The sequence below is a fragment of the Symsagittifera roscoffensis genome, chromosome 8, assembly GCF_963678635.1.
Source record: "Symsagittifera roscoffensis chromosome 8, txSymRosc1.1, whole genome shotgun sequence".
NCBI lineage: Eukaryota > Metazoa > Xenacoelomorpha > Acoela > Convolutidae > Symsagittifera > Symsagittifera roscoffensis.
In genome coordinates, this window is record NC_087069.1 from 14688241 (window position 1) to 14760329 (window position 72089).

Below are 72089 nucleotides of genomic sequence, written 5' to 3' on the forward strand. Positions count from 1 at the left end.
ACTCCTCAGAACAGGGCGGAGAGGGCGCTACTTTCCAGACCAACGCGGAGACAGCGCGACCAAGAAAAATTTCCCCGCAACCGCTGTGGATACGGCGCGACTTTCCATACCAGGGTGGAGACGGCATCACTTTCCAGGCCGAGACGGAGACGGCGCGACCAAGAAAATATTCCTTGCGACCGCGGTGGATACGGCGCGACTTTAGCGATCAGAGTGGAGATGGCCCACACCAAGGTGGATACGGCGCGAATTTCCAGACCAAGCCGCAGACGGCGCAACGAAGAATCAAATTCTCGCGACCAAGGCGGAGACGCCGCGTCTTTCCAGACCAAGGCGGAAATGGCGCGACTCCTCAGAACAGGGCGGAGAGGGCGCTACTTTCCAGACCAACGCGGAGACGGCGCGACCAAGAAAAATTTCCCCGCAACCGCTGTGGATACGGCGCGACTTTCCATACCAGGGTGGAGACGGCATCACTTTCCAGGCCGAGACGGAGACGGCGCGACCAAGAAAATATTCCTTGCGACCGCGGTGGATACGGCGCGACTTTAGCGATCAGAGTGGATATGGCCCACAACAAGGTGGATGCGGCGCAACTTTCCAGACCAAAACAGAGTCGGCGCATTTTTTCAAACCAAGATGGAGATGCCGCAATTTTCCAGACCGATACGAATACGGCGCGACCAAGAAAGTATCCTTGCGCCCGCGATGAATAGGGCGCGACTTTAGCGATCAGAGTGGAGATTGCCCACACCAAGGTGGATACGGCGCGAATTTCCAGAACAGGGCGGAGAGGACGCGACACAGAAAAAATTCCTCGAGACCGCGTTGGATACGGCGCGACTTTCCTTACCAGGGTGCAGACGGCATCATTTTCCAGACCGAGGCGGAGACGGTGCGACCAAGAAAGTTTTTCTTTGCGACCGCGGTGGATACGGCGCGGCTTTAGCGATCAGTGTGGATATGGCCCACACCAAGGTGGATACGGCGCAACTTTCCAGACCAAGGCGGAGACGGCGCAACCAAGAATCAATTTCTCGCGACCAAGGCGGAGACGCCGCGTCTTTCCAGACCAAGTCGGAAATGGCGCGACTCCTCAGAACAGGCCGGAGAGGGCGCTACTTTCCAGACCAAGGCGGAGACGGCGCAATCAAGAATCATTTTCTCGCTACCAAGGTGGAGACGCCGCGTCTTTCCAGACTAAGTCGGAAATGGCGCGACTCCTCAGAACAGGGCGGAGAGGGCGCTACTTTCCAGACCAACGCGGAGACGGCGCGACCAAGAAAAATTTCCCCGCAACCGCTGTGGATACGGCGCGACTTTCCATACCAGGGTGGAGACGGCATCACTTTCCAGGCCGAGACGGAGACGGCGCGACCAAGAAAATATTCCTTGCGACCGCGGTGGATACGGCGCGACTTTAGCGATCAGAGTGGAGATGGCCCACACCAAGGTGGATACGGCGCGAATTTCCAGACCAAGCCGCAGACGGCGCAACGAAGAATCAAATTCTCGCGACCAAGGCGGAGACGCCGCGTCTTTCCAGACCAAGGCGGAAATGGCGCGACTCATCAGAACATGGCGGAGAGGGCGCTACTTTCCAGACCAACGCGGAGACGGCGCGACCAAGAAAAATTTCCCCGCAACCGCTGTGGATACGGCGCGACTTTCCATACCAGGGTGGAGACGGCATCACTTTCCAGGCCGAGACGGAGACGGCGCGACCAAGAAAATATTCCTTGCGACCGCGGTGGATACGGCGCGACTTTAGCGATCAGAGTGGATATGGCCCACAACAAGGTGGATGCGGCGCAACTTTCCAGACCAAAACAGAGTCGGTGCATTTTTTCAAACCAAGATGGAGATGCCGCAATTTTCCAGACCGATACGAATACGGCGCGACCAAGAAAGTATCCTTGCGCCCGCGATGGATAGGGCGCGACTTTAGCGATCAGAGTGGAGATTGCCCACACCAAGGTGGATACGGCGCGAATTTCCAGAACAGGGCGGAGAGGACGCGACACAGAAAAAATTCCTCGAGACCGCGTTGGATACGGCGCGACTTTCCTTACCAGGGTGCAGACGGCATCATTTTCCAGACCGAGGCGGAGACGGTGCGACCAAGAAAGTTTTTCTTTGCGACCGCGGTGGATACGGCGCGGCTTTAGCGATCAGTGTGGATATGGCCCACACCAAGGTGGATACGGCGCAACTTTCCAGACCAAGGCGGAGACGGCGCAACCAAGAATCAATTTCTCGCGAACAAGGCGGAGACGCCGCGTCTTTCCAGACCAAGTCGGAAATGGCGCGACTCCTCAGAACAGGGCGGAGAGGGCGCTACTTTCCAGACCAAGGCGGAGACGGCGCAATCAAGAATCATTTTCTCGCGACCAAGGTGGAGACGCCGCGTCTTTCCAGACTAATTCGGAAATGGCGCGACTCCTCAGAACAGGGCGGAGAGGGCGCTACTTTCCAGACCAACGCGGAGACGGCGCGACCAAGAAAAATTTCCCCGCAACCGCTGTGGATACGGCGCGACTTTCCATACCAGGGTGGAGACGGCATCACTTTCCAGGCCGAGACGGAGACGGCGCGACCAAGAAAATATTCCTTGCGACCGCGGTGGATACGGCGCGACTTTAGCGATCAGAGTGGAGATGGCCCACGTCAAGGTGGATACGGCGCGAATTTCCAGACCAAGCCGCAGACGGCGCAACGAAGAATCAAATTCTCGCGACCAAGGCGGAGACGCCGCGTCTTTCCAGACCAAGGCGGAAATGGCGCGACTCCTTAGAACAGGGCGGAGAGGGCGCTACTTTCCAGACCAACGCGGAGACGGCGCGACCAAGAAAAATTTCCCCGCAACCGCTGTGGATACGGCGCGACTTTCCATACCAGGGTGGAGACGGCATCACTTTCCAGGCCGAGACGGAGACGGCGCGACCAAGAAAATATTCCTTGCGACCGCGGTGGATACGGCGCGACTTTAGCGATCAGAGTGGATATGGCCCACAACAAGGTGGATGCGGCGCAACTTTCCAGACCAAAACAGAGTCGGCGCATTTTTTCAAACCAAGATGGAGATGCCGCAATTTTCCAGACCGATACGAATACGGCGCGACCAAGAAAGTACCCTTGCGCCCGCGATGGATAGGGCGCGACTTTAGCGATCAGAGTGGAGATTGCCCACACCAAGGTGGATACGGCGCGAATTTCCAGAACAGGGCGGAGAGGACGCGACACAGAAAAAATTCCTCGAGACCGCGTTGGATACGGCGCGACTTTCCATACCAGGGTGGAGACGACATCACTTTCGAGACCGAGGCGGAGACGGCGCGATTTTCCTTACCAGGGTGCAGACGGCATCATTTTCCAGACCGAGGCGGAGACGGTGCGACCAAGAAAGTTTTTCTTTGCGACCGCGGTGGATACGGCGCGGCTTTAGCGATCAGTGTGGATATGGCCCACACCAAGGTGGATACGGCGCAACTTTCCAGACCAAGGCGGAGACGGCGCAACCAAGAATCAATTTCTCGCGACCAAGGCGGAGACGCCGCGTCTTTCCAGACCAAGGCGGAAATGGCGCGACTCCTTAGAACAGGGCGGAGAGGGCGCTACTTTCCAGACCAACGCGGAGACGGCGCGACCAAGAAAAATTTCCCCGCAACCGCTGTGGATACGGCGCGACTTTCCATACCAGGGTGGAGACGGCATCACTTTCCAGGCCGAGACGGAGACGGCGCGACCAAGAAAATATTCCTTGCGACCGCGGTGGATACGGCGCGACTTTAGCGATCAGAGTGGATATGGCCCACAACAAGGTGGATGCGGCGCAACTTTCCAGACCAAAACAGAGTCGGCGCATTTTTTCAAACCAAGATGGAGATGCCGCAATTTTCCAGACCGATACGAATACGGCGCGACCAAGAAAGTACCCTTGCGCCCGCGATGGATAGGGCGCGACTTTAGCGATCAGAGTGGAGATTGCCCACACCAAGGTGGATACGGCGCGAATTTCCAGAACAGGGCGGAGAGGACGCGACACAGAAAAAATTCCTCGAGACCGCGTTGGATACGGCGCGACTTTCCATACCAGGGTGGATACGGCATCACTTTCGAGACCGAGGCGGAGACGGCGCGATTTTCCTTACCAGGGTGCAGACGGCATCATTTTCCAGACCGAGGCGGAGACGGTGCGACCAAGAAAGTTTTTCTTTGCGACCGCGGTGGATACGGCGCGGCTTTAGCGATCAGTGTGGATATGGCCCACACCAAGGTGGATACGGCGCAACTTTCCAGACCAAGGCGGAGACGGCGCAACCAAGAATCAATTTCTCGCGACCAAGGCGGAGACGCCGCGTCTTTCCAGACCAAGTCGGAAATGGCGCGACTCCTCAGAACAGGGCGGAGAGGGCGCTACTTTCCAGACCAAGGCGGAGACGGCGCAATCAAGAATCATTTTCTCGCGACCAAGGTGGAGACGCCGCGTCTTTCCAGACTAAGTCGGAAATGGCGCGACTCCTCAGAACAGGGCGGAGAGGGCGCTACTTTCCAGACCAACGCGGAGACGGCGCGACCAAGAAAAATTTCCCCGCAACCGCTGTGGATACGGCGCGACTTTCCATACCAGGGTGGAGACGGCATCCCTTTCCAGACCAAGGCGGAGACGGCGCGACCAAGAAAACATTCCTCGTGACCGCCGTGGATACGGCGCGACCCTTCATACCAGGGTGGAGACGGCCTGACTTTCCAGACCAAGACAGAGTCGGCGCATTTTTTCAAAACAAGATGGTGATGCCTCAATTTTCCAGACCGAGACAAATACGGCGCGATTAAGAAAGTATCCTTGCGACCGCGGTGGATATGGCGCGGTTTTTCATACCAGGGTGGAGACGACCTGACTTTCCGGACCAAGACAGAGTCGGCGCATTTTTTTGAAACCAAGATGGAGATGCCGCGATTTTCCAGACCGAGACGAAGACGGCCCGACCAAGAAAGTATTCCTTGCGCCCACGGTGGATACAGCGCGACTCTAGCAATCAGAATGGAGATGGCCCACACCAAGGTGAATACGGTGCGAATTTCCAGACCAGGGCGGAGAGGGCGCGACCAAGAAAATATTCCTTGCGACCGCGGTGGATACGGCGCGACTTTAGCGATCAGAGTGGAGATGGCCCACACCAAGGTGGATACGGCGCGAATTTCCAGACCAAGCCGCAGACGGCGCAACGAAGAATCAAATTCTCGCGACCAAGGCGGAGACGCCGCGTCTTTCCAGACCAAGGCAGAAATGGCGCGACTCTTCAGAACAGGGTGGAGAGGGCGCTACTTTCCAGACCAACGCGGAGACGGCGCAATTTTTCAGACCAAGACGGAGACGGCGCGACCTTCCAGACCGAGGCGGAGACAGCGCGACCAAGAAAAAATTCCTCGCGACTGCGATGGATACGGCGCGACATTCCATACCAGGGTGCAGACGGCATCATTTTCCTGACCGAGGCGGAGACGGCAAGACTTTCCATACCAGGTTGCAGACGGCACAATTTTCCAGACCGAGGTGGAGACGGAGCGACCAGGAAAAGGTTCCTTGCGACCGCGGTGGATACGGCGCAACTTTAGCGATCAGAGTGGAGATTGCCCACACCAAGGTGGATACGGCGAGAATTTCCAGACCAAGCCGGAGACGGCGCAACCAAGAATCAAATTCTCGTGACCAAGGAGGAGACGCCGCGTCTTTTTAGACCAAGGCAGAAATGGCGCGACTCTTCAAGAGAGGGCGGAGAGGGCGCTACTTTCCAGACCAACGCGGAGACGGCACGACCAAGAAAAATTTTCCCGCAACCGCTGTGGATACGGTGCGATTTTCCATACCAGGGTGGAGACGGCATCACTTTCCAGACCCAGGCGGAGACAGCGCGACAAAGAAAACACTCCTTGTGACCGCCGTGGATACGGCGCGACCCTTCATACCAGGGTGGAGACGGTCTGACTTTCCAGACCAAGGCAGAGTCGGCGCTTTTTTTCAAAACAAGATGGAGATCCCGCGGTTTTCCAGACCGAGACAAATACGGCGCGACCAAGAAAGTATCCTTGCACCCGCGGTGGACTTTAGCGATAAGAGTGGAGATTGTCCACACCAAGGTGGATACGGCGCGAATTTCCAGACCAGGGCGGAGAGGGCGCGACAAAGAAAAAAGTCCTCGCGACCGCGTTGGATACGGCGCGACTTTCCATACCAGGGTGGAGACGGCATGACTTTCCAGACCAAGGCGGAGTTGGTGCAACTTTTCAGACCAAAAAGGAGACGGCGCGACCTTCCAGACCGAGGCGGAGAAAGCGCGACTAAGACAAAGTTCCTCGCGACTGCGATGGATACGGCGCGACATTCTATACCAGGGTGCAGACGGCATCACTTTCCGGACCGAGGCGGAGACGGCGCGACTTTCCATATAAGGTGCAGACGGCATCATTTTCCAGAACAAGGCGGAGACGGCCCGACCAAGAAAATGTTCCTTGCGACCGCGGTGGATACGGCGCGACTTTGGCGATCAGAGTGGATATGGCCCACACCAAGGTGGATACGGCGCTACTTTCCAGACCAACGCGGAGACGGCGCGACCAAGAAAAATTTCCCCGCGACCGTTCTGGATACGGCGCGACCCTTCATACCAGGGTGGAGACGGCCTGACTTTCCAGACCAAGACAGAGTTGGCGCATTTTTTCAAACGAAAAGGGAGATGCCGCAATTTTCCAGACCGAGACAAATACGGCGCGACCAAGAAAGTATCCTTGCGCCCGCGGTGGGTACATTCCATACCAGGGTGGAGACAGCATCACTTTCCAGAACGAGACGGAGACGGCGCGACCAAGAAAACATTCCCCGCGACCGCTGTGGATACGGCGCGACCCTTCATACCAGGGTGGAGACGGCCTGACTTTCCAGACCAAGACAGAATCGGCGCATTTTTTCAAACCAAAAGGGAGATGCCGCGATTTTCCAGACCGAGACAAATACGGCGCGACCAAGAAATCATCCTTGCGCCCGCGGTGGATACATTCCATACCAGGGTGCAGGCGGCATCATTTTCCAGAACAAGGCGGAGACGGCGCGACCAAGAAAATGTTCCTTGCGACCGCGTTGGATACGGCGCGACTTTGGCCATCAGAGTGGATATGGCCCACACCAAGGTGGATACGGCGCAACTTTCCAGACCAAGGCGGAGACGGCGCAACCAAGAATCAAATTCTCGCGACCAAGGCGGAGACGCCGCGTCTTTCCAGACCAAGGCGGAAATGGCGCGACTCTTCAGAACAGGGTGGAGAGGGCGCTACTTTCCAGACCAACGCGGAGACGGCGCTACCAAGAAAAATTTCCCCGCGACCGCTGTGGATACGGGGCGACCCTTCATACCAGGGTGGAGACGGCCTGACTTTCCAGACCAAGACAGAGTCGGCGCATTTTTTCAAACCAAAAGGGAGATGCCACGATTTTCCAGACCGAGACAAATACGGCGCGTCCAAGAAAGTATCCTTGCGCCCGCGGTGGATACATTCCATACCAGGGTGGAGACTGCATCACTTTCCAGAACGAGGCGGAGACGGCGCGACCAAGAAAACATTCCTCGCGGCCGCCGTGGATACGACGCGACCTTCATACCAGGGTGGAGACGGCCTGACTTTCCAGGCCAAGACAGCGTCGGCGCATTTTTTCAAACCAAAAGGGAGATGCCGCGATTTTCCAGACCGAGACAAATACGGCGCGACTAAGAAAGTATCCTTGCGCCCGCGCTGGATGCGGCGCGACTTTCCAGACGAAGGCGGAACGGCGCGACCTTTCAGACCAAGAAGGAAACGGCGCGACGTTCCAGACCACCGCGGGAACGGCGCGACCTAGAAAGCATTCCTCGCGACCGCGGTGGATACGGTGCGACTTTCTAAACCAGGTTGCAGACGGCCTGACTTTCCAGACCAAGACAGAGTCGGCGCATTTTTTCAAACCAAAAGGGAGATGCCGCGATTTTCCAGACCGAGACAAATACGGTGCGACCAAGAAAGTATCCTTGCGTCCGCGCTGGATGCGGCGCGACTTTCCAGGGAAGGCGGAACGGCGCGACCTTTCAGACCAAGAAGGAAACGGCGTGACGTTCCAGACCACCGCGGGAACGGCGAGACCTGGAAATCATTCCTTGCGACCGCGGTGGATACGGCGCGACTTTCCATACCAGGGTGGAGACGGCCTGACTTTCCAGACCAAGACAGAATCGGCGCATTTTTTCAAACCAAAAGGGAGATGCCGCGATTTTCCAGACCGAGACAAATACGGCGCGACCAAGAAATCATCCTTGCGCCCGCGGTGGATACATTCCATACCAGGGTGCAGACGGCATCATTTTCCAGAACAAGGCGGAGACGGCGCGACCAAGAAAATGTTCCTTGCGACCGCTGTGGATACGGCGCGACTTTCCATACCAGGGTGGAGACGGCCTGACTTTCCAGACCAAGACAGAGTCGGCGCATTTTTTCAAACCAAAAGGGAGATGCCGCGATTTTCCAGACCGAGACAAATACGGCGCGACCAAGAAAGTATCCTTACGCCCGCGGTGGATACATTCCATACCAGGGTGGAGAGGGCATCACTTTCCAGAACGAGGCGGAGACGGCGCGACCAAGAAAACATTCCTCGCGACCGCCGTGGATACGGCGCGACCCTTCATACCAGGGTGGAGACGACCTGACTTTCCAGACCAAGACAGAGTCGGCGCATTTTTTCAAACCAAAAAGGAGATGCCGCGATTTTCCAGACCGAGACAAATACGGCGCGACTAAGAAAGTATCCTTGCGTCCGCGCTGGATGCGGCGCGACTTTCCAGACGAAGGCGGAACGGCGCGACCTCTCAGACCAAGAAGGAAACGGCGCGACGTTCCAGACCACCGCGGGAACGGCGCGACCTAGAAAGCATTCCTCGCGACCGCGGTGGATACGGTGCGACTTTATAAACCAGGTTGCAGACGGCATCGTTTTCCAGACCAAGGCGGAGACGGCGCGACCAAGAAAATGTTCCTTGCGACCGCGGTGGATACGGCGCGACTTTGGCGATCAGAGTGGATATGGCCCATACCAAGGTGGATACGGCGCAACTTTCCAGACCAAGGCGGAGACTGGGCAACCAAGAATCAAATTCTCGCGACCAAGGCGGAGACGCTGCGTCTTTCCAGACCAAGGCGGAAATGGCGCGACTCTTCAGAGCAGGGCGGAGAGGGCGCTACTTTCCAGACCAACGCGGAGACGGCGCTACCAAGAAAAATTTCCCCGCGACCGCTGTGGATACGGCGCGACCCCTTCATACCAGGGTGGAGACGGCCTGACTTTCCAGACCAAGACAGAATCGGCGCATTTTTTCAAACCAAAAAAAATGAGATGCCGCAAATTTCCAGACCGATACGAATACGGCGCGACCAAGAAAGTATCCTTGCGCCCGCGGTGGATAGGGCGCGACTTTAGCGATCAGAGTGGAGATTGCCCACACCAAGGTGGATACGGCGCAAATTTCCAGAACAGGGCGGAGAGGGCGCGACACAGAAAAAAATCCTCGAGACCGCGTTGGATACGGCGCGACTTTCCATACCAGGGTGGAGACGGCATCACTTTCGAGACCGAGGCGGAGATGGCGTGATCTTCCATACCAGGGTGCAGACGGCATCATTTTCCAGACCGAGGCGGAGACGGCGCGACCAAGAAAGTTTTTCTTTGCGACCGCGGTGGATACGGCGCGACTTTAGCGATCAGAGTGGATATGGCCCACACCAAGGTGGATACGGCGCAACTTTCGAGACCGAGGCGGAGACGGCGCGATTTTCCTTACCAGGGTGCAGACGGCATCATTTTCCAGACCGAGGCGGAGACGGCGCGACCAATAAAGTTTTTCTTTGCGACCGCGGTGGATACGGCGCGACTTTAGCGATCAGAGTGGATATGGCCCACACCAAGGTGGATACGGCGCAACTTTCCAGACCAAGGCGGAAATGGCGCGACTCCTCAAAACAGGGCGGAGAGGGCGCTACTTTCCAGACCAAGGCGGAGACGGTGCAACCAAGAATCAAATTCTCGCGACCAAGGCGGAGACGCCGCGTCTTTTCAGGCCAAGGCGGAAATGGCGCGACTCTTCGGAACAGGGCGGAGATGGCGCTACTTTCCAGACCAACGTGGAGACGGCGCGACCAAGAAAAATTTCCCGGCAACCGCTGTGGATACGGCGCGACTTTCCATACCAGGGGGGAGACGGCATCGCTTTCCAGACCAAGGCGGAGACGGCGCGACCAAGAAAACATTCCTCGTGACCGCCGTGGATACGGCGCGAACCTTCATACCAGGGTGGAGACGGCCTGACTTTCCAGACCAAGACAGAATTGGCGCATTTTTTCAAACCAAAAGGGAGATGCCGCGATTTTCCAGACCGAGACAAATACGGCGCGATTAAGAAAGTATCCTTGCGACCGCGGTGGATACGGCGCGGTTTTTCATACCAGGATGGAGATGCCACGATTTTCCAGACCGAGACGAAGACGGCGCGACCAAGAAAGTTTTTCTTTGCGACCGCGGTGGATACGGCGCGACTTTAGCGATCAGAGTGGATATGGTCCACACCAAGGTGGATACGGCGCAACCAAGAATCAATTTCTCGCGACCAAGGCGGAGAATCCGCGTCTTTCCAGATCAAGGTGGATACGGCGCGACTTTCCATACCAGGGTGGAGACGGTATCACTTTCGAGACCGAAACGGAGACGGCGCGATTTTCCTTACCAGGGTGCAGACGGCATCATTTTCCAGACCGAGGCGGAGACGGCGCGACCAAGAAAGTTTTTCTTTGCGACCGCGGTGGATACGGCGCGACTTTAGCGATCAGAGTGGATATGGCCCACACCAAGGTGGATACGGCGCAACTTTCCAGACCAAGGCGGAGACGGCGCAACCAAGAATCAATTTCTCGCGACCAAGGCGGAGACGCCGCGTCTTTTCAGGCCAAGGCGGAAATGGCGCGACTCTTCGGAACAGGGCGGAGATGGCGCTACTTTCCAGACCAACGCGGAGACGGCGCGACCAAGAAAAATTTCCCGGCAACCGCTGTGGATACGGCGCGACTTTCCATACCAGGGGGGAGACGGCATCGCTTTCCAGACCAAGGCGGAGACGGCGCGACCAAGAAAACATTCCTCGTGACCGCCGTGGATACGGCGCGAACCTTCATACCAGGGTGGAGACGGCCTGACTTTCCAGACCAAGACAGAATCGGCGCATTTTTTCAAACCAAAAGGGAGATGCCGCGATTTTCCAGACCGAGACAAATACGGCGCGATTAAGAAAGTATCCTTGCGACCGCGGTGGATACGGCGCGGTTTTTCATACCAGGATGGAGACGGCCTGACTTTCCAGATCAAGACAGAGTCGGCGCATTTTTTCAAACCAAGATGGAGATGCCGCGATTTTCCAGACCGAGACGAAGACGGCGCGACCAAGAAAAAATTCCTCGCGGCTGCGATGGATACGGCGCGACATTCCATACCAGGGTGCAGACGGCATCATTTTCCAGACCGAGGCGGAGACGGCAAGACTTTCCATACCAGGGTGCAGACGGCATAATTTTCCAGAACGAGGTGGAGACGGCGCGACCAGGAAAATGTTCCTTGCGACCGCGGTGGATACGGCGCGACTTTAGCGATCAGAGTGGAGATTGCCCACACCAAGGTGGATACGGGGCGAATTTCCAGACCAAGCCGGAGACGGCGCAACCAAGAATCAATTTCTCGCGACCAAGGCGGAGACGCCGCGTCTTTTCAGGCCAAGGCGGAAATGGCGCGACTCTTCGGAACAGGGCGGAGATGGCGCTACTTTCCAGACCAACGCGGAGACGGCGCGACCAAGAAAAATTTCCCGGCAACCGCTGTGGATACGGCGCGACTTTCCATACCAGGGGGGAGACGGCATCGCTTTCCAGACCAAGGCGGAGACGGCGCGACCAAGAAAACATTCCTCGTGACCGCCGTGGATACGGCGCGAACCTTCATACCAGGGTGGAGACGGCCTGACTTTCCAGACCAAGACAGAATCGGCGCATTTTTTCAAACCAAAAGGGAGATGCCGCGATTTTCCAGACCGAGACAAATACGGCGCGATTAAGAAAGTATCCTTGCGACCGCGGTGGATACGGCGCGGTTTTTCATACCAGGATGGAGACGGCCTGACTTTCCAGATCAAGACAGAGTCGGCGCATTTTTTCAAACCAAGATGGAGATGCCGCGATTTTCCAGACCGAGACGAAGACGGCGCGACCAAGAAAAAATTCCTCGCAGCTGCGATGGATACGGCGCGACATTCCATACCAGGGTGCAGACGGCATCATTTTCCAGACCGAGGCGGAGACGGCAAGACTTTCCATACCAGGGTGCAGACGGCATAATTTTCCAGAACGAGGTGGAGACGGCGCGACCAGGAAAATGTTCCTTGCGACCGCGGTGGATACGGCGCGACTTTAGCGATCAGAGTGGAGATTGCCCACACCAAGGTGGATACGGGGCGAATTTCCAGACCAAGCCGGAGACGGCGCAACCAAGAATCAATTTCTCGCGACCAAGGAGGAGACGCCGCGTCTTTTCAGACCAAGGCGCAAATGGCGCGACTCATCAGAACAGGGCGGAGAGGGCGCTACTTTCCAGACCAACGCGGAGACGGCACGACCAAGAAAAATTTCCCCGTAACCGCTGTAGATACGGCGCCATTTTCCATACCAGGGTGTAGATGGCATCACTTTCCAGACCGAGGCGGAGACGGCGCGACAAAGAAAACATTCCTCGTGACCGCCGTGGATACGGCGCGACCCTTCATACCAGGGTGGAGACGGCCTGACTTTCCAGACCAAGACAGAGTCGGCGCATTTTTTCAAAACAAGATGGAGATCCCGCGGTTTTCCAGACCGAGACAAATACGGCGCAACCAAGAAAGTATCCTTGCGCCCGCGGTGGATACGGCGCGACTATAGCGATAAGAGTGGAGATTGCCCACACCAAGGTGGATACGGCGCGAGTTTCCAGACCAGGGCGGAGAGGGCGCGACAAAGAAAAAAGTCCTCGCGACCGCGTTGGATACGGCGCGACTTTCCATACCAGGGTGGAGACGGCATGACTTTCCAGACCAAGGCGGAGTCGTGCAATTTTTCAGACCAAGAAGGAGACGGCGCGACCTTCCAGACCGAGGCGGAAACAGCGCGACTAAGACAAAGTTCCTCGCGACTGCGATGGATACGGCGCGACATTCCATACCAGGGTGCAGACGGCATCACTTTCCGGACCGAGGCGGAGACGACGCGACTTTCCATACCAGGGTGCAGACAGCATCATTTTCCAGAACATGGCCGAGACGGCCCGACCAAGAAAATGTTCCTTGCGACCGCGGTGGATACGGCGCGACTTTGGCGATCAGAGTGGATATGGCCCACACCAAGGTGGATACGGCGCAACTTTCCAGACCAAGGCGGAGACGACGCAACCAAGAATCAAATTCTCGCGACCAAGGCGGAGACGCCGCGTCTTTCCAGACCAAGGCGGAAATGGCGCGACTCTTCAGAACAGGGCGGAGAGGGCGCTACTTTCCAGACCAACGCGGAGTCGGCGCAACTTTTCAGACCAAGACGGATATGGCGCGACTCTTCAGAACAGGGCGGAGAGGGCGCTACTTTCCAGACCAACGCGGAGACGGCGCTACCAAAAAAAATTTCCCCGCGACCGCTGTGGATACGGCGCGACCCTTCATACCAGGGTGGAGACGGCCTGACTTTCTAGACCAAGACAGAGTTGGCGCATTTTTTCAAACCAAAAGGGAGATGCCGCAATTTTCCAGACCGAGACAAATACGGCGCGACCAAGAAAGTATCCTTGCGCCCGCGGTGGATACGGTGCTACTTTCTAAACCAGGTTGCAGACGGCCTGACTTTCCAGACCAAGACAGAGTCGGCGCATTTTTTCAAACCAAAAGGGAGATGCCGCAATTTTCCAGACCGAGACAAATACGGCGCGACCAAGAAAGTATCCTTGCGCCGGCGGTGGATACATTCCATACCAGGGTGGAGACGGCATCACTTTCCAGAACGAGGCGGAGACGGCGCGACCAAGAAAACATTCCTGGCGACCGCCGTGGATACGGCGCGATACTTCATACCAGGGTGGAGACGGCCTGACTTTCCAGACCAAGACAGACTCGCGCATTTTTTCAAACCAAAAGGGAGATGCCGCAATTTTCCAGACCGAGACAAATACGGCGCGTCTAAGAAAGTATCCTTGCGCCCGCGCTGGATGCGGCGCGACTTTCCAGACGAAGGCGGAACGGTGCGACCTTTCAGACCAAGAAGGAAACGGCGCGACGGTCCAGACCACCGCGGGAACGGCGCGACCTAGAAAGCATTCCTCGCGACCGCTGTGGATACGGTGCGACTTTCTAAACCAAGTTTTCCAGACCAAGGCGGAGACGGCGCTTTTTTTATGACCAAGATGGAGATGCCGCGACTTTCCAGACCGAGGCGGAGACGGCGTGAGCGAGAAAACATTCCCCGCGACCGCTGTGGATACGGCGCGACCCTTCATACCAGGGTGGAGACGGCCTGACTTTCCAGACCAAGACAGAGTCGGCGCATTTTTTCAAACCAAAAGGGAGATGCCGAGACAAATACGGCGTGACAGACCGAGACAAATACCGAGACAAATACGGCGCGACCAAGAAAGTATCCTTGCGCCCGCGGTGGATACATTCCATACCAGGGTGCAGACGGCATCACTTTCCAGAACGAGGCGGAGACGGCGCGACCAAGGAAACATTCCTCGCGACCACCGTGGATACGGCGCGACCCTTCATACCAGGGTGGAGACGGCCTGATTTTCCAGACCAAGACAGAGTCGGCACATTTTTTCAAACCAAAAGGGAAGTGCCGCGATTTTCCAGACCGAGACAAATACGCCGCGACTAAGAAAGTATCCTTGCATCCGCGCTGGATGCGGCGCGACTTTCCAGACGAAGGCGGAACGGCGCGACCTTACCAGGGTGCAGACGGCATCACTTTCCAGAACGAGGCGGAGACGGCGCGACCAAGGAAACATTCCTCGCGACCGCCGTGGATACGGCGCGACCCTTCATACCAGGGTGGAGACGGCCTGACTTTCCAGACCAAGACAGAGTCGGCGCATTTTTTCAAACCAAAAAGGAAGTGCCGCGATTTTCCAGACCGAGACAAATACGGCGCGTCTAAGAAAGTATCCTTGCGCCCGCGCTGGATGCGGCGCGACTTTCCAGACCAAGACAGAGTCGGCGCATTTTTTCAAACCAAAAGGGAGAAGCCGCAATTTTCCAGACCGAGACAAATACGGCGCGACCAAGAAAGTATCCTTGCGCCGGCGGTGGATACATTCCATACCAGGGTGGAGACGGCATCACTTTCCAGAACGAGGCGGAGACGGCGCGACCAAGAAAACATTCCTCGCGACCGCCGTGGATACGGCGCGATACTTCATACCAGGGTGGAGACGGCCTGACTTTCCAGACCAAGACAGACTCGCGCATTTTTTCAAACCAAAAGGGAGATGCCGCAATTTTCCAGACCGAGACAAATACGGCGCGTCTAAGAAAGTATCCTTGCGCCCGCGCTGGATGCGGCGCGACTTTCCAGACGAAGGCGGAACGGTGCGACCTTTCAGACCAAGAAGGAAACGGCGCGACGGTCCAGACCACCGCGGGAACGGCGCGACCTAGAAAGCATTCCTCGCGACCGCTGTGGATACGGTGCGACTTTCTAAACCAAGTTTTCCAGACCAAGGCGGAGACGGCGCACTTTTTATGACCAAGATGGAGATGCCGCGACTTTCCAGACCGAGGCGGAGACGGCGTGACCGAGAAAACATTCCCCGCGACCGCTGTGGATACGGCGCGACCCTTCATACCAGGGTGGAGACGGCCTGACTTTCCAGACCAAGACAGAGTCGGCGCATTTTTTCAAACCAAAAGGGAGATGTCGAGACAAATACGGCGTGACAGACCGAGACAAATACCGAGACAAATACGGCGCGACCAAGAAAGTATCCTTGCGCCCGCGGTGGATACATTCCATACCAGGGTGCAGACGGCATCACTTTCCAGAACGAGGCGGAGACGGCGCGACCAAGGAAACATTCCTCGCGACCACCGTGGATACGGCGCGACCCTTCATACCAGGGTGGAGACGGCCTGATTTTCCAGACCAAGACAGAGTCGGCACATTTTTTCAAACCAAAAGGGAAGTGCCGCGATTTTCCAGACCGAGACAAATACGCCGCGACTAAGAAAGTATCCTTGCATCCGCGCTGGATGCGGCGCGACTTTCCAGACGAAGGCGGAACGGCGCGACCTTACCAGGGTGCAGACGGCATCACTTTCCAGAACGAGGCGGAGACGGCGCGACCAAGGAAACATTCCTCGCGACCGCCGTGGATACGGCGCGACCCTTCATACCAGGGTGGAGACGGCCTGACTTTCCAGACCAAGACAGAGTCGGCGCATTTTTTCAAACCAAAAAGGAAGTGCCGCGATTTTCCAGACCGAGACAAATACGGCGCGTCTAAGAAAGTATCCTTGCGCCCGCGCTGGATGCGGCGCGACTTTCCAGACGAAGGCGGAACGGCGCGACCTTTCAGACCAAGAAGGAAACGGCGCGACGTTCCAGACCACCGCGGGAACGGCGCGACCTAGAAAGCATTCCTCGCGACCGCGGTGGATACGGTGCGACTTTCTAAACCAGGTTGCAGACGGCATCGTTTTCCAGACCAAGGCGGAGACGGCGCACTTTTTATGACCAAGATGGAGATGCCGCGACTTTCCAGACCGAGGCGGAGACGGCGTGACCAAGAAAACATTCCCCGCGACCGCTGTGGATACGGAGGAAGACCCTTCATACCAGGTCGAGACGGCTTGACTTTCCAGACCAAGACAGAGTCGGCGCATTTTTTCAAACCAAAAGGGAGATGCCGCGATTTTCCAGACCGAGACAAATACGGCGCGACCAAGAAATCATCCTTGCGCCCGCGGTGGATACATTCCATACCAGGGTGCAGACGGCATCATTTTCCAGAACGAGGCGGAGACGGCGCGACCAAGAAAACATTCCTCGCGACCGCCGTGGATACGGCGCGACCCTTCATACCAGGGTGGAGACGGCCTGACTTTCCAGACCAAGACAGAGTCGGCGCATTTTTTCAAACCAAAAGGGAGATGCCGCGATTTTCCAGACCGAGACAAATACGGCGCGACCAAGAAATCATCCTTGCGCCCGCGATGGATACATTTCATACCAGGGTGCAGACGGCATCATTTTCCAGAACAAGGCGGAGACGGCGCGACCAAGAAAATTTTCCTTGCGACCGCGGTGGATACGGCGCGACTTTGGTGATCAGAGTGGATATGGCCCACACCAAGGTGGATACGGCGCAACTTTCCAGACCAAGGCGGAGAGGGCGCAATCAAATTCTCGCGACCAAGGCGGAGACGCTGCGTCTTTCCAGACCAAGGCGGAAATGGCGCGACTCTTCAGAACAGGGCGGAGAGGGCGCTACTTTCCAGACCAACGCGGAGACGGCGCGACCAAGAAAAATTTCCCAGCGACCGCTGTGGATACGGCGCGACCCTGCATACCAGGGTGGAGACGGCCTGACTTTCCAGAACAAGACAGAGTCGGCGCATTTTTTCAAACCAAAAGGAGATGCCGCGATTTTCCAGACCGAGACAAACATGGCGCGACTAAGAAAGTATCCTTGCGCCCGCGCTGGATGCGGCGCGACTTTCCAGACGAAGGCGGAACGGCGCGACCTTTCAGACCAAGAAGGAAACGGCGCGACGTTCCAGACCACCGCGGGAACGGCGCGACCTAGAATGCATTCCTCGCGACCGCGGTGGATACGGTGCGACTTTCTAAACCAGGTTGCAGACGGCATCGTTTTCCAGACCAAGGCGGAGACGGCGAACTTTTTATGACCAAGATGGAGATGCTGCGACTTTCCAGACCGAGGCGGAGACGGCGTGACCAAGAAAACATTCCTCGCGACCGTAGTGTATACGGCGCGATTTTCCATACCAGGGTGGAGACGACCTGACTTTCCAATCCAGGACGGAGTCGGTGCATTTTTTCAGGCCAAGATGGAGATGCCGCGACTTTTCAGACCGAGACGAAGACGGCGCAACCAAGAAAGTATTCCTTGCGCCCGCGGTGGATACGGCGCGACTTTAGCAATCAGAGTGCAGATGGCCCTCACCAAGGTGGATACGGCGCGAATTTCCAGGCCAGGGCGGAGAGGGCGCAACCAAGAAAACATTCCTCGCAACCGCGGTGGAAACAGCGCGACTTTACATACCAGGGTGGAGACGGCCTGAATTTCCAGACCAAGACAGAGTCGGCGCAACTTTTCAGACCAAGACGGATATGGCGCGACTCTTCAGAACAGGGCGGAGAGGGCGCTACTTTCCAGACCAACGCGGAGACGGCGCGACCAAGAAAAATTTCTCCGCGACCGCTGTGAATACGGCGCGACCCTTCATACCAGGGTGGAGACGGCCTGACTTTCCAGACCAAGACAGAGTCGGCGCATTTTTTCAAACCAAAAGGGAGATGCCGCGATTTTCCACACCGAGACAAATACGGCGCGACCAAGAAAGTATCCTTGCGCGCGCGGTGGATACATTCCATACCAGGATGGAGACGGCATCACTTTCCAGAACGAGGCGGAGACGGCGCGACCAAGAAAAATTTCCCCGCGACCGCTGTGGATACGGCGCGACCCTTCATACCAGGGTGGAGACGGCCTGACTTTCCAGACCAAGACAGAGTCGCGCATTTTTTCAAACCAAAAGGGAGATGCCGCGATTTTCCAGACCGAGACAAATACGGCGCGACTAAGAAAGTATCCTTGCGCCCGCGCTGGATGCAGCGCGACTTTCCAGACGAAGGCAGAACGGCGCGACCTTTCAGACCACCGCGGGAACGGCGCGACGTTCCAGACCACCGCGGGAACGGCGCGACCTAGAAAGCATTCCTCGCGACCGCGGTGGATACGGTGCGACTTTCTAAACCAGGGTGGAGACGGCCTGACTTTCCAGACCAAGACAGAGTCGCGCATTTTTTCAAACCAAAAGGGAGATGCCGCGACTTTCCAGACCGAGACAAATACGGCGCAACCAAGAAATCATCCTTGCGCCCGCGGTGGATACATTCCATACCAGGGTGCAGACGGCATCATTTTCCAGAACAAGGCGGAGACGGCGCGACCAAGAAAATGTTCCTTGCGACCGCGGTGGATACGGCGCGACTTTGGCGATCAGAGTGGATATGGCCCACACCAAGGTGGATACGGCGCAACTTTCCAGACCAAGGCGGAGACGGCGCAACCAAGAATCAAGGCGGAGCCGCCGCGTTCTTCCAGACCAAGGCGGAAATGGCACGACTCTTCAGAACAGGGCGGGGAGGGCGCTATTTTCCAGACCAACGCGGAGACGGCGCGACCAAGAAAAATTTCCCCGCGACCGCTGTGGATACGGCGCGACCCTTCATACCAGGGTGGAGACGGCCTGAATTTCCAGAGCAAGACAGAATCGGCGCATTTTTTCAAACCAAAAGGGAGATGCATCAATTTTCCAGACCGAGACAAATACGGCGCGACCAAGAAAGTATCCTTGCGCCCGCGGTGGATACATTCCATACCAGGGTGGAGACGGCATCACTTTCCAGAACGAGGCGGAGACGGCGCGACCAAGAAAACATTCCTCGCGACCGCAGTGGATACGGCGCGACCCTTCATACCAGGGTGGAGACGGCCTGACTTTCCAGACCAAGACAGAGTCGGCGCATTTTTTCAAACCAAAAGGGAGATGCCGCAATTTTCCAGACCGAGACAAATACGGCGCGTCTAAGAAAGTATCCTTGCGCCCGCGCTGGATGCGGCGCGACTTTCCAGACGAAAGCGGAACGGTGCGACCTCTCAGACCAAGAAGGAAACATCGCGACGTTCCAGACCACCGCGGGAACGGCGCGACCTAGAAAGCATTCCTCGCGACCGCTGTGGATACGGTGCGACTTTCTAAACCAAGTTTTCCAGACCAAGGCGGAGACTGCGCACTTTTTATGACCAAGATGGAGATGCCGCGATTTTCCAGACCGAGGCGGAGACGGCGTGACCGAGAAAACATTCCCCGCGACCGCTGTGGATACGGCGCGACCCTTCATACCAGGGTGGAGACGGCCTGACTTTCCAGACCAAGACAGAGTCGGCGCATTTTTTCAAATCAAAAGGGAGATGCCGCGATTTTCCAGACCGAGACAAATACGGCGCGACCAAGAAATCATCCTTGCGCCCGCGGTGGATACATTCCATACCAGGGTGCAGACGGCATCATTTTCCAGAACAAGGCGGAGACGGCGCGACCAAGAAAATGTTCCTTGCGACCGCGGTGGATACGGCGCGACTTTGGCGATCAGAGTGGATATGGCCCACACCAAGGTGGATACGGCGCATTTTCCAGACCAAGGCAGAGACGGCGCAACCAAGAATCAAATTCTCGCGACCAAGGCGGAGACGCCGCGTCTTTTCAGACCAAGGCGGAAATGGCGCGACTCTTCAGAACAAGCGGAGAGGGCGCTACTTTCCAGACCAACGCGGAGACGGCGCGACCAAGAAAAACTTCCCCGCGACCGCTATGCATACGGCGCGACCCTTCATACCAGGGTGGAGACGGCCTGACTTTCCAGACCAAGACAGAGTCAGCGCATTTTTTCAAACCAAAAGGGAGATGCCGCGATTTTCCAGACCGAGACGAAGACGGCGCAACCAAGAAAGTATTCATTGCGCCCGCGGTGGATACGGCGCGACTTTAGCAATCAGAGTGCAGGTGGCCCACACCAAGTTGGATACGGCGCGAATTTCCAGACCAGGGCGGAGACGGCGCGACCAAGAAAACATTCCTCGCAACCGCGGTGAATACGGCGCGACTTTCCTTACCAGGGCGGAGACTGCATGACTTTCCAGACAAGGCGGAGTCGGCGCAACTTTTCAGAGCAAGACGGAGACGGCGCGGCCTTCTAGACCGAGGCGGAGACAGCGCGACCAAGAAAACATTCCTCGCGACTGCGATGGATACGGCGCGACTTTCCATACCAGGATGGAGATGGCTCGACTTTCCAGACCAAGTTGGAGACGGCGCGTCTTAAACGATCAGAGTGGAGATGGCCCACACCAAGGTGGAGACGGCGCGACTTTCCAGACAAAAGCGGGGACGGCGCGACCTAGAAAGCATTCCTGGCGACCGCGCTAGATACGGTGCGACATTCTAAACCCGGTTGCAGACGGCATCGATTTCCAGACCAAGGCGGAGACGGCGCAACTTTTAAGACCAAGATGCAGATGCCGTGACTTTCCAGACCAAGGCGGAGACGGCGCGACCAAGAAAACATTCCTCGCAACCGCGGTGAATACGGCGCGACTTTCCTTACCAGGGTGGAGACGGCATAACTTTACAGACCAAGGCGGAGTCGGCCCAACTTTTAAGAACAAAACGGAGACGGCGCGACCTTCCAGACCGATGCGTAGACAGCGGGACCAAGAAAATATTCCTCGCGACTGCGATGGATACGGTGCGACTTTCCATACCAGGGTGCAGACGGTATCACTTTCCAGACCGAGGCGGAGACGGCGCGAATTTTCAAACCAGGGTGCAGACGGCATCACTTTCCAGGCCGAGGCGGAGACCCCGCGACCAAGAAAATTGTTCCTCGCGACAGCGGTGGATACGGCGCGACTTTAGCGATCAGAGTGGAGATGGCCCACACCAAGTTGGAGACGCCGCGTCTTTCCAGACCATGGCGGAAATGGCGCGACTTTTCAGAACAGGGCTGAGAGGGCGCGACCAAGACTCAAATCCCCGCGATCAAGGTGGAGACGGCGCGACTTTCCAGACGAAGGCGGAGACGGCGCGACTTTTGAGACCACGACGGAGAGGGCGCGACTTTCCAGACCAACACGGAGACGGCGTAGATTTAAGACCAAGATGCAGATGCCGCAACTTTCCAGACCGAGGCGGAGACGGCGCGACCAAGAAAACATTGCTCGCAACCTATGTGGATACGGCGCGACTTTCCTTACCAGGGTGGAGACGGCATGACTTTCCAGGCCAAGGCGGAGTCGGCGCAACGTTTAAGACCAAGACGGAGACGGCGCGACCTTCCAGACCGATGCGGAGACAGCGCGACCAAGAAAATATTCCTTGAAAAGAAATTATACTGCGCGACTTTAGCGATCAGAGTGGAGATGGCCCACACCAAGTTGGAGACGCCGCGTCTTTCCAGACCATGGCGGAGACGGCGCGACTTTTCAGAACAGGGCTGAGAGGGCGCGACCAAGACTCAAATCCCCGCGATCAAGGTGGAGACGGCGCGACTTTCCAGACGAAGGCGGAGACGGCGCGACTTTTGAGACCACGACGGAGAGGGCGCGACTTTCCAGACCAACACGGAGACGGCGCGACCAAGAAAACATTGCTCGCAAACTAGGTGGATACGGCGCGACTTTCCTTACCAGGGTGGAGACGGCATGACTTTCCAGACCGAGGGGGAGTGGGCGCAACTTTTAAGACCAAGAGGGAGACGGCGCAACTTTTAAGACCAAGATGGAGATGCCGCGGCTTTCCAGACCGAGGCGGAGACAGCGCGACCAAGAAAATATTCCTTGCGACCGCGGTGGATACGGCGCGACTTTAGCGATCAGAGTGGAGATGGCCCACATCAAGGTGGATACGGCGCAACTTTCCAGACCAGGGCGGAGACGGCGCAACCAAGAATCAAATTCTCGCGACCAAGGCGGAGACACCGCGTCTTTTCAGATCATGGCGGAAATGGCGTCACTTTTCAGATGAGGGCGGAGAGGGCGCGACTTTCCAGACCAACGCAGAGACGGCGCGACTAAGACTCAAATCCCCGCGATCAAGGCGGAGACGGCGCGACTTTTGAGACCAAAACGGAGAGGGCGCGACTCTCCAGACCAACTCGGAGACGGCGCGACCAAGCCGCAAATACCCGAAGTGACCGCGACGGATACGGCACGACTTTCCAAACCAAGGCGGAGACGGCGCGACCAAAAATCAAATTCTCGCGACCAAGGCAGAGACGCCGCGTCTTTCCAGACCAAGGCGGAGACGGCGCGAGTTTTCAGAACAGGGCGGAGAGGGAGCGACTTTCCAGACCAACACGGAAACGGCGCGACCAAGACGCAAATCCTCGCGATCAAAGCGGAGACGGTGCGACTTTCCAGACGAAGGCGGAGACGGCGCAAATTTTTGAGACCAAGACGGAGACGGCGCTACTTTCCAGACCGAGGCGGAGACGGCGCGACCAAGAGAATTTTCCACGCGACCGCGGTGGATACGGCGCGACTTTCCATACCAGGGTGGAGACGGCATCACTTTCCAGACCAAGGTTGAGACAACGCAACTTTTTAGACCAAGATGGAGAGGCCGCGACTTTCCAGACCGAGGCAGAGACGGCGCGACCGAATAAATTTTTCTTGCGACCGCGGTGGATACGGCGCGACTTTCCATACCAGGGTGGAGACGGTTCATCTTTCCAGACCAAGTTAGAAACGGCGCGACTTTCAAGCCCGAGGCGGAGACGGCGCATCCATAAACTAATTTTTCGCCATCGTGGTGGATGTGGCGCGACTTTAGCGTTCAAATTGAAGACAGCCCAGACCAAAGCTGAGACGGCGCGATTTTCCAGACCGAGACGCAGACGGCGCGACTTAGCGACCGACGCGGAGACGGTGCGACAAAGAAAAAACTCCTCGCGACCGCGGTGGATACGGCGCGACTTTCCATACAAGGGTGCAGACGGCATCACTTTCCAGACCAAGGCGGAGACGGCGCAACTTTTCAGACCAAGATGGAGACACCACGACTTTCCAGACCGAGGCATGGTCGGCGCAACCAAAATTTAATTCCTCGCCACCGTGGTGGATGTGGCGCGACTCTAGCGATCAGAGTGGAGACGGCAGAGACCAAGGCGGATACGGTGCGACTTTCCAGACCAAAGCGGAGACGGCGCAACTTTTAAGACCAAGACGGAGACGGCGCGACCTTCCAGACCGATGCGAAAACAGCGCGACCAAGAAAATATTCCTCACGACTGCGATGGATACGGCGCGACTTTCCATACCAGGGTGCAGACGGCATCACTTTCCAGACCGAGGCGGAGACGGCGCGATTTTCCATACCAGGGTGCAGACGGCATCACTTTCCAGGCCGAGACGGAGACGGCGCGACCAAGAAAATATTCCTTGCGACCGCGGTGGATACGGCGCGACTTTAGCGATCAGAGTGGAGATGGCCCACACCAAGGTGGATAGGGCGGAGACAACGAGATTTTTCTGAGGCGGAGACGGTGCAACCAAAAACTATTTTTTCGACACCGTGGTGGATGTGGAGCGACTTTAGCGATCAAATGGGAGACAGCCCAGACTATAGGGAGACGGCGAAATTTTCCAGACCAAGACGGAGACAACGAAACTTTGCAGACCGAGGCGGAGACGGCGCGACCAAAAAAAATTCCTCGTGACCGCGGTGGATACGGCGCGACTTTCCATACCAGGGTGGAGAAGGTTCGACTTTCCAGACCAAGTTTGAAACGGCGCGACTTTCAAGCCCGAGGCGGAGACGGCGCATTCATAAACTAATACTTCGTCACCAAGGTGGATGTGGCGCGGCTTTAGCGTTCAAATTGGAGACAGCCCAGACCAAAGCGGAGACGGCGCAATTTTCATGACCGAGACGGAGACGGCGCGACTTAGCGACCGACGCGGAGACGACGCGACTTAGCGACCGACGCGGAGACGGCGCGACAAAGAAAAAACTCCTCGCGACCGCGGTGGATACGGCGCGACTTTCCATACCAGGGTTCAGACGGCATCACTTTCCAGACCAAAGCGGAGACGGCGCAATTTTTAAGACCAAGATGGAGACACCAGGACTTTCCGGACCGAGGTGGATAAGGCGTGACCAAGAAAACTGCCCTCGCGACCGCGGTGGATACGGCGCAACTTTAGCGATCAGATTGGAGATGGCCCACACTAAGGCGAACACGGCGCGACCAAGAATCACTTCCTCGCGACCGCCGTAGAGACGGCGCGATTTTCCAGACCGAGGCGGAGACGGCGTAACCATAAACTAATTCCTCGTCACCGTGGTGGATGTGGCGCGACTTTAGCGATCAGAGTGGAGACGGCAGAGACCAAGGCGGGTATGGTGCGACTTTCCAGACCAAAGCGGAGACGGCGCGACCAAGAAAACAATCATCGCAACCCCGGTGGTTACGGCGCGACTTTACATACCAGGGTGGAGATGGCATGACTTTCCAGACCAAGGCAGAGTCGGCGCAACTTTTAATACTCAGACAAGACGGCGCGACCTTCCAAACCGATGCGAAGACAGTGCGACCAAGAAAATATTCCTCGCGACTGCGATGGATACGGCGCGACTTTCCGTACCAGGGTGCAGACGGCATCACTTTCCAGACCGAGGCGGAGACGGCACGATTTTCCATACCAGGTGCAGACGGCATCACTTTCCAGGCCGAGACGGAGACGGCGCGACCAATAAAATATTCCTTGCGACCGCGGTGGATACAGCGCGACTTTAGCGATCAGAGTGGAGATGGTCCACACCAAGTTGGATACGGCGCAACTTTACAGACCAGGGCGGAGACGGCGCAACCAACAATCAAATTCTCGCGACCAAGGTGGAGACGCCGCGTCTTTTCAGACCATGGCGGAAATGGCGCGACTTTTCAGAACAGGGCGGAGAGGGAGCGACTTTCCAGATCAAAACGGAGACGGCGCGACCAAGACGCAAATCCTCGCGATCAAGACGGAGAGGCCGCGACTTTCCAGACCAACACGGAGACGGCGCGACCAAGAAAATTTTCCTCGTGACCGCGGTGAATACGGCGCGACTTTCCATACCAGGGTGGAGACGGCGCAACCAAGAATCAATTTCTCGCGACCAAGGCGGAGACGCCGCGTCTTTCCAGACCAAGTCGGAAATGGCGCGACTCTTCAGAACAGGGCGGAGAGGGCGCTACTTTCCAGACCAAGGCGGAGACGGCGCAACCAAGAATCAAATTCTCGCTACCAAGGCGGAGACGCCGCGTCTTTCCAGACCAAGGAGGAAATGGCGCGACTCTTCGGAACAGGGCGGAGAGGGCGCTACTTTCCAGACCAACGCGGAGACGGCGCGACCAAGAAAATTTTCCTCGCGACCGCGGTGGATACGGCGCAACTTTCCATACCAGAGTGGAGACGGCATCACTTTCCAGACCAAGGCGGAAACGGCGCAACTTTTTAGACCAAGATGGAGACGGCGCAACTTTTAAGACGAAGATGGAGATGCCGCGACTTTCCAGACCGAGGCGGAGACGGCGCGACCAAGAAAAATTTCCTTGCGACCGCGGTGGATACGGCGCGACTTTAGCGATCAGAGATGAAATGGCCCACACCAAGGCGGGGACGGCGCAACTTTTTAGACCAAGGTGGAGACGGCGCAACTTTTAGGACCAATATGGAGATGCCACGACTTTCCAGACCATGGCGGAGACAACGAGATTTTTCTGAGGCGGAGACGGTGCAACCAAAAACTATTTTTTCGACACCGTGGTGGATGTGGAGCGACTTTAGCGATCAAATGGGAGACGGCCCAGACTAAAGGGGAGATGGCGACATTTTCCAGACCAATACGGAGACAACGAAACTTTGCAGACCGAGACGGAGACGGCGCGACAAAAAAAATTCCTCGCGACTGCGGTGGATACGGCGCGACTTTCCATACTGGGGTGGAGATGGTTCGACTTTCCAGACCAAGTTAGATACGGCGCGACTTTCATGCCCGAGGCGGAGATGGCGCATCCATAAACCAATTTTTCGCCCCCGTGGTGGATGTGGCGCGACTTTAGCGATCAAATTGGAGACAGCCCAGATCAAAGCGGAGACGGCGCGATTTTCCAGACCGAGACGCAGACGGCGCGACTTAGCGACCGACGCGGAGACGGCGCGACAAAGAAAAAACTCCTCGCGACCGCGGTGGATACGGCGCGACTTTCCATACCAGGGTGGAGACGGTTCATCTTTCCAGACCAAGGCGGAGACGGCGCAATTTTTCAGACCAAGGTGGAGACGCCGCCGCGACTTTCCTGACCGAGGTGGATAAGCCATGACCAAGAAAATGGTCATCGCGACCGCGGTGGATACGGTGCAACTTTAGCGATCAGAGTGGAGATGGCCCACACTAAGGCGGATACGGCGCGACCGAGAACCATTTCCTCGCGACCGACGTAGAGACGGCGCGATTTTCCAGACCGAGGCGGAGACGGCGCGACCAAAAACTAATTCCTCGCCACCGTGGTGGATGTGGCGCTACTTTAGCGATCAGAGAGGAGACGCCAGAGACCAAGGCGGATACGGTGCGACTTTCCAGACCAAAGCGGAGACGGCGCGACCGAGAATCAGTTACTCGCGACCGACGTGGAGACGGCGCAATTTTCCAGGCCAAGACAGATCCAGCAAAACAAAGAACTGTCAGAACTGCGTATAGTTTTTCTCCTGTCCAACGCTTCATTTTTTATACGTTTTTTATTTAGTTTCAAAATATTTAGAATATATTACATGTTCTCCGAGGACTTTTGCATGTTCTCCACTGCGCGACTCATGTACAGACTGTGAGGACTCAAACTCCGGCGCGACTATGCAATTTGGGTCTAAATGCAGATGCGACGCGACCCTCAAAAGCTGGGCATGAGTCTGGGACCTCGACCCTGGTTCTACTAGAATTTTGAGGTATCTTTGATGTTTGAATTGATAATGTGTTTGTTTGTAACATCAAGATGATAATTTTGTGGCCATTCGCGTTTTTGACGAAACCCATTGCTACCAAGAAAGATAGAAAGAGGATTAGGGCTGCTGGCTGCTTTGATAGGCTGGTTAATTTGAAGAGTGTTGATTTTTATGCTGAAATCTCTAAAAGTGGTCGTTTCAAAAATAGAGTCTCATTGAATAGCAGAGGTCCAGTTTCTGCTGTTCTCTGCTGATGCTTGTTGGGTTTTTGCTTTTGATCGCATTAATAGTTTCCTGGAATAAACTCGAGTAATGGTGTTTTGTTAATCTGTGATACTTGAATTGATTGAATGTGCTTGGCGATTGCGGTCTTCTAGTTTTGTGATACTCTCTTCGAAAATTGTCTTTCTGAGAGCTGTTTTGTTGAAATGGGTTCCAAAGTCGCTTTTGAGTCTGAAACTTCGTAGCTATCTGCGGCTATCAAGAAATGGATTATGTGGGAGACAGTAAAAATAGGAGAGTAAGAAATTAAACTGGGTCAAAGGATGAACTTGAGTGAAGAAATGGAGGACTACGGGGATGAAATATGCATTAAGAAATTGAAAAAAAATATTGCAAATTATAATGGATTTCAGAAGGATTTTTAATTATTACATAGGATTTTATTGGATTTTTAAATTGAAAAGTAGTTGATTATAATGACAATATAATGGACTTGCAGCAATAATGACTTTTATTGACAACATTTTTGACAACACGTTTTCATTAAGATCATTTTTATCCATAATACTCCGGAGCGGGAAGCTCTGTCTCTGACGACCAAAAGCAACACAACACCCGTACTGACAAGAAATAGGTTGCAATCAATTTTATATAGATAAGGTAGCAGAAGCTTTAGAAAAAATGATTGGAATTGATTTAAAATCGATTTAGCTTTAAAAAAATTATAGCTTGAAAATCGATTTAAATAGAGATTATAAACCGATTTAAATAGTTTTTCGTCAACGTTTTTTGATTTCGTTTTTCTACGGATTTGAGTATTAAAAAAATCGGATTCAAATATTTTTAAACCGATCTATATACCCTTTTTATACCCGATAAATTTTGATTTTATACAGATTGTATTCAGATTTTCTGGATAGTGCAAAAAAAAATTTCAAATGATCTTTCTTTTTGATGTTTGGCCTGAAAAAAAAAATCATAGGAAGACAAATAATATCTAAATTTTCTCAGCCAAACCTAATTTTTTTTGATATATCATTTTAATGAAATGGTACTTGCATAACAGAATTGAGCTTAGAACGTTGATAACATAAGCTACTGTTGAAAATTTTTTTGCATATTTGTACTTCTCTTTGCCACAAGAATTCTTAGTTTTGCACAATTTGAATCGGAATTTCTTGAGCGCTAAAAATTACGGTATAAAACTCTCCTCGAGTGGCTCTTAATCTCTGTAGCTCTCCTTGAGATTTTCGTGAGTAAAACTAATTTGCTCAAGCTCCAAAATAAAAAAAAATTTTGTTGGTTTATTGTGATGTTCATTACCTTGCAAAAAGATATTTAAATCCACTTTTTATGCAAAAAAATCGAGTTCTTTTCTTCAGTAAAAATCCATTCAATCCGTTCTAAACCGATTTACATATCTAATTGGGGTTTCGTAAATCAATTTATATTCAGTAGTATTTGTATAAAAATCAGTTTAAATCCATTTCAATCTCAAGTTTGTCAGTCCGGTTTGAAGAGTTAGTGGACAGAAGTTGCCGTGAACCTGTTAAACATTTGGATTCCTAAAGGGAATTTAATCTGGATACGTCGCCTGCTGGGATGAGTTGTCCGTGACAAGTTCTTTGCTGAGATACGAAACTGTAATCCACAAATGCCGGATTAGATGAATTTAGATGAAATCTTTCTTGCACGAAGCTACATTTTCATTATCGTGAGTTGGTTTAGTGCGCCGTGAACCTGTAAAATACTTGGAGTTTTTGGATTCCAAAAGGGAATTCAATCTGGATAAGTCGCCTGCTGGGATGAGTTGTCCTTGACAAGTTCTTTGCTGAGATACGAAACTACAATCCACAAATGCCGGATTAGATGAATTTAGATGAAATCTTTCTTGCACGAAGCTACATTTTCATTATGGTGAGTTGGTTTAGTGCGCCGTGAACCTGTAAAATACTTGGAGTTTTTGGATTCCAAAAGGGAATTTAATCTGGATACGTCGCCTGCTGGGATGAGTTGTCCTTGACAAGTTCTTTGCTGAGATACGAAACTACAATCCACAAATGCCGGATTAGATGAATTTAGATGAAATCTTTCTTGCACGAAGCTACATTTTCATTATGGTGAGTTGGTTCAGTGCGCCGTGAACCTGTAAAATACTTGGAGTTTTTGGATTCCAAAAGGGAATTTAATCTGGATACGTCGCCTGCTGGGATGAGTTGTCCTTGACAAGTTCTTTGCTGAGATACGAAACCATAATCCACAAATGCCGGATTAGATGAAATTACCCGGGTTGACGTCCAAAAAATAAAAATGCTTATCGTAAAATTTCTGCTCTTTCTGTTTCGAATCTTTCTTGAATAAATTTTTTTTTAATTTTTGAATCTTTCTGCTCAATAAAAACATGATTTTAGTTCTGGTCAAAAAAATTTCTGGTCATAATAATTTCATATATGAAAATTGTATGACAAGCATTTTGCTATAGAACAATATTTATTCAAAACTATTTTAACGATGTTTCTGGACGATTTTACATGAGTTTTAAAAATGCGTTTTGACTCTTTAAAACATGATTTTAATTTTGGTCAAAAAAAATGGTTATCATATGTTTTTCATATATGAAAAATGTATGATATGCTTTTTTTTCATAAGCAAAAACACAAATTTGAGGTGAAAAGTTTTAAATCCGTTTTATGGTTGCAAACTCGCTTTTGTGCTCAAATATAAGGTTTTGCGGAAAAAAAAAGTTTTGCAATTGAATTTTTGTGTTTATAACGTAGTCCAGGATGAGTTCTTCGCCCAAATAATCCAAAAATTACAAAAAGAATGTGTTTTTGTTTTGCGAACACGATTATTATTTTTATATTTCTTTTGCTAAGATAAAAATAAATTAGTAAAAACACAGGCCTTTTTTTCTCAACTACCAAAATTTTCAAACCAAAAATTATCTAGCCAATACAAAAAGTTACATTTTTGGCATATTATTCAATGTGAAATTGTAATAATTAATGTACAAAAATCACCAAGTGCACCTTATCTGCGTGGTAACTGCCAGTTACACTCTGGATTTTCCAATGACAAAAAGTCCAGAGTTAGTGTTTTGGATGAAACACAAAATTTCAGAAAATAATTTTTTTGGTACTTTCATTAATGGAAAAAATGTTTATCATACAATTTCATAGTATGGAGAAAATGTCTATCATAATATTTTATAGTCTGGAAAAAATGCTTATCATGCTTTTTTCATAGTATTTTTTTGGTCTATGAAATAGTATGATAAGCATTTTTTGTCAACCCGGGTAGATGAAATTTTTCCTGCACGAAGCTACATTTTCGTTATGGTGAGTTGGTTTAGTGCGCAACTGCGCTTTTTCTCGTACCAGGGAAAAACTGTTTATATTCGTGTTCCTCAACAGAAGACAAAATAATGCAACCCCAGCTAGAGCAGTGTATGGAGCCTTTCTAAACAATATACAGTAGAAAGTCGTTGTTTTTGAGTTGACATTACTGTTGTTGTTCCGATTTTCGATACGAAAGTAACGGAAACGGAATATTTTCATATGCTTTTTTCTTAGTTTTTTTTTGGTCTATGAAATAGTATGATAAGCATTTTTTTCATAATAAGAAATAGTATGATAAAAAAAATTTGTCAACCCGGGTAGATGAAGTTTTTCCTGCACGAAGCTACATTTTCGTTATAGTGAGTTCGTTTAGTGCGCAACTGCGCTTTTTCTCGTACGAGGGGAAAAACTGTTTATGTTCGTGTTCCTCAACAGAAGACAAAATAATGCAACCTCAGCTAGAGCAGTGTATGGAGCCTTTCTAAACAATATACAGTGGAAAGTCGTTGTTTTCGAGCTGACATTACTGTTGTTGTTCCGACTTTCGATACGAAAGTAACGTAATATTTGTGCTCGGATTGGGTTTATTTTTCTTCAGACAAATTTCGACTTTTGAACAAGCCACTTTTGACGGACTTTTTTTATATCATTCGAAAGCTATTGTTGTCCTGAGCCTCAATTTGAAAAGATATTTCACCTGTGATCTTTTTTCGTAAAGTTATGAGGGTTTAAAGATTGCCATTTTGACCAATTTGGGACAATTAACGCGCGATATACTTCGCGCTATTAACGCGTAAGCGGAGATTAGAAATCGTTCCAAATTGGTTAAAAGAAGCTTATTTACCATAATTGGTTTGTTGCAAGGAGCGAAATCTATCCTTTTAACTTTGCATGTCGTGTGGGGGGATGATTTTCATAAAAATATTCAAATTTAAGAAAAAAAAATTTTCATTTTGTTTTGTTACTTTTAATTTTTTAATGTTATTACTGCTCCATAAACCTTAAATGGCAGTCGGAACATTCAGGGCTTCGCCCTGATACGAGCAGTCTTGTTTTTTTTCAGATTACATAGATGGTAGCGGAGAGTGATAGCAATAAAAGTAGCGAAATTTGTGTTGCGATTCTGTCCTAATTCAATCTTTTTGCTAAAATGTTCGCTGTTTTATGTGTATATCAAAATTTACTGTCGCCGCTCTTTCAATCTGATCGAATAATGTTGAAATGATTCTTCCAAGACTACGTTTTAAAGTTTCACATTTTCTCATTAATCATTTGAAAACAAAATGGTCAACAACCCGTTTCGAACTCGATGCGAAATTACTCGAAAAGTTGTAGGTTTTTCACCCTCTACTCCATTGAAAACAAAGAAATTTCGATGTTTTGCCGAACTGAGACATACATGTCATTCTGCTCAAGGTCGGCTGCGATCTGTTTTTTGTCTTACCGAAATCTGATTTCCTAACTGGCAAAATGCACGACACTTTTAGACTTCAGAGACTTAGTCTTTCTGTTTGGTTGAGCGTTAGAAATTCTTCAGAGTATTCCACGTTTGACCTGATTGATAACGCTAGTCTCTGTGATATTACATCCACTCGAGAAATTTCAGCGGGGTCCACTTTGCAAACTGAGCGCTACGAAAAATAGGCTTGTTTCGCGGGAACCCGTAGAAAGTGTTTGATATTCGGTATTATGGTCAAGTTGCTTCTTTATCCAGTGATACAGGCTATTGCTGCAGGGTAATTTTTGGGTGGACTGGCACTCGGTTTCCAGATAAAATTCCGTGATTAAAAAGGTTGTAGTCAGTGGAAATTTCCGCAGTTTTCGCTTCTCGGAAAAGCTAGCGAAGAGTTCGGCAACTTGGCTGTCGTCAGTTCAGTTCTTTACCAGCAAGCTCGTCTCCAAATTTCAATTGGCTTGCAAAAAATTAGTTGTTAATCTGATCAAGCTATTCAAGCCAGAAATTTTCGATCAATTTCAACTTACGCCACATCGTAAACTATTTGCAAAAATTTTAGGTACTTCCGGCGAAGAAAAAAATTTCACGTTAAATCAATAAGCAATTCGGATGGCAAAAATTTAGCTTTTTCTGCTGAATACTTTCAAGCGACGAATTTTTGAAAAATTTCGCAAAAACTTAAGCAGTTTTTGAAGGCAAATTTTTCAAGCTATTGAAAATTTTAAAGTTATTTCATGAAGCAAATCATATGGCGATATTTTAAAGTTTTTCTGTTGAAACAAGTAAAAAAAAATGAAACTTATAACTTCTATCTTAGACAGAACCAGTGGGCAAAAAAAATAGCTTATTTTGATCAAGCTTAATATTTCAAGTTACTATTTCAAGTTATTTCATAGAACGAGCTGATTGGCAAAAATCATATTTTTCTTTGCAAGCTAATAAGCAAAAAACTTTGAAAGATTGCAACTTATTCTATACAGCCAATCAATCCCAGGAAAATCTAACTTTTCGTAAGATAGCTATTCGAGCTATGAAGCCTTGAATTATTTCAAATTTTTTTTATCAAAGAGAATCGAAAACAAATTTTTTAAGTTTTCTAATTGCAGCGATTCAAATTATTTCTAGTTATTTCTTATATCGAACTGGTATGAGTTAAAACTAAGTTTTGCCATGCAAGCTGTTCAGCGAATATCTTTGAAAAGTTTCAGATATTATTCATGAAGCGAATCTTTCCGCTCAAAAAATCAAGTATTTCTCAAGCAAGATATTCATGCAAAAAATATATGAAAACTTTTTAAGTTGTTCTATAGAGCGAATCAGTGGGAGAAAGGTTAAAAACTTTTAAGTAAGCTGTTCATATTATAAACTTTGAAACTTTTCCAAGTGATTTTGTTAAGTTAACCGGATAGCGATAAGTTCAAGTTTTTCTATTGCAACCATTCAATCGATAAAATTTTAAAATCTTTCAAAGTATTTCATAGGCCAAATCAAATTTCCAAAGCCTCAATTGTTTCTAAGCAAGCTATTCAAGCTACGAATTTTTTTTTAAAAAAAACAAAGCGCATCGGATAGTCAAAGGTTAAAATTTTTCTATTGAAGTTATTCAAGAGATGCAGCTTTAAAATACTTTCAAGTTATTTCATGAAGGAAGTTGGATAGCTAAAAATTCAAATGTTTATATTGGAGCCATTCAAGCAATGAAACTTTGAAATATCCTGCGTTCGCGAAATATGGAATCGGTTCGCGAAAAAAAATCAAGTTTTTCTAAGCAAGATATTCAAGCTACGAAACTATGAAAAACTTCAAGCTGTCTCATAGGCGAATCGGTTTGCAAAAAGTTTAAGTTTCTCTAGAAGGCTATTCAACCTAAGCAACTTTGAAATATTTCAAGTTTTTTAATACAATGATTCGGTTTGCAAAACCAAGATATTTTCTTCAGCAAATTATTCAAGCTATGAAATATTTAAATATTTCAAGTTGTATCAGTACTCAAATCCTTTTGCTATAATTTTGTTTTACTAAGCAGGGAAGTTGATGTTTCTAGTTGATTCGTTCAGACTGAACTGAATCGTTAAACACAAAATTTTAGACAAAAATGGATAGGTACTGTCTAACCTTGAAATTGAATCGAGTTCATCTCGCTCTGATTTTTGCTCTGTGTTATTATTAAACGTCTATACAGTGCTGATTTAAATTATCCGGACAAAACGAACAAAACTTGAATTTTCAAACGCGTTTTTCTCAATTTGGGTTAAGATTCGACAAAAAGTGATGGGAACAAAAGTTGTTTAGAATTTCACCAGAATTGATATGGTTGCATTTTTTCTCCGAAATTCTCAACAAAAATTTTTTCACAAAAAATGGGTCATTTTGGCTTTTTTCGATTAATCAAGAATTACGCAGAAACTATTTTGTTAATTGATAAAAAATTAAATCACAGGAAGCCTCTTACACAGTTCAACAAAATTTAAGAAGGGTTAAATCTCCAAAAAATTGCGAAAATAATTTTAAAAAATTTTTTATACAGAGATTCTGGGTTTTATATAGTAAAAATCACATTTATTGATTATCAAGAGAAATATTTTTCTCTTATACTGGTTTTTGAACATTTAACCCTTCTTAAACTTTGTTGAACTGCGTAGGACGCTTCCTGTGATATAATTTTCTCATCAATAACTTTATCAATCCATAAAATTTAAAAGCAATCTCGATTAGAAGTCAATAAAATGCATTATAATCCTATTATTTTTTGTATGAAGGAAATCCATTATAATTAATTATAATCGATTAAAATCCATTAAGAATGGGTTATACACAGAATATTCTTTATATCGGCATAATCCATTATAATCGATTAAAATTGATAATACTGGATTTTTTAAGAGGTTGTTGGTGACTTTTGCATAAATGGAATAACCCCCACCCCCACCTACTTGGGTGTACTTTTAGCCCCCTCCCCCCTGTTAAGGCCACCACCACCGTTTTCGGGGGGTGGTTGCAGGTAACTGGACTGTTTGTACACCAAAGCAGAGGGTTTAGACGGGGGAAACTTTTTTTGAGTTTTTTGGGTTCGGGATGAACACGAATGTTCGGATTCGAAATTTGGAGAACGTTTGCAAATGTTTTAAGAGTTTAGTTAGCTATAAGCAATTTATCGCAGAAAACAATCAGTTTTCATCGATTTTTGTGGCCTAAAAAATTTGGTTATATTGTCAAATATCGAAATTTTTAAACACCGAAAATAATCGAACATAATCCCCTAAAAATCCATTCTCATGGTTGAATGGGTCATGAAAATCGATTATATGGGTTGAGTTCTTTCACCGATATAATTCATTATAAACGATTATTTCCCATTAAACTCAAGCGCTGGATAAACTGGCAGAAGCCGATACCGGAATCAAATCCTTGAACTAATCATTTGACTGCAAAATGAAAAGCAACTTTTATTCTTTGGGTCATAAAGTCGAACACACTGGGGCCATATATATCTAAATTTCCTAGTACTTTCACTCAAGGTTTTTGTTCCCGTCCGTAAATTAACTTCAGCCCACAAAAGTCTTCGGAATTAAATTCGCTGAGTTGTCTTATTTTGTGAGACTGATATCTCAGAACTAAGATTATTCAGTTTTGCTCTAAATTGATAAAACAATAAAAGTAAAACAATGAAAACAATTAATTTGGATGAGATGGAGGGATAGACATCTTACATAAGGATTTGTGGACCATATTAATTGTTTCCTCCCTTGAGTTAACTTGTTGTAACGAACTGGCTCCACTGTAAAAAAAAGTTGAACAGTTGAGCTTTTACGAAATTTTTACCTCGTGCGAATTGGCTACACATTGTAATTCAGATTCGTTTTATAAAAACTTGGAAGAAGTTTTCCAGTGCCAACAAAATCACAAACTTGAAACAAAGTTTGTGATTTTGTAGGCACTAGAATAAATTTCAAATTTTTATGATACGAATCCGAATCTTGTTTTGGGGTGACTTACTATGAACCCGTCCGTGAACTAGCACGTAAAATAACTCTTTTGTCCGCTTATCTCATCTTTTTTCATTTATCCGTCAATCATCGATATTTTCTAAATTTTTGAAATCTTTAGTCGTGAAACATTGAAAATTTTGCAAAACCTTTTTGGCCAAAAATTGATGATTGCTAGTTCATTTTTTTTAATTCGTAGGCGATTTATTTGGTGACATGAGTTACTTCATCTCTTTTACTAAAAATTGATTTAGGACTGATGATCATCAGAAAATTTTGAAAAATTTTTACTCTGATTTTTATTCTGATGATTACTAAAACTTAATTTCAATGATTGCTTATAATTTTATTGTGCAATTTCATTTTTTATTTTTATTTGATTTTGATATAAACAAAAAATAACCTGATTTTTAATTGTTTTAAAATTGAGTTTGAAAACCGAGAATTTCTTAGAAATTTTTCAATTTTTTTCTTTTTTTTTCAGTAAATTTTTTATTAACATTTATTAAGAAGGCCAAAAGTGTTTTTGAAATGAGCCCAACCAAATAAATTGTTTTAAATCACGTTTTTGTCTAGGAATTTTGTATTTTTGAGATTTTATACAAAATAATGCTGTTCTGATTTTTTTCTGATTCAATTTCTGGTCATAGAAATAGCCGAACAATATCGCTGATTTTTTTATCAGAACCAAACTTCAAAAATTCAAAACAGCAGAATAAACCAATTACTCTAACAGTACTGATTCAGTACTGTTTCAGAACTGCGAACTTTTCTCTGATTCAATTCTGGTCAGAGATAAACTACTACTTGCCAGAAACTAATACAGAAGTGACATTTTACTAATACATTTCTGAAGAAGTACTGATTTTCTCGGAATGTCTGTCAGTGAAATTTTTGTAGAAACTAATACATTGTTTTTTTTTCCGTATCGTTTTATGGGCTTCATCGGATTTCAAAAAAAAAATTGGTCTCGCAAAATTTTTTATGGATTCAGTTTCTCAATTAGGTACTTTTTCAAAAACTTCCTACACGCAACCGGCTCAGAAAGAAAAAAAAACTGAGTTCTACTTCAAAACTTTATACAGCAAAAATGACATCAATCATAACTTTCTGCTATCATACTTGTTTTTTCTAAACTTACAAACCGGTTATCTAATTGTCTTTCGACAGCTTCAAAAACTATTTTCAAATCGGCTAATCTGCCTTGTTGCTCGTCGATACTCCTCAAAGCATAACTAACAATTGCGTCATTATCAAGTCTTTTTTCAATCCTTGACAACATTTTGCTCGAACTATGATTTTCAAAGTATTGCATAATCTGGACCTCTTCTAGCCGAAAATTAGAACTTCGTTTCTGGTTGCTCAGGATATCAGATGAATTGATCCTGCTGGTTAAATTAACAAGGATGCTGTAGCTTAGTTCGAACAGCATCAATGGAACTGGTAGTGTTGTTTTGGACGAGTATTCTCTTATCAGCATCAAAAACTCCGTTTTGAATTCGCGGTCAGAACTGAAACAAAGTCAACTTTTGTTTCCGACAGAAGTTTATTTTTTGGGTGGAAAAAGACAATCGCACGTGGTTTTCGATAAACTGCTGGTTTATATTATCGGACAAAACGACCAAAAATTAAAATTTCAAATGCGTGTTTTTCAATTTGGGTTAAAATAATACAAAAAGTGAAGTGAACCAAAAGATTTTTTCAACAGAATTTATATTGTTCTATTTTGATCCCAAAATTTTCAACCAAAATTTAACCCAAATACGGATCAGATCATTTTGGTATTTTTTTCAAACAATGAAGAATTTTGCTAAAACTACCCTTTTATTTGATTAGAAACGTACTTCAAAAGATTCCTCTCACACAGCCCAACAAAGTTCAAGAGAGTAAAACTTTCAAAAACTTGCGTGAAGCGTCTGAAATTAGTTGTAAGCCAAAAATTTGATTTAAATGTAGTAAAAATGAAAAATGTTTTTTTTTGTGGCTATCAACCAAAATTACATTCTCTTATACAGATTTTTGGGAACTTTGTTTTTTCTAAAATTTTGTTGGGCTGTGTAGGAGGTTTTTTTATATAACCTTCTCATCAAATAATTCTGTAGTTTCATCCTAATTCTTGATTATTAAAAAAAAGGCAAAATGACTCGATTTTGCGGTACGGTAAAATTTTGACAACAAAGTTCAAAGGAGGAAAATTAAACGAAATTAATTCTGCTGAAAATCTAAGTAACTTTTGTTTTCTTCACTTTTTGTCTTATTTGAGCCCAATTTGAGAAAAACGCTTTTGAAATTTCGATTTTTGTTCGTGTTGACCGAATAATTTAAGTGAGCACTGTAGTTCCTTTATGTTAGTTACTTTACGTACTCAGTTTTTCACAACAATTTTCTGGTGACATATTACATATTATAAATTTCAGTTTATCAGTATAATCACTTTCAAATGTGTTTTGTCCGGTGAGTATTTTTCCGGCATCTAAAATGGTTTGACTGCAAATGACTGTATTTTAATTTGGTACAAAAGACAACCTTGAAAATATTTAATCGGTTAACAAAGAGATATAGATTCAGCTTTGATTAAGAGTACTTACTGCATGAACACATTCTTGAAAATCTCGGAGAAAATGGCCAGCAGAAGATTGAGCATGAGTGCGTTGCCCAGAAGAAAAAAGACAATGCAAACAATCGAATAGCAGACGATGAAATTGTCGTCTCTCTCTGTTGATCCCACTGTTTTGAGGAAGTTCTCCCCCGTGAACATGAAAAAAGGGCGGAGCCATAGCCACTGGATTCCAGAAGAGTACTGGTCCTCGTAGCCATACACGTCCATGAGACTCTAAAAAGAGACTGCGTCAGATATATGACAAATCTAAATGACAACTCCCCAAATTATGGCATTCTTAAATGATGACACTCCTAAAGATGAAATTCTTAAATGATAACATTTCTAACTGACAATGTTCCTAAATGATGACATTCTCAAATGATGACAGTCCTAACTTGTAACATTTCTAAAATATTCTTAATTGTTGAAATTCCTGAAGGATTACGTAATGAATAATGTTATACCTAAAAGATTACAATCCGATAATGACTTAAAAAATGTTGAAATTCCTAAATGATGACATTCTTAATTCATGACATTCCTAAATGATGACAATCCTAAATGGTGACAACTCTCAATGATGAAAATTTTCTAAAGAATGTTTTTCCGAAATTATGACATTTGTAAAGATGACCTTCCTAATGACGACCTTCATGAAAGATGACGTTTATGAAGGATGACACTCCTAAAAATGAAATTCCTAAATAATGACTTTCTTAACTGATAAAATTTCTAAATTATGACGTTTTAAATGTTGACACTCCTAAAAGATGACGTTCTTAAAAGATGATTTTCATAATTGATGACTTTCCTAAATGATGACGTTCCTCAGTGATGACATTCCTAAATTTTCCTAAATTATGGCAATCCTAATGATGACATTATTAAATGTTTAAACTTCTAAGTGATGGCATTCCTACTGATTATTTTCCTCAATAATCGCATTAATCAATTAGGGTGATCCTCAAACAAGTCATCAAGTACGAAAACTACCAATTAGGAATGCCATCATTTAGCAATGCCATCAATACCATCAATATTTGAGAAGGTCATCGTTTAGGAATGTCATTGTTAATGAAATTCGACATTTAGGATCAAAAATTTTAGAATTGTCATCATTTAGGAATGTTTGTAAAATTCCTAAAAACTAACAATCTCAGATGTTGACTCTACTAAAAGAGATGACATTCCCGAATGATGAGCTTCCTAAATGATGACATTCCTAAGCGATGACATTCCTATAAAAAGACAATCATAACTGGTGACATTCCTAAAAAATGACAATATTAAATAATGATATTCCTAATGATGGCATTGCTAAATGGTTGCATTCCTAAGCAATGTCACTGCCTAAAACGGCATTTCTTAATGATGGTATTCCTCAGTTAATATCTTCCTCAAAGGAGTCACCAATTATTAAAACCAACAATTGGGAAAGCCATCAGTTAGGAATATCATTACCTAGTAATGTCATCATTTAGGTTGTAACTATTTAGGAATGTCATCAATTATTTTATCCCCAATGTATGGCATTCGCAAATGGTGACTTATTCATGACGATGCTAGTTGATGACATTGCTAATTGATGACATTGCTAGTTGATGAGCTTGCTAAGTAATTAGGTTCTCAAAAGATGACATTCCGAAAAATGAAATTCCTGCATGATCGTTTTTCTAACTGATAACAGCCTGAACGATGCCTTTAATAAATGATGAAAATCCTATATGATGAAAGATTTTCCTACAATACGGCATTTTTAATCATATACAATCCTAGATGATGATATGCCTTAATGTTGACAATCCTAAAATCTGCATGCCTAACTGATGACATTCCTACATGGTGATTTTCCTAACTGACAACATTTCAAATTATTGCCGTTCAAAAATTAAAACAATAATATATGATGAATGACTTTCCTACACTATGACATTTTTGAATGATTACTTCCCAAAAAAGGACAACACTTAAAAATGGCATTAATTAATGATGACATTCCCGATTGATAAGCTTTCCTTCATGAAAATTTTCTCTACTGATAACTTTCTTAAATGGTGCTTTTCGTAGATGATGCCATTCTTTTATGATGAATAACTTTCCTACAGTACGACAGTTTTAAATGATTGCATTCCTATTGATAACAATCCTATATGGTTAATTTTCTTATTGAGGACTTTCCTAATTGATGACATTCGCAAATGATTAGTTTCCTAAATGATATCATTACGAACCGATGACTTTTCTTAACAATGACATTGCTTTTTGTTGATTTTACTAAATGATTACTTTCCTAAGGGATGGAAATCTTAAATGTTGACATTCCAATATGATGACTTTCATAAAAGAGTCTTCCAAAATGTTGACTTCCTTTCTCTAGCATCTGCCATTTCAAAATAAGGACAATATATAATGGTGGCATTATTTTTTGATGACATTCCTGTTTGATGAGCTTGCCAACTTGAAAATTGCCCTTACTGATAACTTTCCTAGATGGTGCTTTTCGTAAATGATATTATTATTTTATGATGAATGAACTTCCTACAGTATGACTTTTTTATACGATTTCATTCCGAAAGATGACTTTCCTAAATGGTTAATTTCTTTAATGATGACCTCTCAAATTGACGACACTCCTAAATGATGACCTTCCTGAATGACATACTTCCTAATTGAGGACATTCCTTAATGTTGATTTTCCGAACCTAAAAGATGACACTCATGCAGGATAAAAAATCCAAACGAAGACACCCCAAAGTTATGTAAAAGATGACTTAACTAAATAATAACACCCCTGAATGATGGTAATCCGCAAGGATGATTATCTTACTACAACAATCATAAATTATGACAGTCCAAAATGATGAAATTACTAAACGATAACATTCCTGTATGACGACATTCCTAATTGATGACTTTCCTAAATTATAACAGTCCTGAAAAAAAAACATTCCTAAGTTATTGCAATAAAAATGATTGGGTTCATATATGATGGTTTTCCAAAACAGTGAAATGCATCAATTTTGGCATTCCTAAATAATCGCATTTCTAACTATGAAATCCCAAATGTTTGCATTGCTAAATGATGACTTTCCTAAAAGGTGACTTTTCTTAATCATGACATTCCTTGATTAGGGTAATCCTCAAACAGGTCATCAATCAGGAAAAACACCATTTAGTATTGTCATTATTTTAAAATATCCTCAATAAGGAAGGTAACTATTTGCGAATGTTGTCATTCCTAAGTGATGACGTCTTTAAATGATAACATTCTTAAATGATGATAATCCTAACTGATGACTTTCCTAAAATTTGACACACCTTAATGATGACATTCCTAAATGATGACACTACTATATGATGACCATCCCAACTGATGATGTTCCCAGATAAAGACAGTCCTAAGTGATGACATTGCTAAATGAGTTTCTTACAAGAGGTGATTTTCCTAAAAAAAAAGGTTTTCCTAACCGATAACATTCCTAAACGATTCCTATAACAAAAAATGGCCCTACGAAGAATGGCATTCCTATTTAATGAACTTCCTAACTGATGAGCTTTCTAAATGATGAAGTTCCTATATGATGACATTCCTGTAAATTGACAATCCTGAATGATGACATTCTTAAATTTTGGCTTTCTCAAGTAAAGCCATTCCTAATTATGACATTCCTAAAAGACTGCAATACTAAATGATGACTTTCCTAAAAAGTGATTTTTCATAGTGATGACATTCCTGAAACAGGGCAATCCTCAAATAAGTCATCGTTTAGGATTTTCACCATTTAGGAAGCGTCATTTTTTCAGAATAACATCATTTAGGAATGTAACTATAGAAGAAAATTATCATTCCTAAATGCTGACGTTTTTAAATGATGACATTCTTAGAGGATGCTTCTCTCTAAATTCTGACATTCCAAACTAGGGAAAATGTTTAATAATGGCATTACTTATTGATTACTTTCCTAATTGATGAGTTTTCCTACATGAAGATTTTTCCCTAATGATAGTTTTCCTAAATGGTGCTTTTCGTAAAAGATTTCATTTTTTAATGATGAATGATTTTCCTACTGTGAGACTTTTTTAAACGATTACATTACGAAAGATGACACTCCCAAATAGGTGTTTTCTTTATTGATGACATTTCAAATTGATGACATTCCCAAATGATGACGTTCCTAAATGACATCCCTCCTAAATGATGACATTCCTTTAGGTTGACTTTCCTAAATGATGACATTCATAAGTTCTGTCAATTCTAAAGAAGGGCAAGATTTAATAATGGCATTACATATTGATGTTCCTAAATGATTACAATTCTGAAAAAAATAATGATGTTACATGATGATTTTTCTAACTGATAAATTTTTGAACAGATGCTTTTTATAAAAGATGACACTTTTATATGATGAAAGATTTTCCTACAATATGGCGTTTCAAAACTATTAAGTTTCTAGAGGATGACATTCCTGAAAGTTGACAACCCTAAATAATAGCATTCCTAAATGATGACTTTAGTTCAAGATTTTCCCAGCTGATAACTTTCCTAAATGGTGCTTTTTCTAAATTATGACATATTTTCTGATGAATGATTTTCGTATAGTATGGCATTTTTAAACTATTTTATTCCTGAAGATGACTTTCCTAAATGGCTACTTTCCTTAAGAATGACATTTCAAATTGTTGACATTCCCAAAGGATGACTTTCGTAAATAACGTCTTTCCTAAATCATAGCCTTCCTTGATGTTTACTTTCTCAAATGATCACATTCCTAAAGGATAAAATACAAAACGAAGGCAATCCAAAGTTATGGCTTTTCAAAGTGATGACTGAACTAATCAAAGCAATCCTGATTGATGACATTCCTGAATGATGATTATCCTAACTGATAATATCCATAAATTTTGACAGTCCTATAAGATGAAATTACTAAACGATAACATTCCTATAAGACGAAATTCCTAGCTTATGACTTTGCTAAATTACGACAGTTCGAAAAATGACATTACTAAATGATGACATTCCTAAACGATGACCTTCCCAAATGCTGTATTCCTAGATTAAGAACATTCCTACATGATGCCTTTCCTAATTGATGACATTCCTTATCGATGACATTCCTAATGGGGGCGCAAAGCCAAAACCGTTTCACGGCAAAATGATTCATGTTTTCATGTGAAAGCACGCTTCCGGTAGTGAAAAATTTTGTCTTTGCAGCCGTATTTTTTTTGGTTTAAAACAAATATGGGCTTTTTTCTTCTCATCTAACAATAAAAATGGAGTTTTTTGTCAAAAATTGGTTGGTTACGGATGTCACCTTCAAGAGCAGTTAGAAAATCTCATCATACATTTTTTATGGTAAAAAATGCTGTTGAAGCAACGAAAGCCTTCAAACTTGAAATTTAAATTTGGTAACTGATCGCTTATATTTTTAAGAATGGGCCAATGATTTGCTGTCATAAAATCTGTAATTAAATTTTGCAAAGTGATGTTCCTTTCAAAAGATGGCCATTCGTTTGCAAAAGATGGCCATTTGTGAAAGCAAGAGGAAAAATAAAACAATACAAGTACGCAAGGGCAGATTTAGGGGTGAAGGGGGTGTTGTGGCGGACGCATCCCCATCAGGGATTCGAATCCCTCAACAACCAAAGGGTCTCCTCAAACGGAACAGTCTAAAAATTATTCTAAAGAAGCCTTTTCTAAAGATACTAATTATTATAAAGATACTCATTTTTTTTGAGGGTGAGCGCGCGCTAAAAAACGCAATTTTCTCGTCAAATTTTTTCAAAAAATGCCCGAAAACCTGTTTTTAACCAGCTTTTTTCTAAATTTTGACTGCGGCGGAAAAACGTTTGACAAAATAGGGTTTATATAGTAACTTGGAATCGCTCCGAAAATCAATTTGGTCGACCTATAAAAAAAAGGTCGAGAAGGTCGACAAAGGTCCGACTCCTCGCCTCGAGAAAATCCTAGATCCGCCACTGCAAATACTGTATATGTTCAAAACAGAATCGATATATGCTAATTTTGCTGGCAATGTTTTGTTTAGCTTGAGAATATGATTAACTAGTCGAAACTTATGAATATCTTTAACTGTATTCCCCCTTGACGAATTGCCAGCCCTTTAAAGAACTAATTCAACGGTTGATCTGTGTGAATTCTGTAACTAGTTACAAACCCCTGTCTCCCCTTTTCCAAAAGAAAAGAAGGACAGTTGAAGCGACCCCAATTTACTACTAACTTGCATGGAAATGCCGGCTGCGATGCTTATGGTGCTGAAAATGAGCATGAAGCCCAGTGCCTCGTGCATCATTTTGCGCAGCATGATCCAGAGTGGACCCAGTTTGCGACTGCATCTGTAGAAAGAAAGAAGTCTTATCCAGATAAAGAAGCCACTGATGGCATACATCGAAGTGCCATAGCCAGCGTGTATTGTCAACACCTGAGAAAAAATTATTCTTTTAATTACATAAATTAGCATTCGGGCAGAGGTACGTGACTTACATTTCCAAAAACAAAATTTCAAAAGTTCTCGTCTGAATTTTGAGCCACACAAAGTTGTACAATGCGTCACGAAAAGTCGCTACATAGCTACAAACGGGTCGCACAAATCGCAACATGTGTCGCGCAAAGTCTCAATATGGCCTGGTTCGATGTTTACAATATACGTTTCGACCGAGGCGTGTAAAACTCATGTCATTGACGTCGGTCAAAATTGCTGATCATCATAATAAAATACTAACTAGGTATAAAAAATTACAAAGTATAATACTAGCGTACTAAATTTGTTTCTAGCCAATTTTTATTAACATCATGACCAGTAGCGGATTTAGGGGGAGGGGCGGGGGGACGTTAGAAATTTTCTAAAGGAAGCTTAAAATTTTTCTAAAGGCGTTTTTGGCGCGAATCTATACTAATTTTGAGAGTGGAGTGCTCGCCGAAAAAACGCAGAATTTTGGTCGAAATTTTCCAAAAAGTGCCTAAAAACGCCTTTTTTGCCTTTTTTCAAAAAAATTGCCTGAAAAAAAAAGCTTTTCAGGCTTTTCAGTTTTTACTACGCTTGGTTCATTTTAATTTAACCTCATTGTTTTTGACGAGACAAGTGGTATGTTCTTACTCGGTTACTTACTGATAAACGACCGACTAATCCCAAAATACTTTCAGAATAGATGAAAATCTTTATGACAAAAAGGACTTCATTTAAAGAATAAGAATGCTTCGACAAAAAACGGCAGAAGGAGTCGAAAACGTTTCCAAGAAGGAAGCCGAAGAACGTATTGATATATTTTAAACAAATTGTTTCATTTTTTTTTGTAATTCGAAGAAACAAATATATCGCGTAAAAGTTCTTTCAAATTCAAATACTGTTTAAGATTGTCTTTTTTGTAATTTTTGGCAGAAAAACACATCAAGACAAATATAAGTAAGATTAAATTTGTTTTTTAACCCTTAAACGGCAATTTATCTTGATTAGACCCTATTCGTTCCGTGACTCGACCCTGTTCGACCCATGATTTGACTTTGTTTAAAGTCTTCATTCGACAGTTCTAATTTTTGATTAATAACAGGATACGATTCGACCTTTTCCAGTTTAATCATGGATCGAGCAGCCCGGAAGATAATCATAGTGGACTGTGTTTTAGCCAATATTTACACTTCATTAACAAAAACAAACCAATTTTTCTAAAATCAGAGTACCTGTTTTTTTTCATGAGAAATATTCAATTGTTTAGGGTTATATAGCCAAAAAAAACTGTTCCATCATTAAAAAGCATGATTGAAATTTTTAAATAATTTATCAGTCTATAAAAATCAAAAACAAAGATGAGTTATGACCCATTTCAAATCCCAGAAAAATAAATAAAATGATTTGTTATCTGTTTAAAACTGTAGCAAACTAATTAAACTTTCTGCCTTACTCAAGGCGTACTCGGTTACTAAACTTCCTCATATTTTACTAAATGTAGCCAGACAAGATACCAAAAACTTTCTCTAAGTTGAAGAGCAGGTTTTTTACTGGTTTCTATAAACCACTTCAGGTTGCTTTTCTAGATAAATTTGGGTAGAAAAGTTGCGGTCTAGGAAAGTAAATGCAGAGAAGCGAATTAAGTTAGCACAAATCATGAAACTAAAATGATTTATAAAAAGAAAACAAGAAACAAAATTGTGTAGAAAAACAAATAAGGTTGCTTTTCCGAACGAAGTAAGTTTCACTATAAAAAAAATCAACAATGAACCTTTTGGTAACCAAGTTGAGACAAAATTGCGTGTCCGAATTTCGCAGAAAATTATACCCATATTGATTTGGACAAAATTCCATGTATATTTTTGTCTCATCAGTTTTGTCTAAAAGCATACCTTATAGTGCTTTTTCGGGACAATTTAAATCAGCGCTTCATTTATCAGCACCGTATATATACATCTGTTCTTGTGAAAAGTGTGTTGCTAGTCACAAAAACTCCAATTCAAAACATACTCTGATAGTTTTATGTTAGTCAAGTTTTAGGCAGTCTGGGTTTTCCCTAAACTTTTTGAGCCGGGATTCTTAGGTAAGCGGCTTATAACCCTATCAATCAATGGATCATCGCAACGATTTTAATTCAAGCAAAATTGAAACAAATTTCATTATATCTTTCCATAAAGAAGACTATGCATTTTTTACCAGCTTTCAAGTCCAAAAGACAGTTGGCTTATACAAGTTGTTCACAAACGACGACCGATTGCTGAAAAAAGTTAACTGTTGTCTCGTATTCAGGCTATTCAGTCAAACAGAAGTGTTTTTTTTTCGCTCATGTTGTACTTGCCCTTATCGAGCGACAACTCAGAAACCGGCAAGCTAACCCAAAGCACTCATTTATGGATAGATCGGTTTCGGAAGAGAGAAAGTTTTTTTAGAAAATTAGAAAACTACCATCAATCGCCCAAAAACTATAAGATTGCAGCCGGGAGACAGCCATTCGCATCAAATGAAGATGAAAGAACATTTCTGAAAATGGGAGCTTTCCAGGTTGAGGTGTTTGACTGTGAACTAATTTTTGAACTCGGTCAAAAAGATGGATGTTGTTCGACGCAAATACCATAGTCAAAAACACAACTTACGGTCAAACACTAATACGAAGCAGAGTTGAAATCATGGTCGAAACATAGTCGAAAAACAAAGGGAAACGTAGTCCAACATATAGTCGAACACATAGTCCAACACCTAGTCAACAAAACATAGTCGAATACATAGTGGAACACATAGTCAAACTCATAGTCGAACACATAATCGAACGCATAGTCGAACACATAGACGAACACATAGCCGAACACACAGTCGAACATATAGTCGAACTCATAGTCGAACACATAGTCGAACGTTTAGTAGAACACATAGTCGAACACATAGCCGAACACATTAATGGACTCATAAGCGTACAAATAGTCGAACATATAGTCGAATGCATAGGCAAACACACAACCAAAAACATAGCCGAACACATAGTTGAACACAAAAGTCGCACACAAAGTCGAAAACATAGCCAAACACATAGTCGAACACATAGTCGAACCCAAAGTCGGACAAAACGTCGAACACATAGTCGAACACATAGTCAAACACTTATTCAAACATACAAGCAAACATAACATCAAACACATAGTCGAACACATAGCCGAACACAAAGCCGAACACATAGTTGGACACATAGGCGTACACAGAGTGAAACACATAGTCGAACACGAAGACGAACGCGCTGGCGTACACTTTGTCGAAAACATAGTCGAACACATAGTCGAACAATTTGTCGGACTCAAAATCGAACAAATGGTCGAACATTTACACGAACACATAGTTGGACACATAGTCGAACACCTAGTCGAACACATAGTCGAACAATTTGTCGGACTCAAAATCGAACAAATGGTCGAACATTTACACGAACACATAGTTGGACACATAGTCGAACACATAATCGAACACATAGTCGAATACATGGTCAAACAAATAGTCGAACATAGAGTCAAACACATAGTCGAACACACAAGCCAACGCACAGTCGAACACATAGACGAACACAAAGTCGAACACCTAAACGAATACATAGTCGAACACAAAGTCGTGAACATACTCGAGCAAATAGTCGAACACATAGTCGAACATCGAGTGAAACACATAGCCAAACACATAGTCGAACAAATAGTCAAACCAATAGTCGAAGTCAAACGCAAAACAGAACACTAAGTCGAACACATAGTCGAACACGAAGTCGAACAAAAAGTCGATTACATAATCGAACGCATAATGGAACACCAAGTCGAACGCATAGTCGAACACATAGTCGAACGCATAGTCGCACTCTTAACGGAAAACAAACTCGAACACCTAGTCGAACACAAAGTCGAACAAAAAAGCGAGCGCATAATCAAACAAATATTCGAACACATAGTCGAACACATTGTCGAACTCATAGTCGAACACATTGCTGAACACTTAGTCGAACATATAGTCGAACACAAAGTGGGACACAAAATCGAAAACCAAGTCGAACACATAGTCGAACACAAAGTCGGGAACATGGTCGAACACAGAGTCAAACAAATAGCCAAACAAAGAGTCAAACACATAGTCGAACACATAGTCGATCAGATAGCCAGACACATGCTCAATCAGATTGTCGAACACATAGTCGAACACATAAACCAATGCATAGTCGAACACATAGTCGAACACATAGTCGAACACATAGTCGAACACATAGTCGAACACATAGTCGAACACATAATCCAACGCATAGTGGAACACAAATACGAGAACATAGTCGAACATTTACCCGAACACATAGTCGAACACAGAGTCGAACACATAGTCGAACGCAGAGTCAAAACATAGTCAAACACATGGTCGAACAGATAGTCGAATAGAAGTCGAACAAAGTCGAACGCAAAACGGAACACCAAGTCGAAAACATAGTCGAACACGAAGTCGAACACAAAAGCGAACGAATAGTCGGACAAATAGACGAACACAAAGTCGATTACATAGTCGAACGCATAATGGAACACAAATTCGAACACACCGTCGAACACATAGTCGAGCACATAGTCGCACGCATAACGGAACACCAACTCGAACACATAGTCGAACACAAAGTCGAACAAAAAAGTGAAAGCAGAGTCAAAAAAAATCAAACAGCAAGACGAACACAAAGTCGACCACATAAACGAACACATAATCGAACACATAGCCGAACACATAGTCTACCACATAACCGAACACAAAGTGGGACACAAACTCGAAAACCAAGTCAAACACATAGTCGAACACAAAATCCAACACCTAATTGAACTCATAGTCGAACACATAGACTAACACAAAATCAAACACCTAATTGAACTCATAGTCGAATACTTAGTCGAACACAAAGTCGAGAACATAGTCGAACACATAGTCGAACATATAGTCTAACACATTGTCGAACACAAAGTGGGACACAAACTCGAAAACCAAGTCAAACACGTAGTCGAACACAAAATCCAACGCATAGTCGAACACATAGACGAACACAAAATCAAACACCTAATCGAACACATAGTAGAACACATAGTCGAACACATAGTCGAGTACAAGTTGAACACATAGTCGAACACATAGTCGAACACAAAGTCGAACACATAGTCGAACAGAGAGTCAATCACATAGCCAAACGCAATCGAACACATAGTAGAACACATAGTCGAACACATAGTCAAGTACAAGTTGAACACAAAGTCGAACGCAAAACAGAACACCAAGTCGAACACATAGTCGAACACGAAGTCGAACACAAAAACGAACGCATAGTCGGATAAATAGAAGAACAAAAAGTCGATTACATAATCGAATGCAAAATGGAACACCAAGTCGAACGCATAGTCGAACACATAGTCGAACCCATAGTCGCACGCTTAACGGAAAACAAACTCGAACACATAGTCGAACACAAAAACGAACAAAAAAGCGAGCGCATAATCGAACAAATATTCGAACAGAAAGACTAACGCAAAGTCGAACACATAGTCGAATACACTGTCTAACTCATAGTCGAACACATAGCCGAACACTTAGTCGAACATATAGTCGAACACAAAGTGGGACACAAAGTCGAAAATCAAGTCGAACACATAGTCGAACACAAAGTCTGGAACATGGTCGAACACAGAGTCAAAAACATGGCCAAACAAAGAGTCAAACACATAGTCGAACACATAGTCGATCAGATGGTCGAACACATAGTCGAACACATAAGCAATGCATAGTCGAACACATAGACGAACACAAAGTCGAACACTAAATCGAACACATAGTCGAGCGCATAGTGGAACACAAAGTCGAGAACACTAGTCAAACACATAGTCGAACACTAGTCAAACACATAGTCGAACACTAAGTCGAACACAGAGTCAATCACATAGCCAAACACAGAGTCGAACACAAAGTCAGACACATAAACGAACACACAAATTCGAACGCAAAACGGAACATCAAGTTGAACACAGAGTCGAGCACAAAAGCGAACGCATAGTCGAACGCAAAATGGAACGCCAAGTCGAACTCATAGTCAAACACATAGTCAAACACCATCTAGAACACGTAGTCGAACACGAAGTCGAACAAAAAAGTGAATGCATAGTCGAACAAATAGTCAAACAGAAAGACGAACACAAAGTCGAAAACATAATCGAACACATAGTCGAACACATAGTCGAACACATAGCCGAACACATAGTCTAACACATAGTCGAACACAAAGTGGGACACAAACTCGAAAACCAAGTCAAACACGTAGTCGAACACATAGTCGAACACATAAGCCAACGCATAGTCGAACATATAGACGAAAAAAAAAGTCGAACACCTAATCGAACACAAAGTCCAGAACATAGTCGATCACATCATCGATCAGATAGTCGAACACATAGTCGGAAACAGATTCAAACACATAGCCAAACATGGAGTCGAACAGATAGTCAAACACCAACTAGAACACATAGTCGAACACAAAATCGAACAAAAAAGCGAATGCATAGTCGAACAAATAGTCGAACAGAAAGACGAACACAAAGTCGAACACATAATCGAACACAGAGTTAGACAAAAACTCGAAAAACAAGTCAAACACATAGTCGAACACATAGTCGAACACATAAGCCAAAGCATAGTCGAACATATAGACGAACAAAAAGTCGAACACCTAATCGAACACAAAGTCGAGAATATAGTCGATCACATTGTCGATCAGATAGTCGAACAAATAGTCGGAAACAGATTCAAACACATAGCCAAACATGGAGTCGAACACATAGTCAAACACATAGTCGAACAAAATAAACGAGCGGATAGTCGAACAGATAGTTGAACACATAGTCGAACACATGAGCCAATGCATAGTCGAACACAAAGACGAACAAAAAGTCGAACATCTAATCGCACACATAGTCGATCACTTAGTCGAGCACAAAGTCGAGAACATAGTCGAACACAGAGTCGAACACATAGCCAAACACGGAGTCGAACAGTTATTCGAACACAATGTCGAAAACAGATTCAAACACATAGCCAAACATGGAGTCGAGTACATAGTCCAACAGATAGTTGAGGTCAGAGTCAAACACATAGTGAAACCCATTGTCGATCAAATAGTCGAACGCATAGTCGAAAACAGATTCAAACACATAGCCAAACATGGAGTCGAACACATAGTCAAACACATAGTCGAACAAATAGCCGAACAAAAAGTCGAGCAAATAGTCGAACAGATAAGCGTACACAAAAGCGTACAGATAGTCGAACACCTGGTCGCAGATTTAGTCGGACACAAAGCCGAACACACAGTCGAAGACCACGTCGAATGCATAGTCGAAAACATAGTCGATTGCATAGTCGAACACAAAGTCGAGCACATAGTCCAACAGATAGTCGAGGACAGAGTCAAACACATAGTCAAACACATAGTCGATCACATAGTCGAACACATAGTCGAAAACGATTAAAACTCTTAGCCAAACATGGAGTCGAACACATAGTCAAACACATAGTCGAGCAAATAGTCGAACAAAAAGTCGAGCAAATAGTCGAAAAGATAAGCGTACACAAAAGCATACACATAGTCGAACACCTGGTCGAAGGTTTAGTCGGACATAAAGCCGAACACACAGTCGAAGACCAAGTCTTATGCATAGTCGAAAACATAAACGATCACATAGTCGAACACAAAGTCGAGCTCATAGTCCAACAGATAGTCGAGGTCAGAGTCAAACACATTGTGAAACACAAATTCGATCAAATAGTCGAACATATAGTCGAAAACAGATTCAAACACATAGCCAAACATGGAGTCGAACACAGAGTCAAACACATATTCGAACAAATAGCCGAACAAAAAACCGAGCAAATAGTCGAACAGATAAGCGTACACCTAGTCAAACACCTGGTCGAAGAATTAGTCTGACACAAAGCCGAACACACAGTCGAAGACCACGTCGAATGCATAGTCGAAAACATAGTCGATCACGTAGTCGAACACAAACTCGAGCACATAGTCCAGCACATAGTCGAACACAGACTCAAACATGTAGTCAAACACAGAGTCGAACGAATAGACAAACACATAGTCTAACGCATAGTCGAACATATAGGCGTACACACGAGCGTACAGAACGTCGAACACAAACCCGAACCGGTAGTCGAACACAACGTCAAACACATACCCGAACACATAGTTGGACACACAGTCGAAAACAAAGTGGAACACATAGTCGAACATATAGCCGAACGCATTGTTGTATACATAGGTGTCCACATAGTCGAACACATATAGTCGATCACGTAGTCGCACAGAGATTCGACAAAATAGTCAAAAACATAATCGAACACATAGCCGAAAACAAAGAGGAACACATGATCGAACATATAGCCGAACACATAGTTGGATACATAGGTGTCCACATAGTCGAACAGTAACAGATAGTCAATCACGTAGTCGAAAACCTAGTCGAACACATATTCAAAACATAATCGAACACATAGCGGAACACATAGTTGGACACACAGTCCGAAAACAAAGCGGAACACATAGTCGAGCATATAGCTGAACTTACAGTTGGATAAATAGGTGTCCACATAGTCTAACACATTGTCGATCACGTAGTCGAACACGTAGTCGAACACATAGTCCAATATATATTCGAACACATATGCGTATACATGATCGAAATCATAGTCGAACCAATAGTTGAAGAGATAGGCAAAGACATATGCGAACACGTAGTCGAAGACAGAGTCGCACAAAAAAACAAAGTCTTACACAAGGTCGAACACCTAGTCGAAGACGAAATCGAACACAGAGTCGAACACAGAGTCAAAGACATAGTCGAACACTTGGTCAAAGTGAAACATACAATCGAACACCAAATCGTACACAGAGCAGACTCATGGCCGAATGCATAGTCGAACACGTAGACGGTCACAAACTCGAACACATAGTAGCACACAAAATCTAGCACATAATCAAACCACATAGTCGAACACAAAGATGAGCAGATAGCCGAACAGATAGGCGTAAAATTAAGCGTATATATAATCGAACACATAGTCAAACAGATAGTCGAACAGAAAGTCAAACACAAGGGCGTGCACAAAAATGATCAAATATTCGAACAAATAGTCGAACACTTAGTCGAAAAAATAGTCGAACACAAAGACGAACAAACAAAAAGGAACACAAAGACGAGCAGATAGTCGAACACATAAGCCTACATAAAGTCAAACACATAGTCGAACACAAATTCGAACAAATAGTCGAACACAAGGACGAACACAAAAAGCAACACATAGTCGAACACATAGTTGAACACATAGTCGAATACATAGTCGAACATATAGTCGAACACAAACTCGAACACCTAGTCGAACATTAAGTTGAGCGCAAAGTCGAACACAAGTTTGAACACAGAGTCAAATGCATAGCCAAACATGGAGTCGAACACATAGTCAAACACATAGTCGAACACAAATTCGAACAAATAGTCGAACACAAGGACGAACACAAAGTGCAACACATAGTCGAACACATAGTTGAACACATAGTCGAATACATAGTCGAACATATAGTCGAACACAAACTCGAACACCTAGTCGAACATAAAGTTGAGCGCAAAGTCGAACACAAGTTTGAGCACAGAGTCAAATGCATAGCCAAACATGGAGTCGAACACATAGTCAAACACATAGTCGAACTAACAGTCCAGCAGATAGTCGAACAGGTAGGTGTAACCGTAAGAGTACTTATAGGCGAACACATAGTCGAACAGGTAGTCGAACACAAAGTCCAACACACAGTTGAAGTCAAGTCGAACACATAATCGAAAACATAGTTAAACACTTAGTCAAAGTGGAACACAATCGAACACCAAGTCGAGCACATAGTCGATAACAGAATCATACACAAAACAAAACACAGAGTCGAACACATAGTCAAACTCATAGTCGAACACTTAGTCGAACACATAGTCAAACACAAAATCGAAAACACATTCGAAAACATGGTCAAATACTTAGCCGGACACAAAAAAGAACTTTAATCGAGCTTATAGTCTAATAAATATTCGAACACATTGTCGAACAAAAGGTCGAAGGCATAGTTCAACATAAAGTCGAATATAATTACGGAACCACTAAGAACCTCTAGTCAACTACGTTGAAACAAAATTCTTCATCTAAAACGTCTCTCCTTGATCTATCAACCATTCCGCAATTTGATCTATAACCGTAAGAGTACTTATAGGCGAACACATAGTCGAACAGGTAGTCGAACACAAAGTCCAACACACAGTTGAAGTCAAGTCGAACACATAATCGAAAACATAGTTAAACACTTAGTCAAAGTGGAACACAATCGAACACCAAGTCGAGCACATAGTCGATAACAGAATCATACACAAAACAAAACACAGAGTCGAACACATAGTCAAACTCATAGTCGAACACTTAGTCGAACACATAGTCAAACACAAAATCGAAAACACATTCGAAAACATGGTCAAATACTTAGTCGAACACAAAAAAGAACTTTAATCGAACTTATAGTCTAATAAATATTCGAACACATTGTCGAACAAAAGGTCGAAGGCATAGTTCAACATAAAGTCGAATACAATTACGGAACCACTAAGAACCTCTAGTCAACTACGTTGAAACAAAATTCTTCATCTAAAACGTCTCTCCTTGATCTATCAACCATTCCGCAATTTCGGCACAGAAGAAACTAAAAAAGCTGATAAGCTCGACAGGAACCCTTTTTCACTAAAACTAACCGTAATTGAGAGGTTTCTAATGACGTAGGCGATACATCCAAAAACAGATGATATGATTTGGATGTAGCTCCACTCACAACACAGCAAAGCTTTCAGTTTCATCACAAAAGGACCTTTGAACTGAAAAGCGGGAATTTTCTGTTATGCGGTTCAAAACTGGAGAAATTTAAAATTTATTCGTAAGTAAAAAAATATATCATTTTTTTAACATCAGCTTAATTTGAGTTTTTGTTCCGACTTTCGATACGAAAGTAACGGAATATTTGTGCTCGGGGTGGGGTTTTTTTTTTCTTCAGACAAATTTCGACTTTTTAACTAGCCATTTTTGACAACTTTTTTTTGTATATCATTCAAAAGGTATTGTTGTATTGAGCTTAAATATGAAAAAATATTTCACCTGTGATCATTTTTCGTAAAGTTATGAGGGTTTAAAGGTTGCCATTTTGACCAATTTGGGACAATTAACGCGCGATATAATTCGAGCTATTAACGCGTAAGCGGAGATTTAATCCGTCTTAGAAATCGTTCCAAATTGGTTGAAAGAAGCTTATTTGCCATAATTGGTTTGTTTCAAGGAACGAAATCTATCATTTTGTACTTCATATGGCGTGTGGGTGGATGATTTTCATTTAAAAAAATTCAAATTTAAAGAAAAAAAAATTTCATTTTATTTTATTTCAATTAATTTTTTAAAATTATTACTGCTCCATAAACCTTAAAAGGCAGTCGGAACATTCAGGGCTTGGCCGTGATACGAGCAGTTTTGTTTAGTGTTTATAGGTGAACTGTTTTTTGTTCAAATTTTCGAATACTACAGAACTTTCATGCTTGGCGTGATTTCATTCACTCAATTTTCCGCGGTCGACTTTATAGTTTTTGACAAAACAAATTATACCCCATTGAAGATGTCGACTCTCTGAAATCAAAAAACAGTGGGATATTTTTACCTCCGATCCTTTTTGCAAGCTCTGCGAGACTCAAAAGGTTACACTTGATCTTTTTTTTGTCCAAAATTAACAGTTTCTTTTCTTTTCTTTTCTAAAACTTCGATATGGGTTAAGGGGCAGTCGGAACATTCAAGGTTTTGTCCTGATATACGAGCAGTCTCATCTTAATTACAGGCTTTTTTACTGATTCCGTCCGAAATTGCAGCTTTAACATCTTGAAATGAAACTAGGGTGTTTTTTTATCTATGAGGGAAAAAATCAATGCGCGAGCCGTACAGTTTATTACGAAGAACCGCTGTTGTGCCCATGATTAAGATTAATCAACGAGCACGGATTAATAAGGGCCTCGAATATCCAATTTATGGCTTGAGAAACAGAGACGTAAACAATTTTCTACAACCTATCGACTGTCCTGATATTTTATTGATTAAAATTAAAACAATCAGAATCAAGCATCAGCTTGAACTATATGACGGGTTGATGCCACAGAAAAAAATAATCCAATTTTTAACAATAATTTTTTGAAGCGGAGAACTATATTATAGATCAAACAAATACAATTCTGAAACAGATTGTATTCTTGGTCAAAAAAGCTGGAGCATTGTTGAGTAAAATTAAAGATAAAAAATCAGTAAATTACTTTGCTTTTCTCTTTCAATTATATATTGTCATCGTAACTATCTGCGAATATGATAATTGCTTTGTAGTAAATAGCCTAACTGAACAATAAACAAGACTGCTCTTGTATCAGGGCAAGGCCCCAAATGTTCCCATTGAACTTTAAGGCTAATTAGAAAGCTTTTTGATTGAATAAAAGACAAAATAATTGAGTAGGAGGAAACACTTTTTTCTCAATTCTCTTTATCCATCCAGATGCTATCTAAGATATAATGGGTATGTTTACCGTCTCGTTTTTTTTTCAAACGGACTAATTAGCTGGTCTTAATGCGCATTAATTTACCGCCTACTTTGTTTTTCCGACTTTTGTAACGAAAGTAACGGAATATTTGTGCTCGGGGTGGGTTTCTTTCTTCAGACAAATTTCGCCTTCGACAGATTTTTCAAAATCATTCAAAAAGTATTGTTAGCCTGAGCTTAAATTTGAAAAGATATTTCACCTGTGATCAATTTTGTTAAAGTAGGGGAGTTTAAAGGTTGCAATTTTGGCCATTTTGAGACGATTAACGCGCGTACTTCGATGTTTCGCGCTATCAACGCGTAAGCGGAGATTTAATCCGTCGTAGAAATCGTTCCAGCTTGGTTCAAGGATGCTTATTTGCCATACTTGATTGTTAATAGGAGCAAACTCAATCACTTTGTACTTAATATGGCGTGTGGGGGGATGATTTTGTGGGGATCTCATTTTTTTTTAATTTTCAGTTTTGTTTTATTACATTTAATTTTTTTATGTTATTGCTGCTTCATAGACCTTAAAAGGCAGTCTGAACAGTAGGGGCTTCGCATTGATGCAAGCCGTCTTGTTGTTCCGACTTTCGATACGAAAGTAACGGAATATTTGTGCTCGGGGTGGGTTTTTTTTTCTTCAGACAAATTTCGACTTTTTAACTAGCCATTTTTGACGGATTTTTTTTATCATTCGAAAGCCATTGTTGTCTTGAGCTTAAATTTGAAAAGATATTTCACCTGTGATCATTTTGTGTAATTTTATGAGGGTTTAAAAATTGCCATTTTGAACAATTTGGGACAATTAACGCGCGATATAATTGGCGCTATTAACGCGTAAGTGGAGATTTAATCCGTCTTACAAATCGTTCCAAATTGGTTGAACGAAGCTTATTTGCCATAATTGATTTGTTACAAGGAATGAAATCTATCTTTTTGTACTTAAAATGGCGTGTGGGGGGATGATTTTCATTAAAAAATTTCAAATTTGAAAAAAAAAATTTCATTTTATTTTATTTCATTTAAATTTTTATGTTATTACTGCTGCTCCATAAACCTTAAAAGGCAGTCGGAACATTCAGGGCTTCGCCCTGATACGAGCAGTCTTGTTTATTTTATACGCATTAATTTTTGAAACGCAATTATTTACCGCTTACACTTGTTGAACTAAGAACGCATTCTATTGCGCGTTAGTTATCCCAAATTGTTCAAATTTTTAATCTACAAACCCCATAACTTTACAAAACGTGGTCACAGAGGTGAAACTATGTTTTTAACTTGAGATCAGGACAAAAATATCTCTGAAATGATTTTGAAAATCCGTAAAAACGCTATTTTTAAGATGTGGAAATTGACTGAATACGAAAAAACAACGCCAAGCGTAAATATTCCAGGATGTTCTTTGAAAGTCGGAACAATATGTGCAGAGGTCTGAAGTGTGTTTGGGTAGCACCAGGTAAAGGGTTCAAATCTCGTTAGAGATCTTTGCGCATTTTGATCACAAACAATTATCTCTGTTTTCATTGATTTTTCAATGACAAGAGATATCGAAGTAGAAAATCAGCAATGTTGCACTGCTTGGACAAAAATGTGAAATTAATCTCTGATTTCAATTCTGATCAGAGTTAAAGCTGCTCTGCACAGTGTCTTAAGCATAGCTGTTGCTTCACTGGAACACTACTGAGGCAATACTACTTTCAAATGCGAAACCATTCCGGTTATGTTCTCAATTATGAAAAGGTTTATATATCAGCCAAATTAGACAAAGAGTAAACGTAAATAGCCAATTTTGAATTAAATTTAGTCAACTTTTCGTAATTTTTCAACTCGCTTGCTGCGTTTTGTTTGGCCAAAAACCCAAAACGTAAGCCTTGAAGGAAGAAATGACAACCTTCATATTCGCTCGAATAGACACACTAGGTTGGCCTGGTTGATTACCGGCTACAAAAAACTAAAGTTAGCGCATTGGTTTTAAAAGCGCGGTCTTTTGTTCCTTTCAAAATTGAAAAAGTCGAGAAAAAATCATTGATAGCAATTAGTTAGTAGACCCGGTACTTAGAGTGTAAACTAAATTTTAGGCCGTTTTAAGGGCTTTAAAGGTAATTTTACTTCAAAACCTGTTAAGATTGCAACTCCATGCGATATTTCAGTTTTCAGAACTCTCAAAAAACAAAATTGAGCAACTTGATCAAAGTTGAAAAATACCGTAAACCTCAAGTTTTTCGCGCATAACAGAAAATACCCGCAAAAGCAACACGAAAGCTTCCAAGAAGTAACAAGAATTTAAGATGAAAATAAAGTGTTCGGACGATGACAGTGGAACTTCTCTGCATTTTCGAACAAGGAACCAAGAATAAAACAGAAGAAATGACACGAAGAACAGAAAATGTAAGCTAAACTTAACCGCAGGTGTTGAGTAAAGTATTTTGAAACAATTAATGGTCGATAAATTTCCGTTTTCATTAGAGAGTTTTGGTGATATGTTCCAGTCATTTGTAAGCTTGACCCCGTTTTCATAAGGAAATGTTTCAATTCCATTAACATCGCTGTCGCGTGGCATTCGATCTTTCATGTTGCCATTCGTAGAACCCGATAGAAGCACATAATTTTCTGATGTCGTATTGGGCTCATCAGATTGAAAAGTGTCGTCAGCTGATAGGTTCAAGCTTGGCGAATCAAAACCCAGTTCCGTCTTTTTATTGACTAGGTGAATACTTTTGCTGTAGAAACTTTTTTTGTTCATATGAATTTTTCGGATATCAGTAATAGCACAAAAGGGAAAAAATGCAGCTAATAATAATTTAAGATAAGAATACTTTAGACCCGATTTCCACTTATCTTTCATGCATATTTGAACGGCAACATGTGAAATGAAGACTTTGGCCCGAGTATAAAGTGCAATGTCAAGAATGGAAACACCGAAATTTGCTGATGTTTCGTTTAAGATGAGATCTTTCGTAAATTGCTCATTGAAAATCCAAACTAAAAAAAAACAAATGTTTTCAAAAGCAATAATACGCAAACAATTTACAAAATACACAGTTTGGCCTCGTAATGATTTTTAAAATTAAACTGAATTGACTTTAGCAAAACTGAGGCTAAATCAAGGGTGGATCTAGGACTTTGTCAAGGAGGGATGAAAACGGGATTCAAAAATTGTGCCAACATTTTTGTTTTTTGGATCGAACTTATTGATCTTCCGAGCTCACCCCCAAAAACTATAAACCTTGTTTTGGCCAAATTTTGAAGGCGCAGGTGAATTTTCGAAAAAAAGTTCTGATGTTTCAGACTTTTTTGGAAATTGTTTTCTTTTCGACGGGCGCTACCCCTAAGTCGACCTAGTTTTAACACAAACCCCTCCCGCAATCAACTTTCATTAAATCCACCACTGCTAATAAAATATAAGTTTTCAGTCAATTTTAATTTTTTTGATGACAGATCATTGAAGCTTCTGTTTTTTAGTATTCCATTTTTTTAGTTTTTTGTCTTTGTTTAATAATGAGTGATTTGTTTTTTAACCATGAAACAACTACCGACACTTCAAAAAGCTGTAAAATCAACAAATCTGCCCCGGACCCAGGGGATTTTCTGTGCAACATTCGAAATTCTTTATTTCTTACATAAGTTGATTCTCAGATCTGAAATTCTTTATTTCAGATCTTGATAAGCGATTACAAATTTTCAGATCTGAAATAACCTTGAAAAATAAAATTTGACAAATTGCGAAATCCTTTGTTAAATAATAAATTATGCATTTTGAGCAAAAATTGAGTTTTAATTTTTTGATGTTTCTGCAATACACAATTATGTATAGATTAACTAGCGATAAAAAAAATAATTTCGAATAATTCGAGTAGTTTCACAAACATTTTTTTTCGAATTAAATTTCTTATTCAATTGTGTTAAAAAATTTCAAAAGACGACCTGCCAAAATTTTGATTTTCATGCGCTATTTAGAAGTTTCCAATGTTTATCTCATGCTTGGGGAAATATATTTTTGCAGTCTCAAAGCTGAGATTTTGCTGAGTACCTGCTAGTAGCTAGCAGAAGCTATCAAAAACAAAAACAAAAAAAATAGCAAAAACTGTGTCAGAATCATTGATTTTTCAGATCTGAAACAACCAAGAAAAACAAAATATCAAATTTGGAATTAAAACCGAATTTAAAAAATCCTTAAAGTATCCGTGCGTTAATTAACAACTTCGCAATCTATTTAGATCTGAAATTTAGATCTGAAAAAGATTATTTCAGATCTGTTTTAGAAAATTTACTAGGTCACATACTTAGAGCAAATATTGCATATACCGCGACTTGTGAACAAAGAATGCTTCTCTTTATTTAAAAAGCCTTGAAATATTACTTTTTTATCAGTTCAAAAAACTAAAACTGCATTACCTTGTTCCAGCAACTCAATAGAAAACGCCTCATACATGGTTTTGACTTCAGCAATTTTTTTTAGCTGGTCGTTATCAGAAGTTTTTTTTGAACATGTGTCGCAGAGTGAAATGGCAATAAGGGAAAGTGCTAGTTGATGCTGGCTCATCTTCCAGAGGAGTTTTGACAGGTGTAGCTGGCAGTTTAAAATCGACCACCAAAACAGCTCAATTGCAGCTTCTAAAAAAAAGGATTGACGTTTAGTTTAGATTTAATTAAGTGATTTTAGTAAAATTAGGTTTTTTAAGAGACATCATTGATTATAATAACAGGTATTTACATGATCATAATATATGAGATAATCGTCAAAATTTCTAAGAGATTATAATCAACAGCAAAATCTTCAAACTTCAGATGTCTATCAACATTTGGTTCATCTGAACACAAAATTTTACCGCGCAATAAGCTCTTCATATTAGTTGAAAAATTTAAGTGATAAAAAATGACTCAGCTAAAACCAGTAACCAATTGAAACATTGTGCTATCTTTTTGGTGAAAAGAAAATGTGCTATATGAACAAAAGTAAATAAAGAAAAAAGAAACAAATGATAAAAAGAAACAATTGACTTTTGATGACATTTAGCTCAAGTCTAACCTTGGCAAGAGTTCTGGCAAGTTGCACTCAGTAAATCCAAATCGAAAAATTGATAAGCCGAAGAACTGGTGAAGATTACGTCATACACATACGATAAGCAAAACTTCCCATTTCGCGTCAACAGCTTCTCTAGGTAAGATTCCTTTAGAATGGACAACTTGTATAATTCTTGTAACTCGCTAGGGTTGATGTACTTTCGTAATTCCAGGTCAAGAGACAGAAACAGTTCGAAGAATTCGATTTGCTCCTCGACTAATGATTTTCTGCACAAGAATCGAATGTTGCTTCGAAAATTTATGTCACCTGAAAAAGTGAAAAAATTCCATTTTACGAATTACGCTTTATCATTACGACGAGCAAAACTATATGAAAAAATGTTGGTTTTAAAAGTTTTTTGTAATTTTTTTCTCAAAAATCTGCTAATATTTTGTAAAACAATTTTAATTTTTTCTTGAAAAGTTCAGCTAGGTTGTTTTCTCAAAGTTTCTGAATGTTTTTTGTTATATATTTTTGTTTTTTTACAAACAAGGTAGTATTTCAAAATATAACTTCTGTATAACGTCTCAAAAAACTCCTATCATAGATTCTGGTAAATTTTGGAAGCTTAATGATATTTCACGTCCAATCCGTTGAAAAGAACGAGAATTAGTTATAAAAAATCAACATGCAGATTGACTTCATGTGTGTCCTCATAACAACCAAATTGGGTACAGTGAAACTTAACTTTTTTTTAAGTTTCGTAAGTTTCGAAAACTTCGTTAAGTTTTGAAAAAATTTTGAGAAGTGATAATTCTTAAAAATCACCTTGTGAGAAGATGATGTTCTTAATAATTGAATCACATTTACGCCACTTTAGTCCTAAGAATACCGGGTCTAGACCGAGCACAGCTCGCCCTTTCAGAAGAGACAGGAAAATACACTGATCCAATTTAGCTCCAATCACCGGTCTATCTAGTCTGTAAACTGTCAGCAGTTCTCGGAAACGAACACAGACTGAAATGTTTCGCACATGTTTCACGGCGTCTATGTAGTCTTCTGAAAAGAGCTCGTGTTCGCCTCTCGGTTTATTCATCATGTCTCGGATTCGTTTGATCACGACGAACTTCTGATACTTGAGAAGACCGTAGGATCCTGTATTCTCAACGACGGCTTTTTTGATTTTTCCCTTTAGCTCAAATGATTTTTATTGAAATACTTTATGCAATCAAACCGCATACAAAAAAGACCAAAGCAGGCAAAAAAGTTCAAAAATTATAGTTAAGATTTTTGTTATTTTTATCCGAGCTATTTTTTTTACACTCAGCTCGATGTAAAAGGTGAACAATACAACTTTTTGAGACCTAGATCACTACTAATGATCGAGAATTTGTATTCATTGGAAGAAGCAAGGCATTCTCCGTTAAAAGCCGAACAGCTTGAACGTTCGTTTTTCAGCCTAACTTAAATAAATTATTGAAAAAAGCCTGTCTGTCTTCCTTTGGTGATTCGCAGAACCCCAATTATGATGTCTGCGACGCCTCCAGATCCTTGGCATAGTACCACTGGGATCCCGTTGACGAGTGAATTGGCGACATGATCCAGGGTTCCCAGGTCTCCTCCGATGACCAGCAACGTCTGCGGAGTAGGTTTAAAGCGCTTGGGATGAGCTACATCACAAATCGGGTTCGACAAAATGCTTTCGAAGCCAACTCTGGAAAACAGGGGCGGATTTAGGGGGGATGGGGGTGGACGCTCCCCCCTCAGGGATTCGACCCCCTGCCGACCCAAACGGTACCCCTTTGGTACTTTTTAAGAAATTCATTTTTGGGCGACCGGCCCTAAAATTTTGCTAAAGGCGCCTAACTTTGAGGGGGAGCGCGCGCCAAAAAACGGCGATTTTTTTGTCAACATTTTTCAAACTTTTTAACCTGTTATTTTTTATTTGTATGCGGCGCAGAAAATTTTGCCCAAACAACGTCTTTTTAGTGTTTCAGGAGAGCTCGGAAAATCAATTTGGTCGACCTAAAAAAAGGTCGTCAAAACTTTTGACAAATTTTTTAAAAATGGAAATCCCCCCCCCCCGAGAAAAACCCTAAATCCGCCCCTGCTGGAAAAGTTAAATTTAAATCATACTACTATGCAAGCAATACGAAAAATTGTCGACAATTGTCGCTCAAAACAATCCAAAAGTTTGTGTTGGGGATTCAATAATTTTTTTTGTTCCTACTATTTTTTCTCATAATCTCAAGGTAATCATTAAGATCGGTAGAGATATCATCAGGATTTGAAATATTTTTCAAATAGAATTTTCAATTTTTTCTAGCTTGCGGTCGCTACTTGCCAAAGCCGAGTTTTATTCTTAATTTCAAACATTATGAGCTCACTTTTTCTTTAATATTAAGTTTTCATTTGCGGTGAGCTGTCGCGATACTGTACCTTAGTTGAAGTTCCTGGTGTAGTTTTCCTTTCACGCCGCCCTGAACTGATATGAATTTACTAAACAGTGGATTCAAGGTCATCGATAGTTTCTGATTGCTCTCATCCCAGTCCGCTTTCCGTTTCTTCACAAAGTAAGAGAACACGGCGTCCGAACTGAATCTTTCGATCGGGTGTTCCGATCCGAAGTAGTGCATGTTGGCGGCGTGACTAGCTTCGAAACAATCCCAGTTCACAATTCCGATCACGTGCAGTTGTTTGCGACTCAAACCCATCCACGCCTGCAGCTGCAAATCTGCAATCAGTTTTTTTAAAGATTATTTTGAAAGTTTAAATTAGCAACAAAATTAGCAAAATAAGAGTCTTGAAGTCACCTTTCAAACTCTCTGTGACAAGTTTGTCGACTCCGTGCAAAGTTCCACCTCCAATCACCCACACATTACTGCTAGAAACAGTTTTGCAGAAATCCCGCTTAAATGTCTGAAACTGTTCCGGAGTTACTGGGCTTTGATGAGCAGTTCCGATCACTGATACTATGAAGTCTGGAGCTGGAGTTTTCCATCGCTCGACCAAAACGCGAACTGGCACGCCAGGATGTGTGTTGTTTGCTGTTAATATCATGTGGGTTGTTTTGTCGATGCCAGCGGGTTCGTCCACCAATCGGATTTTGAGGGTTTTGTCTGGGTAAGCTTCGTTCTTCAAGTGGAATTCAGGCTTCCATTTTAAGCTGGACTCGGCCCAGCGTTCTAACGGCGCCAGAAACTAAAGATAAAGCCATTCTGATGAAATAAGTGGGATACTTTTTAGGGGAAAATGTTCTGTTTGTATTGCTGAGTTGTACTGAGTACAAAATACTAAGACTTCTCTCATTCAACATCATGATAACTTAAAAAAAAAAAGAAAAACTTAGTCAGAGAAACAAATCTTAAGCCATGTATAACGATTGAAAAAAAAGAACAAAATAACAAAATTAGTCCATGGATGAAAAGTGTAATCAAAAAATGACTAAAACAGAAGTCAGGGCTTCCAGATCTGATGTATCGCTGCAAAAAGAGATTCGGAAAAAAATACTTTTTACCCAGCCTGTAGAACATAATTTGGTGTTGTAAACTTTTACGGTATTATGATTTCTATGATTAGTGTCAACCATTTGCCTGAATATGTACATAATTCGTTCTCTTTCATCATTATGACTGCTATTGATAATGGTCATTAGAAAAAAAAGTAGAGGTAGAACAGAAATGGATGAAAAACAAATTTGTCGACTCTTACTTAAATGAAAAAAAATTATGATTGACGTAAATGTTATGAACATTTTTATGTTGAAATGCTGCAAGACTTTTAGAATTGCGTGCAGTTGTTTAGAACTCAAACCCATCCAAATCAAACCCATCCTATTAGTACTTTTTTCAACGTTCCATTTTCATTTAATTCTGAACTACGTTTTTGACAATATCTCACTGATAGCTGAGATTTTGAGTAAATACACTTATGATACAAAAGGTTTTCTGAGATTTGAACATTAAATCCGTCATGATGCCAGGTTTCAACACTATTAATGGAATTACTACAAACAATTTTACTTTTTCTTTAGCTCCAAATTTCACATGTAAATCATTTTTGAAAACTAGCTCCATATTACCATTAGATATAAATTCTATTATTTCATTAAGACCATTTATCCACGGGGGAAAGGACCAACACAAGAGCTGTACAGCTCATGACGGTGAACCGCTGTTCTGCTCCTGTTCAAGAACTGCATGCAATTTTTTGGTTTATTTTTCGGGCTGGTAATGTTGCTTCATCCTGATGGTGCGCCTCGAACATCCGACCTTTCGATCCAGAGGCCGAGACGTAACCACTTCACCGCCGCTCCCCTCTATAATGAGAGAAACAGCAGAAGTAATTAATCCATCTATCCAGGGGCGGATTTAGGGGGGGGGGCGGGGGGGGGGGGGGGCGGACGCTCCTTCCTCAGGGATTCGACCCCCTGCCGACCCAAAGGGTCCCCTCATTGATACTTTTTCAGAAATCCATTTTTGGCGGACCGACCCTAAAGTTTTTCTAAAGGAGCCTTTGGCGCCAATATATACTAACTTTGAGGGGGAGCGCGCGCCAAAAAAACGCAATTTTTTTGTCAAAATTTTTCAAAAAGTGCCCAAAAACGGCTTTTTTGACTGTTTTTTCAAAAATTTGCCTGCGGCGCAGAAAGTTTTGCCAAAATAGGAGCAAAACAGTGCTTTGGGGGAGCTCCAAAAAAAAAAAGGTCGTCAAAATTTTGGAAAATTTTTCGAAAATCCGCCCCCCCCTCGAGAAAATCCTAGATCCGCCCCTGGTTACAAGCACAACAAATTTTGAAGTAAAACAAGACTGCTCATAATCAGGGTGAAGCCCTGAATGTTCCGACTGCATTTTAAGGTTTATGGAGCAGTAATAACATAAAAAATTTGGTGAAACAAAACAAAAAGAACCTAAAAAAAAAAAAAAAAAGGTCGTCAAAATTTTGGAAAATTTTTCGAAAATCCGCCCCCCTCTCGAGAAAATCCTAGATCCGCCCCTGCATCTATCTATAGTTTTTGGAACCTTTTCAGAGTCTCAGTTAGTCCATTTTCAGTCTATGAGTTTTTATATTTTTTTTAGTTCCGTTTCTAGCTATAACGTTGTCAATGCTCTCTCGATCTCTCGATTTTATATATGATGTTGCGGTAGTGGAAACGCATTGAAAAGAAAAAGCTCAGCCTTTTTATTTGTGCTATGCAGTTGAAAACAATTTTAGCTTTTGGAGCTGCGCTAGGGTTTTGATTTTTATCTCTCAAGCACACAACATCAAAAAGTTCAAAGATGAAGGATATTTTTGTGGAATCCACAATCGAACTTTGTACATCATTCTTACGGACTACCGAGAAAAGATAATTAGGGGAAAGTGCGTTCACAAAATTTTTTTTGTTAATGTCGTAAAAAACGCGAGCAATTTCAAAATATTAATTTGACTTTTTCCACTAAATATACAATGTAAAATGTTGGATGATTTCTAATTCTTGTTGCCTTCAATTGAGTTTTAATTAGAGAAGTAACCGGATTTGATTTTGACGGCAATCCGGATCCGGATCTTACTGCTGGATTCAAGATTTTGGAACCGTTTTCCGGAATTCTTTTATGGTACATATGGGTAACTGCACAATGCAGTCTTTTCTTTTCGAGTTTCCAATAACTTTTCAAAGATTTTTTGGGCTAATTCTATAAAACTTGAAATTCTGAACTGAAAAAATGAAGAAAACTTTGAAACCAACTTATTCATCTATCAATTTATCATTTTTCATTAATGAGAATACAATGATCTTTGGAAATTCAAATTGAAAAACAAAAAAAAAACATTCAAGACAAATCAGAGGTTAAGTGGAAATTTCACACACAAAAAAATGCGTTTGATGTTTTCCCCAAAAATATAATGTAAACAGATTAACTTACAAAATTTGAACACTTTGTAAAAAAATCGAAAGCTTCTACTGGAAAAAATCATAGGATGAAGACAAACTGCTTTGACAACAATAGTTGGGGCGAAAAATAGTATTGGTGGTTTTAAACATTTTTATTTCAAAACCAAACTGTCCACTGGATAGGCAAACAATCTTTCGTGGATTCCATTCCAGAGACAAGTCTTTAAACATTTTAAAATTTTGTCGGAACGATCAAAGAGAATAAAAGAACAAAAGAAGAGCAAAAGCAGCGTCCTGTTGCGGAATCCGCTTACAATTCGCAAAATACACAGTTTGGCCTCGTATTGTTCGTTCACATATTTGAATTTTTTACATACAAAGAAGTGTCTGATAGCTATTGCCCCATCCAAAACAAAATAAAATAATCAGAAAACTTGAAAATAGTCAAATTGACAAAAAAAATTGCATGAAAAATTGCTATTTTATTGTTGAAAAGCTTTTTTTAGTACAAAATGTGGCTACATTACTTGCAAAAAAACTAATCTATCCAGCGTTTAAAATTAAGTTTTGTTATGTGTTTTGTTGTTTTGGTCAACATATAGCCATTTTAACTGAAATTTGCTAGCCTCGTTAAAAATGGTCTAACTTTTTTATTTCATTTTCAAATGATTTTTTATTGAATGTTGACTCTGTTGTAATCTCAAAAAGTGTAAATTTCATTATTTCATAATTTGTTCAAAAACGAGTAGATTGTTTTTTATTGTTATTTTATTTTTCAGAGCAAAATTGGGAACAAAACGAAAATTCATCGCTAAATCTGCGCTAATTTACTATTATACGGTGGAAAATGTTTAAATTCATCGTTAAATAAATCACCGCTGAATCAGCGCTTATTCGGCTCTTATATTTGCTTTTTCGGTGAAAAAATTGAATTTAATCGCTATTTCATTATACTCAGCGGTGAAATTTTATTTTAGTTTAATGCTTAGCGCTAAGTCATTGATGGTGATCACTGTTTTTACAAATTTTCCTATCGCTAATTTGCAATGGAACTCAACCTGGTAAGCTTTATTTGTTTTAAACAAGGGCCCTTAAATTATAATAAAATAAGATAAGAAAAGTGTTACCTTTATGTGCTGATCTTGCCGATAGCTGCACCCGTCACAAATTTCGGAGTCTTCATCACTTGGGAAAAACTTGATACAGAATCGGCGCGAAAACTGCTCATCCGAAAAAAAGTTAGCGAAAAATCGCTTTTTTGTAAGCTTTTTGTTAGCTTTTTGAACTTGTTGATTTTTTATAACAGTGAGCGCCGCTTTTTTCATGGCTATAAATCCAGAGGTTGCAAATACAGTGTAAAATTTCAATTACAAAAATTTTTCCATTTTTGGATAAATTTAAAGATTGAAAACTAAAGTGGGCTTAAAAATTAAAATCAATGATAGTGCAAACGATTCGTAAAGTAGGATAATGGAGTGAAAGAATAACATGAATAAGCATTTTTGAAAACGAATTAAGTTTTTTCGATAAAAGAAGAGAAATTAAATGTAGAGCAAAATCTCTTTCAAAGGTAAAGTGTTCAAATTGACTCGTCAGATTTCGTGTATTAGGTGCTATTGGATCTGAAACATAACTGGCCTTGTTAAATTTAAGTCAATTATTGTTTGCAAGAGAGTAAAATCTAGTTTCAATAATTGTATAAGAACATTCGTTGCATTTAGTCATTGATATAAATGCACAGTCATACCTGACATTTGACCAAAATGCGGGACCTTTCACCTTGATATCAGAAAAAAATTAATTTAAACTAGCCACTAGTCGTTTTTTATTTGTCGATACCAACCAAAAAGGGATGGGCGATATGAAAGCGAACCAATTTATTTATTAAAAATATACTTCATTTTACTTCATATTAATTTTCATATTTTGTATATAATTTTGTTCTGAGTTTCTGTAAGCATCGTTCCCCTCCCGAGCACTTTGAAGGGTGTCGCTAACTCGAGGCATGGGCGGACATACTTGAGTTTTCAGCGTATTAATGGACTATAAGGCCGTAACTTGTGAGTTAAATTGACTATGTCCAACCCAAGGAAAACTTTTGGTCTTTCTCAGTCGCAGGATGTGAACTTGGCGCAAAATTCACAAAAAATAGAGTGGACATTTATTCTGGCGAACAGAAAAATATAATCTTCTAACCCAGCCATTTTTTTATCTGTCCGGTATTGCTAAATGATCCTTAAGAATAAGCCGTGAAACGATTTATAAAGGTTTGAAAACAAAACCCAAAATGGGTTAAACTGAACTATATCCAACAGCTAGAAATTTTAACTTTCATTCGCGTCAAAAGGCAACACGAGAATCTAAATTCCAACTGCCAAAGTTCAATCATTCCCAGTTTATTCAAAGTTATACTTGTTTTTTTTTGCATTAGAAGAGCAAAAAGATTCTTGTGAATTAACTGACTTTTCACTAATTAGTCAAAAACAAACAAAAAATTGAAAAA

General features: G+C 43.3%; 1 protein-coding gene and 1 long non-coding RNA gene across 3 annotated transcripts; both read right to left on the bottom strand.

The window, feature by feature from the left end:
• Positions 1-31800: 31800 nt before the first annotated feature.
• LOC134853048 (uncharacterized) lies at positions 31801-34114 on the bottom strand. 2 transcript variants are annotated; one of them, XR_010164312.1, is made up of 3 exons: positions 33917-34114; positions 32927-33395; positions 31801-31963 (listed from the first exon to the last, which is right to left on the bottom strand). It is a non-coding gene; the product is annotated as an uncharacterized LOC134853048 (long non-coding RNA). The 2 variants fall into 2 exon arrangements; XR_010164311.1 differs by having other exon boundaries at positions 33890-34114.
• Positions 34115-38020: 3906 nt separating this feature from the next.
• On the bottom strand, positions 38021-56957 carry LOC134853484 (transient receptor potential cation channel subfamily M member-like 2). The gene is made up of 4 exons (XM_063869485.1): positions 56856-56957; positions 45766-45966; positions 39513-39757; positions 38021-38435 (listed from the first exon to the last, which is right to left on the bottom strand). Exons 1-4 carry the CDS (start codon positions 56955-56957, stop codon positions 38021-38023), a joined length of 963 nt encoding a protein of 320 aa, XP_063725555.1.
• Between the last annotated feature and the right edge of the window lie 15132 nt (positions 56958-72089).

Excerpts from the sequence above, each read along its gene's own strand:
- LOC134853484 (XM_063869485.1), bottom strand. The coding sequence starts at position 56,957 with ATGAAACTGAAAGCTTTGCTGTGTTGTGAGTGGAGCTACATCCAAATC. Across the intron at positions 45,967-56,855 it reads TTAGAAACCTCTCAATTACG|GTGTTGACAATACACGCTGG; the intron begins GTTAGTTTTAGT and ends ATTTTTTCTCAG. Across the intron at positions 38,436-39,512 it reads TTCAAGAATGTGTTCATGCA|TTCTGACCGCGAATTCAAAA; the intron begins GTAAGTACTCTT and ends ACTTTGTTTCAG.